A 72,089-nucleotide genomic window follows, 5' to 3' on the forward strand; every position below is an offset into this window, starting at 1 on the left:
TAGGTACATTGTTTGAACTTCTTTGCTCAATGAACTAATTCAAGGAAAAATATGGAATGCCTCATGTTAAAGGCCTGGAGGGAGAGGTAGGCTCAGTTACCTCTGACTGCCTGCTTGGCCCTATCCAAGGGGGTTGTTAGCCGCATCGCATATATGGACCGAACCCACCGCGAGAGCTCTCTCCGTGGGTGTTGCTTGGAGCAGGATGACGCTTGGGTGCCAGGGGAGGCTCTAGCTGTAAATTCCTTGCCTCTGGATCCCGCATAAGAGGCCGATGTGACTCGAGATGGGATCTCGAGGCCCGTGTACTAGTCTACGGGTGAAACTTGGAGTAGCAATCCTGTTGATTGCTGGGATAGCCTTCGAGCATGATACTTGATGTATTCCGGGACTATGATAAATAAAGATCAGATATTTGAAAAATGAACTTGCTTGACATTGTTTTTGTGTCAGTGCCTAAGTTACGTGAAGGAACCTATGTTTAAATTGACTAATTAAGAAAGCTGCTTTTGCATATCAAACATAATGTGATAGGTAAGTAGATAACTAAGCAACCTGAGGAAAGTACAGTTGACGTGACTTGGGTCCGTCCTATGGAAGGGTGGTCGCGGTTAGCTTTGAACTTTTCTCAAAAGATGTGATAACAAAACTGTGAAGACCTAGCATCAGTAGAGTTAGAATCCCGATTTATGCTGTTTTAGGGGAGCAGAATGGGACTATGCCTTATGGGTAGAGAGATTGAGCTTCGCATCCCTCTCGTTTCCCATTCTCCATGAACCAAGTGGAGTAATAATCCGCTTCAACTTTGTTATTCCTACTCAAAGTGGGTCATCTGGAGCTCGATGCTAGCTATATCCTAGAGACTTTGCTGATAGGAAAGAAACCCTGACTTCAGGTCGGTGGGAACGGCCACCTACTTCTGCTCGGGGAAGACTCCGAAAGACTTAGATCGCAAACCCTTTGACATTCCGTGCAAGTGCCAGGTGGCACTTTCTAGACTCTCTTCCCAATGGGCTGCTAAGACGTGTCCCACAAGTGGATGAATGGACACGTTACAGTTGGTATCAGAGCGAACCAGTGAGATCTAAAGATTACAAGGAAACTTAATGGAGGAAAATAAAGGGAATAAGGAGATAAACAGGGAAAGGTGAGTAGAATAGAGCAGTGTTTCCTATTGAAAATATTTCTTTAGTCACTTATGGATGCTGGGTTGTAGAGTCACGAAGCGTGGAGCAAGTTCTTGGTGTTCCAGGTCATGTTCATGACTGCAATGCATGCTTTGAATTATCGTCAGAGGCTCGGCATGATGAATATTCTAGACCGCACCTATAATCCTTCGCCCCTGTATGTGGAACGGAGATGGATGGGAGACTCAGGAATATACTACATAGCAGCCCACCGACTCGCGTACCTTCAGACCAACTTGAAGAGAATCAAGTGGATGGAGGATTTAAAGATCGTGAAGTTGTTCATCTTTGGCGAAGCTCGCGTAAACGCAACTTTGCATGTTAGTGGTCGGCAAGTCAAGCAGAACAAGTATGTCTATGAAAAAGTGGCCTGGGTAATCTCTAGTGGACAAAATCAAAGTGTTAGGGCGCTATGAGAAGAACAGGTATCAAAGGAAGGGATACCCCAAGCTTCCTATGACTTACCGTTTCCTGAAAATCCATGACCCCACTCCATGTTATTATTCCGTCCTTGTAGCCTATTGTAACACAATCCTATTTTTCCCAAACTGATGTATCAATCAGCTTGTCCTACTTATCCAAAATAAATGTACTCAAAGGTTTATGCCTTCATGAATAAATAAGACTTTTAACAATTATCTATCTTGATCACAAATGATAACATTCATAGAGCTCACTAGAGAAAATCTTACAATACCATAGGAAGCTAGTCCTACCCTCAATGCTACTGAGATCCAAGAAAATAAGTTCCTGCTTAAGCAAATCAAACCACCTGATTTTGATTGCCAAGGCAAAAACATCGAGGTTGAAGCAGAAATATGGGTCGAGTCCATGGAACATTATTTCATTGCTGGTGGAATTATCCCAACTAATCAAGCAACGATCGACAAGTTAAAGCTAATAGGAGAAGCCCGAACTTGGTGGAAACAATGGTGTAAAGACTAGGGATTCTGTGAAGCATCTGTTTGTTGGGACATATTAAAGGATGCAATGCGAGGCTGGTATCTCCCACCAGCATACCGCACACAAAAGATGAATGAATTCTTTGGTCTAAAGCAGCTTGGAATGACACTAGAAGCCTATTACTCAAAGTTTGTAACACTTCTCAAGTATGCAGCATCTATGAATATTGCGTAGCAAGTATTCAAGTTTTGCCACCAACTAGATGATCCCCTGAACACAAGCTAGAAGCAATGCATCCATCGGACCTCCAAGACGCATTGATAAGAGCAAGACCAATTGTACAGGAACTCCAGTCCAAACCAAGAAACAATAAGCAATAAGTTTCAAAATAAAAATATAACTAGGTGATATGCATAAAGAGCCCAAGGTCAATTCCAATCTACTAATAGCAAGAAGGCTAACATGTCTGTGGTGGAGAACCTTACTGGTGGTAATAAGGATACTTTCAGGTTCTATTATTGTAATGAACCTAGCCACATCCAAAGGCGATGCCCAAAATTGGGACAGAATGAAAGCCAAGCAAGTTGCGTAATGACCAAAGCTATGGACAGCCACAGCTAGAGGAAGATTTGTAGGCATAACCCTCAAGGAAGCAGAAGATAATGAAGGTCCCATCTTGAAAACTGACATGGAGAGAGCAAGAATTCACTCCTCTCTCAACAAGAAGGGACCAAATTGACAGTTCTTAGTGATTCAAACACCATCAACCTATAACAGTAAACCCTTTTAAATTTTGATTGATTGTGGAAGCACACATTCATTCATATAACCAAGGTGTGCTTGAAAACAATGCATAGACACAATGCATACACCTGGGTTGATAGTTTAGGTAGTTTAGGTAGTTTATGGAAAAGAATTTCCCTTAACATAACAACAGACAAGTAAGGTGGAGTTTAATCTGGGTGGAAATCAAACCAACATCTTAGGGGAAAGGTAGGGCGGTTGTGCGAGAGCACTAAGAGGGATTTCATGAATCCTTAGTCTGCTACTAGACAAAAGCGTTGTACTCAATGAACCAAGGGTAATGACAGTCGCTCCTTCTGGACAAGAAATCACTTGAAGGACACCTCTAGATGTGAGCTAGTTGTTGATAGGTGACTATTAGGTAAATTAGAAACCTTCAAATTGGTCCTCCGTGGGTAATGGCATGACACTTCTTGCAGGGTAGACCTAGGGTTATAGATCCAGACAAAATCCAATCACTCTGGTTAGAGTACGTATGGCGATGGCTAGAAGGTAAACTCTAGGCGACTACTAAAACATTACTCGTCATGTAATAAAGGTAGGTACGTTACAACTATTATATCGATGCAGACCGTCTTGCCTTCCTTCAAACCAATTTGAAGAGGATAAGATGGATGGAAAACCTCAAATTCAATGAGGAAGTAACAAAGATCATCCCAGTGTACCGAATTACAGCTGTTGGTTGCTCTGAACGCCGCAAATGCATCAAAGATGGACTTCCTCCTCTTCCTTTAAAGTACCAATTTTTAGATATCCATTCTTCAAAGCCTAATTATTACCCAATGCATTGCTTAAATTGTGTTAAGCAAATTTTCTCTCCCAAATAACCATCCATCCCAAAATCAACTATGTATTTTTTCCCTTCAACAAAAGAAATTATTTTGTATATCCATTGAATATGAAATTCGTTACCATTCTAGCAATTAAGAATTACAAGTCAATAGATATATCTCAAATCCATGGTTAGATTCCTTCAGCTAATTCGAAAAACTCTATCCCGATGTAACCTTCTTTGAAAATTTAATATAAAGTATTTCTATCCTTCTAAAATGATTTCTCTTTTTGAAAAGATACGAGTGAATTGTATGATAACATTCAAAGAGCTGACTGGAGAAAATCTTACAGTACCATAGGAAGCTACTCCTACCCTCAATGCTACTGAGATCCAAGAAAAGAAGTTCTTGCTTAAGCAAATCAAACCACCTGATTTTGATTGCCAAGGCAAAAACATCGAGGTTGAAGCAGAAATATGGGTCAAGTCCATGGAACATTATTTCATTGCTGGTGGAATTACCCCAGCTAATCAAGCAATGATCGACAACTTAAAGCTAATAGGAGAAGCCCAAATTGGGTGGAAACAATGGTGTAAAGACCAGGAAATCTGTGAAGCATTTGTTTGTTGGGACACATCAAAGGATGCAATGCGAGGCCGGTATCTCCCGCCAGCATACCACACGCAAAAGATGAATGAATTCTTTGGTCTAAAGCAGCTTGGAATGGCACTAGAAGACTATTACTCAAAGTTTGTAACACTTCTCAAGTATGCACCATCTATGGATATTGCGCAGTAAGTATTCAAGTTTTGCCACCAATTAGATGATCCCCTGAACACACGGCTAGAAGCAATGCATCCATCGGACCTCCAAGATGCATTGATAAGAGCAAGACCAATTGTACAGAAACTCCAGTCCAAACCAAGAAACAATAAGCAATAAGTTTCAAAATAAAAATATAACTAGGTGATATGCATAAAGAGCCCAAGGTCAATTCCAATCTACTAATAGCGTGTCCGCGGTGGAGAACCTTACTGGTGGTAATAAGGATACTTTCAAGTGCTAGTATTGTAACCAACCTGGCCACATTCAAAGGTGATGCCCAAAACTCGAATAGAATGAACGCCAAAGCAAGTTCCATAATGACCAGAGCCAAACAGCCATAGCTAGAGGAAGAGTTGTCGGCATAATCCTCAAGGGAGTAGAAGATAATGAAGGTCCCACCTTGGAAATTGACATGAAGAGAGCGAGAACTCACTCCTCTCTCAACAAGAAGGGACCAAATTGATAGTTCTCAGGGATTCAAACACCATCAACCTATAACAGTAAGCCCTTTAAACTTTTGATTGATTGTGGAAGCACACATTCATTCATATCACCCACGTGTGCTAGAAAACTAGGCATAGACACAATGCAAGCACCTGGGCTGATAGTTTACTTAGCTGATAGAAAAGAAGTTTCCTCAACACAACAGACAAGTAAGGTGGAGTTTAATCTGGGTGGCAATAGACCAACATCTTAGGGGAAAGGTACAGCAGCTATGCAAGAGCACTACGAGGGATTTCATAAATGCTTAGTCTGCTACTGGAAAAAAGTGTTGTACTCCATGAACCAAGGGTAATGGGAGTCTCTCCTTCTCAACAAGAAGCCTCTCAAAGGACACCTCCAGATGTGAGCTAGTTGTTGATAGGTGACTACTAGGTCAATTAAGAACCTTCAGGTCGGTCCTCCATCGATAACAACAAGATGCTTCCCGTGTGGGGTAGACCTAGGTTATAGAGCCAGAAAAAATCAAATCATTCTTATTAGATTATGGATGGCGACGACTGGAAGGTAAACTCTTGGCGACTACTAAAATGTTTCTCATCACCTAATAAAGGCATGTACATTACAACTGTCATATCAATGCAAACTTTCTTCCCTTCCTTCAAACCAATTTGAAGAAGATAAGATGGATGGAAAACCTCAAAGTCATTAAGGTTTATTTATTCCATAAAACCAGAGTGAATTCAACTTTATTCACTAGAGGTTGGGATGTTAAACTAAATCTAGATATTTGCAAGGAAGTGACAAAAGTCATCCCAATGGACCGAATTATAGTTGTTGGTCGCTCTAAACACCACAACTACGTCAAAGATGGACTTCTTGATCTTCCTTTAAAGTACCAATATTTAGATATCCATTATTCAAAGCCCGATTATTACCCAATGAATGTATCCAAATGCCATGTGTAGATTGTATTAAGCAAATTTTCTCTCCCAACAAATAACCATATGTCCCAAAATAAATCGTGTATTTTTCCCCTTCAACAAAAGTAATTATTTTGTCTATCCATTGAATATGAAACTGGTTACCACTCTAGCACTTAAGAATTACGAGTTAGTAGATATATCTCAAATCCATGGGTTAGATTCCTTAAGTTAATTCAAAAAACTCTATCATGATGTAACCTTCTTTGAAAATTTAATATAAAGTATTTCGATCCTTATGAAATGATTTCTCTTTTTCAAAAGATACGAGCAAATTTTATGATAACATTCATAGAGCTGACTCCAGAAAATCTTATGATACCACAAGAAGCTGTTCCTACCCTTCATGCTACTGACATCCAACAAAAGAAGTTCCTACTTAAGCAAATCCAACCACCTAGGTTTGATGGCCAAGGTAAAAACATCAAGGTTGAAGCAGAAATATGGGTCAAGTCCATGGAACATTATTTCATTGCTATTTCATTGCTACTGGAATAACCCTAGCTAATCAAGCAATGAGCGGCAAGTTAAAGCTAATAGGAGAAGCCTGAATTTGGTGGAAACAATGGTGTAAAGACCAAGGAATCTGTGAAGCATCTGTTAGTTGGGACATATTAAAGGATGCAGTGTGAGGCTGATATCTCCCGCGAGCATACTGCACATGAAAGATGAATGACCTCTTTGGTCTAAAGCAACTTGGAATGACACTGGAAGCCTATTACTCGAAGTTAGTAACACTTCTCAAGTATCCACCATCTATGGATATTTCATAGCAAGTATCCAAGTTTTACCACGGATTCAATGATCCCCTGAACACATGGCTTGAAGCAATGCGTCCATCGGACCTTCAAGACACATTGATAAGAGCAAGACCAATTGTACAGGAACTCCTATCCAAACCAAGAAACAATAAGCAATAAGTTTCAAATAGCCTATTTGCAATCCTCTGTGGCTGCAATATACTCCGTCTCTATAGTAGAAAGGACCATACACTTTTGTGCCGTGGACATCCAAGAGATAGCCCCTCCAGCATAAGTGAAAACATAGCCACAAGTGGACTTCCTACTATCTGCATGTCCTGCATAATCAAAGTCAGTGTACCCCATGACTCCTGTATCCTAACTGCCATAACAAAGACACATATCTGTTGTGCCTTTCAGGTACCTCATGATACCCTTCATGGCATCCCAAAATTTCTTACCAGGTGTAGCCATATAACATGCCACAACCCCAACTCCAAAAGCAATATCTGGACGGGTGGCTATCATGGCATACATAAGACTGCCCATGGTTTATGCATAGGGAATCTTGGCCATATCGGCCTTCTGCCCATTTGTCTGCAGACAATCAACCTATGAAACCTTCACATGAGAAGGTAATGGACAACCAATAGGCTTAACATCCTACATGTGAAAGCGCTCAAGGACTTTATATACATACTCCCTCTGTGACAGATAGAGGAGTCCCTGAGATCTATCACTACTAAAAGCATGTCATCCACATAGAGTACCAAAATCAGTAGAGAACCGTCACGAGCTTTCTTCATGTACAAGCACACATCCATAACATTGCGGCTATAGCCCTGTGACTACATGAATGCATCAAACTTATGGTACCATTCCCTCAGTGCCTACTTTACGCCATATAGACTCTTCTTTAGCTTGCACACTAGGTGTTCCCTGCCAGGGTCTACAAAGCCCTTAGGCTGCTCCATGTAAACCTCATCATAAAAGTCCCCATGTAGAAAAGTCGTATTGACATTACAAGTCCAGGTCAAGCTATGCAACCAAGGCCAAGACTAAGCGTAGGGTGGTCATCTTGACCACAGAAGAAAAGACTTCATCAAAATCAACACCATGCTCCTGCTTAAATCCCTTAACAATCAATCGAGCCTTGTATGCCAGCTTGGGGTGTCCAGGGGTACTTTTTAGCTTGTACACCCACTTGCATGGCAAAGCCTTATTACCCTAAGGCAAGGAAATCAAATCCCAAGTCTTATTCTTATGCAAGGAGTCAAGCTCAGACTGCATAGCCCTCTCCCAAGAGTGACAATCACCCCTGCGCATAGTCTCATCATAAGTAAGAGGCTCTCCTGCATCTGTAACCAGTACATAATCCATAGAGGGCACAAAACGATCAGGAGGTCTCTATCTCTAGTAGAACGCCTCAATCCAGGCTCTGCTGCCTGACCGACATCCTGTCTAACATCAACATGTTTAACATCTGGGCCATGAGCATCAGGTGATATTGCACACTGTCTAGCTGGTCGTGCGGGCTGAATGGGAGCAGGTGGCTCCTCCTGAATGATAACTCTGCGTACCTCAACTACTTTTTCAGGCTGCATATGCATTTTATCCTCATGAAAGATGACATCATGGCTGTGGATCACTTTCCATGCCTGCAAATTCCATAGATGGTAACCCATCTCTCCTGCATCTCCATAGCCAATGAAAATGCATTTGACACTCTTAGGATCCAACTTATTGTATTTGTCCTTGGGCACATGGCAGAATGCCTCACAGCCAAAGGCACACAAATGATCATAAGAGGGGGGTTTGCTTGCCCATACCTCCTCTACAACTTGAAAGTCAATGCCGCTGCTAGGTGACCTGTTAATGAGATGCACTGCAGTAGTAACTGCCTCAGCCCAAAAGTGATGCGGTAAGCCAGCCTGGCTAAGCATGCTACGGACCCTTTTCTGAATGGTCCTATTCATGCGTTCAGCCATATCATTTTGGGGTGGGGTGTAAGGGGTGGTCAACTAATGCTTAATACCCCAATCGTCACAAAATTGCTCAAAAGCACGTGATACATACTCACCCCCATTATCTGACCTTAGGCATTTGAGCCTTTTCCCAGACTGGTTCTCTGCCAATGCAAGCCAACGCTGAAACATGTCTAAGACATCAGATTTTCTCTTTATGGGATAAGCCCAAACCTTACATGAGTAATCATCTATGAAAGTAACAAAGTACTTTACCCCACGAAGTGACTGACAGGGCATGGGCCCACATACATTTGAGTGCACATGAGCCAAGGGCTCACCCATGCGTTTCTTACCAAAATTTTTATGCGTATTTCTAGTCTCTCTACCATACAAACAGTGATCACAAGTATCAAAATGTGAAGAGTCAAAGGCAAAAGATATTGCAAAGCATGGAGCATTTTCATTCCTTTAAGAGACATATGCCCCAAACGAGCATGCCAAAGAGATACATGGAAAATAGAACCCACAGACAAAACATGATCCAATGTAGCTCCAGATACAAGTAAGGGATAGAGGCTGCCAGACTTGGCACCTCTTGCAAGTACAAGCCTGCCACGAGTAATCTTCCATGCAGAGACTGCCAAACTTGGCACCTCTTGCAAGTACAAGCCTGCCATGAGTAATCTTCCATGCAGAGTCTCCAAAAGACAGAAAATACCTTGCATCATCAAGCTATCCAGCTGACATAAGGCTACGAGTCAATGCAAGTACATGGCATACATCATGCAAAACAAAAGAACTGTCAGAAGGAAATTGCAGCCTATCATCTCCAATGCCCACAATGTCAAGAGACATGTCATCACTAAGGCGCACAGAGCCAAATATAGTACGATAGGTATGAAACCAATCTCTATAGGGTGTCACATGAAATGATGCACCCGAATCCAAGAGCTAGTGTTGCGCATACGTAGAGTGTATCTCAGAAGTCTGTAAGGCATCGCATGAAGAAGCTGCAAGTATGTAATCATCATCTGAATCAGGGGCCTAGGCGCATGGCATTAACCCCTTCTATCTTCACACTGGACTTTGCATATACAATACTGCGCTCAGAAGACTTTTCCTGCACTTTTTCTTTTCCCTTTTCCTTGCACTTCTCATCGCGCATTTTATGGCACTGCGGCCTAATATGTCCTTCTTTCCCACAATAATGACAAGTAAGATCAGGCTTTCATCCACGGGACTTACTGCGACCACGTGACTTGGACCTGGACTTCTGAGAGTCACTGCCCTTATGATCATTATCATGCCTGCCATGTCTGCCACCTCTAACGGTCAATGCATGTGAAGAGCGAGAAGCATCATTGTTTCTCCTGTTGATTTCCTCAGTCAATAAAGCACTCTCAACATCTTTGATTTTCAGCCCATCAAGCTTGTTCGTGCATATGGCAGTAGAGAAGAAATCCCATGATTCAGGCAAGGTGCCAAGCAGAAACAACGGGTGCAAATTGTATTTGAACTCAATACCTTGTGACAACAGACTCTTCATGATAGCATGAAACTAACTAAAATGAGATGAAAGGGAGGTCCCCTCCTTCATGCGAAGGTCCATTAACTGCTTCAACCAATACATCTATGGCACAAGACTCTGCTGCACATAAAGCCCTTGAATCTTCTCCCATAAATCCCATGCACTCTGATTCTCATCTTCAACAACATTATGATGGACCTCTTCTGAGAGTGACAAAATGATGGTAGACTTGCATAGCTCATCAACTTCCATCCAAACATCATCATCCATATCCTCGGGTTTAACACCTTTGAAACGTAAGGGTTTAATCTACAACTTCTGCACCAAAACCTGTCATATTTGGGACTTTCAATACTCATAGTTGGTACCATCCAACTTGGCAATGTTAAAGAGAGCTGTGTCTTTCAGATGACCAGCCATACTATCCCAAATCAATGCAAAAAGGCAAAATTGCATGTTGCTGTAATTAGCGGAAAATGCACTAAAACTACTACTAAAACTGACTGAAATAGTGGATTTTACCAAGAGAAGCAACCGTCCACCAAATATGACCAAGATAACATCAAATAGTAAGCATTACCCTCAAAGAAGTGCTCAAAATCTGCAGATTTCAGCTTGTTGTAATAAATGAAAGATTTCAGTAAATGAGAACTAATTGTGCCAGAAGCCGATCCCAAGTCAATCATTATATACTGCCAAGACCATAATCAGCATCATGCGGGCATAACATAGGCATATGACAGTCGATAAGCATGAATCCAACATCCAAATAGTCATGAAATATATGCCAGTGACTAGGTACACCCCCCAGTCAACGGACCAAAGTGTGCTTGCCACTACCAAGACTTGACACAAGTAGGTGTCAACTCACAAGGAAAGCGACCCAAGTCAAAGAGTCAGCTCATAATCATCGAAAGGAACCAAGACATATGAACCATGCATCATCCCAAAGGGTAATACATCCCAAATAGTCTCAAAAGCTCAAATAGCATAAGATCCGCCTGCTGTATGTCTGTCAAGCATCCAAAGACGCTCCCACTGGCATAAAAGCCGTATGTACGAGCTCAAAAGCTCAATCAAGCCAAGTCAAAGTGCCAATGATAGAAGACCAAGACAATACATCAATAGTACCCAATGAGCACATCGGCTAGAGAGCGTCTGTATGTAGCATCCATAAGCACTTAAGACATCCCCAATGTAGATCTCTGGCAAACCAAGTAACATCCAAGACAAATTCCAAATGATCAACTGTGAAGCAAAGCCTAAGCTTCAGTGAGTACTCAAGCTCAACAAGTACATGGGATAATCATTGTAGCATGAGCATCAAGCCGTAGGCGACAGGCAAGCATGTACCCAAAGAGCATCAACTGTCAAAGCGTATACCAATGTCAAGCATAAACCAAAGTCAATGAGTGCGGGCTGAAATAAGCTCAAGCTTTACAAAAAAAAAGTATTCGGAACCAAAGACAAGCTCAAAGTTGTATCCCGAAGCATCAATATCTCATTGGACAACCCAAAACATAAGGCCGGAAGCAATAGGCATAACCCAAAGCATGTAACGTAGCATCAGCCCACTGTATTATAGCATACAACTATAGTCCAAAACTGTGTATTTGCAGGCCCAAATGATCATCAAAGTGATGGCAAATCAATAGCATTACAACCACCAAGCATTTGGCATACATCCAATGGCATACTGGCATCAATGTATGCAAATAGGAGCTCCAAGTGATGAAGAAATGACTGTCACAAATCTGTAATAGACTTGCTGCTGTATACACAGCCAACAGGAGCTCAAGATCAAGGTCCAAAGCCAAGTATAAGCATCAATACATTGCATTTGTCATTGCCAAGTGTGCCACAATGATAAGGAAGCTGAGCATAGCCATGATTGAATGGAGGAGCTGTTGAATAGACCTGTGGAAAACCAGGTGCAAACAATGCAGATTTTGCTGCAGGACCAGCTCCTCAATGTGGTGATGAAGGGGCTAAATGGGGGGCTACAAGTGTTGCCACTCAAGCCCTAGAGCAAGGGCATAGAGGCCATAGAAGTCTCAAGCCAAGATATGGCACCTTCAAGCTTCAATGGGTCTTGGATATAGCTGCCCGTGCCCTGCCTAACCTGTAACTAGCAGTAAAGAATGAAAAAGAAGCTTCAATACCTCTAATACAATGCCCTAAGGGTGTCCAACAATGCCGGGAAGAAGCTCGAGAAGCCGGGGAGTGATAGGAGCTCGAGGGAGTCGGCTATGGCTGTCGGGATGGAGACCCAATGTGATTAGGGAGTCGATGGGAAGTTGAGAGTGCCACGAGACAAGCTCAAGAGTTGGGAAGCCGAGCTCTGATACCAGTTGAAAGGTGAGCAAGATCGAAGCTTGCACGCGAGAGCTATGGTGGCGGGAGAGCAAAAGCAAGAAAGAGAGAGACAAGAAATGGGAAATCCAACAACCACAATGTGTGGCTGGGCCTTCCTTTATTCAAACTGTCACTAAAAGAATAAAGAATAAGTGATTGTGACGGGCGCCCACCACCTGCAGTGTGCAGTGGTGGGTACTGTCAGTGTAGTAATAGACAGGCAACTAGGCAGATACGCCTTTACCCCCAACAATTTGGGGATGCAAGTGGACAAGAAGGTTATCATCTACTTTGATAACCTTAGTAGCATTTAATTGGCTAGGAACCTAGTGTATCATGCGTGGACCAAACACATAGATATCCATTAGTATTTCATTCAGGAGCAAGTTCTAGTAGGTGATATTAACTTGGTTTATGTTAGCACAAAGGATCATGCTACTGATATTTTCACCAAGGCCTTGGAAGCTGAGAATCTTCAACGCTTTAGGACTATGCTTGGAGTTCACAAGCTCATGTTGAGCTCAAGGGGGAGTGTTGAAATGACAAACTCTATATGAGTCGGCATCCACTATGTGTCTTGGTGATGTGGCAAGATATTACTCATTAGCATGTTAGGTGACCGATATGAGGATACACTAGTGATTCTACAACTGGACTATACCCACATAGTCTAGTGTTGGTTATGGCACATTTATTTTACCACCTTTTCTTTCATTAGCAGGTGTAATGCCTATACATATGCGGTGGTACTTTCATATTAGTCTTTTATCATGTTGTAGACTTCATTCTTTTGTGCAGACGAATAAGAAAGAAGAGGAAGAAGATCCCTCTCTCTCTTTGTGGTCTCAAGCATCCATTGCTTCTTAATTTTTTGATCCAATAGGCATAAGGATACTATTCCAAAATTATAAAAAAATTCTAGTAGTGCCAATGACATGAGAGGATCTTGAATGCATCTACACCTATCACCCACTTATCATGAAGAAGCTCTCGAAGGTCATCCCTAAGACACAATTTCTAGGCTTAGGTGATTCATCTTTGGTACTTCAACAAGAATAGATAAAGCATCTAAACCAAAGAGCAAAACTAACATATCAACTCCAAAAATAAATGAGTTGTATTCTTCTCCACCAAATCCCCTACAAACCTAAATCTTAAATTAGTTAAGAGATCTCTAATGGAAATGGCAAAAAATGGCAAAAAACATGGTGTAGAAGGACAACCAACCCATGACTAAGTGTGTGGTGCAAGAAATTGATGATATACTAACAACATTGCTCAATTTTATATATATGGGTGCTACCCAAAAAACATCAAAAAATTCTAGTAATACTAGTGATATGGGAGGATGAAGAATGCATTGGCATCCATTACCCACTCATCATGGAGGAGCTCTTGAAGCCCACATCTCCAAAGACACAACTTCTAGGTTCAAGTTGATTCCTACCTTTCCACACAAAATTCTACCAAATGGAAGAGTTGCAAGAGTTGAAATAGAAAGTAGCATGATAAAGCCCATTCAAATAGGAATGATATACCAATCGAGCCTCATTACCAAAATGAGAAGTCATTTAATGGGACTAATGGTGATGAGAAAAGAAGAAATGAAGACTCCCAAGTGTGATCCAACATATGTGGCTTCTACTTTCCTATAGGTATTACCAATCATGCATGGCATATGGGTGCTACCCAAGGAACATCAAATTTTATAGCAATGTTGGTAACATGGGAGGAGCAAGAACACATCTATACCAATTACCCACTCATGATTGAGGAGCTCTTGAAGCTCATCTCCAAAGACACAAATGTTAATCTCATGATGATATGTGCCTTTCCACACAAAAGTCTACCAAATGAGCTTGGAAAAGTTGCAAGAATTGGAATATAAAGTAGTAAGATAAAACCCATTCAAATAGGAATGATATATCACCCAAGCCTCATTGCCAAAATGACAAGTCAGTTAATGACCAATATTGATGAGCAAAGGACCTACAAAGACTTTCAAGTGTGATCCAATGTATGTGGCTTCTAGTTTTCTACAAGTGTTGCCAATCATGCATGGCCTTTTGTTAGCTAAATAAGTAACTATTACAACATCCTCTACTCCACAAAATCTTAACATATGGAGTTACACATTGCTAGTTGGTAAGGTCAAAATGGCACAATATATGCAATTATCTACATCTCACTCTTGGCCATTACACCCTATCTTCTTAATGATTGTGTGTCTCTTTAATATAGTATAGACTTCTATGAGTGGCTTATTCCAAGGCCGAGTGATTTTGTACTTTAAACCAATTCCTTATGTATATCAACAAACCACTAGTATTTCCGTTGTACATAAACTACTAAAAGCAATGACAGTTATATTGAGATAGTAAGCTCGATGTTGCAGACATTGATGATGGACCACCTAGCTAGATGGGTCCACATGTCTACACTAGACATCGGTGTTTAGTATGGTCCTCACATGACCACTAACTTACCACTTATTATTTTTAGTTAGTTACACTTACCTATAGTTAGCATAGTTATAGCACTACTCGATTAGTATAGTCAGTCATGGATGTAGTAGGCTACTTTTCTTTTATATTGTATCCTATCTATAATTTGTGTACATTGCACTCTATATGAAGGAAGGAAAAAAATTTAAGAAAAAACTAGTTTAGGCATTCATCTCTCTTCTTCTGTTCTTGAATGAGCTTCCTCTTGTGTATTGTGTGTGTGTTTGCCGCAATAGCTCAAGCAAGTCTCCCTACCATGTAATTTGTAACATGTTACTAGAGTGGCTTCACTAAGATAGGTTTGTTTTGAAGGCTAAAGTGGAGGAGAAGAAGCAAGGATTCAAGCAAGCAATCAATCAATAAGAAGCTTTCCCACTCTCGCTCTCTTTCCTTTAGATAGTGCTTGTGGAGGCATCGAAAGTAGGGCAGTCTAAAAATCCCAAATTATTGTGAGATTTGGTATGCAAAAAAATTTGTGTATATTTGTAGATAGGCCCTTTGGGGCTTACTCGCTTTGTTTTTGGCCATGTGAGGTCATTTTAGACCGTGTTTTAGCTTCGGAGACTTGAAAACACTAGTTTTAGGGTATACTGTAATTTGAACTATGTCACCCATTCTCAAGTGTACATGTTACAGATTTGAAGTCTATAAGTTCTGATGTGTTTGTCTCATGAAGCAAACATAAGGTTTATCTACAAATAGGTTGCAAATTATATATATTATCAAGCAATCAGTAAAAAAAATCTTTGCACATCCTATAAAGCTTTGCAATAGACTTGCTTACTGTTTAGTACTCAATTTTTCATAATAGCTGAGAACACTAGAAATCCTATCATCAAGAAGCTAAACAAGAATAAGTACCCATCGTGGAAATTCCATGCGATAAACTTCCTTATTGAAAAGGCTTCTACGATTTTGTTTCAGGTAAAGAAAAGAAACTAGAGGTAAGTATAACACTATGCTAGGATATATTAGAAATGCAAAAACTTTACTCAAAGGCATGGAAGATTCAACTCGAGCAAGAGTTAAATATATGCTTAAAAGTTAAGTGCTTTAGATCAGATAGAGGGGAAAAATACCTCTCTAATGAGTTCAATGACTTTTTAAGGTCTCATGGGATAAAGCAATGGTTTACATGTAGGTATACCCCACAACAAAATGGGGTTGCAAAAAGGAAAAACAAACATATTGCAGAAATTGCACAAGCATTGATATAGCTGAAAAGAATTGTCTGAGGGGCTAGTCATACTGATGTCTACATTTTGGAAAAGTCTCCCATAACTTCAATTTATGGTATGACTCCTACATAATATTTTATATGTAAGAAACCTAATGTATCACACTTGAAAGTGTTTGATTGTATTGCATATGTTCATGTGGTTAATGAGTTAAGTGTTTGATTGTTTTGCATATCCTTGCTGTTGTGGAGTACCATGAGCTCCATCCATGCTACTGTCCGTCCAACTACTCTCATCCATTGTTGTTGTCGAGTAGTGTGAGCTTGCCGATGTTCGTTTTGTGAGCTCCATCTATTTCTCCTATCCGTTCATTGATGTTGTCCATCCCATTATTGCTGCTTGTTATAAACGCCCATTGTCCATTGCATATGGACATACATTGTTCATTGCCATCTTTCCGTTCCACCTTTAGTACGCCTTCAATATACACAAAGACAAAGAAATTGGACCCAAAGACTTAAAAATGTATTTTCATTGGATACTCTACTAAGCAAAAAGAGTATCGTTTTTATAACCTTGTTAATGGTGAGTTTCGAGTGAGAAATGATGCTATTTTTTTACAAGATGAGTAGTTGGTATGCATCTAGTGGAAATGCATTGCATGATATTGATGATCATGATAGTCATGTGTAAACAAAAGCAAGAATCATGAACTCTTAGTGGACCAAAGATATTATCTCGTAATAGATCTACTATCATTCCTTGGTTTTGAAGACTAAGGAGCAGCCCCACATATTTAGGTGCATCTACTAGTATTACAAGTAATGACAAAGAGAATAAGAAAGTGTCATATGGTAATAATGTATTTACTAATAATGTATTTCTTAATGGAGACTCTATTAGCTCAAAGAGTTTAGATGATGAGCTTGGTATTCCTTCAGTCAAGACACTAGGTGTATAGAGAGTACGTAGTGATATAAAGACTCCATTGAGTGATCTAACAGTACACAAGTCTAGTAGAGTTAGATATCATTTTAAAATATTTGATTTTGAGAATTATGAAACTCACCATTATGCCTATATGGTAAAGGTATTTGAGAACGTTAAGCCCACTCATTTTGAGGAGGTTATTGGTCATGTTCATCGGGATGTAACAATGGATGAGGAGATGGTTACATTAGAGGAAAACGAGACTTAGAATCTAGTACCATTTTCCAAGAGCAAGAAAGCTATTGGTTTATGTGGGTCTATAAAATAAAGCATAATGCAAATGGTTCTATTAGCAAGGCAAGGCTAGTTGGAAAAGGCTATGCACAGAAATATGAAATAGACTATGAAGAGACATTCAACCCAATTACTAGGATGGCAACTATCAAATGTGTGATTGCTTTGGCAGTAGCCTACGGTTGGAGTTTACAATAAATGGATGTGAAGAATATCTTCTTGCATGGTGATTTGCAAGAAGAGATATATATGGAGTAACCGGTAAGTTCTGAGGATTTAAAGCATCCTACATATGTGTGCAAGTTAAAGAATGTGATCTATAGGATAAAACAAACACCTAGAGCATGGCCTAACAAGATCAAAGAGTATCTTGTTAGCATCAACTTTAATGTTTTAGATGCAAATCACTCACTTCATGTGAGGAAGGGTGATGTACATTTAGTTGTCATAGTCATCTATGTGGATGACTAGATTATTACAAGTGATAGTGATAGTGGGATTCCTAATGTCAAGGACCTTCTGAAACAAAAGTTTGAGATGAAGGATTTGGGTGATTTGAGATTCTTCATTACTATTGAGGTAATGAGATGTACTGATAGTATATGGCTATCATCACAAAGACAATATTCTTTGATATCTTATCCAAGAATGGTATGACATAATGTAAGCCTCTTTTAGTGCCTTGAGAGTAAAATGTAAAGTTATGCTAATGTTGGAGCTGAGATAAAAGGCCATACTATGTTTAAGAAGATAGTAGGAAGTTTAATCTATATGGCCATCACAAGGCCCAAACTTCAGCTATGTCATTGGACTTGTGAGTTAGTTTATACAGGTACCTATGAAGCCTCATTTGTATGCAATCAAACACATATTGAGGTATATGAAGTCCTCCTTGCATTATGGACTTTTTTATGAGGCAAGTAAGGATGTACAATTGTTTGGGTACACAGATGCAGATTGGGCTGGTAGCAAGATCTACCAACGGATTTGTGTTTTTCCTTGGTAGTGCAATAGTTACTTGGAGTAGCAAATAGCAACCACTATGTAGTAACTCAAGCAAATCCCCCACCATACGATTTTTGACAAGTTAGCTGTTGAAAATAACAAGAGATTAAGACGAGCCTAGAAAAATAACATAGTATTTTTTAGAGATATTTAAGAACTTACCTCTTTAAATTATATCTCTATTCAATAACTAAAACCAAAACTAGTACATTGCAAATTAGAGTAAATATATAGAGAATGCTTATTATAAATGTAAGAGCTAGGATCATTGTTATGCATGTTAGAGCCAAGCTCATTCCCATGCAAGTTGTAAAATCTCATGGAGTCACATGTTATATTTTATTTTTCTATTAATTGTACATCTATGCACGTGTAAAAGCTCGCAAGAGTAAAATGAAGCTCTGCAAGCAAGTTACTTCATTAAAAGGGCCAAATGCATGTAAAAGAGAGAAGACTAGACACGAAAGATCGAAACCAGGGAGTGAATAAGGGTTGAGGCTAACCACCTAGGAAACCCTATGTATATAATGTGAGCTTGAGCTTTCTTCTCATTCTTGCTCTTTGACCATAGCTTGTATATGAGGAGAGAGAGAGAGAGAGAGAGAGAGAGAGAGAGAGAGAGAGAGAGAGAGAGAGAGAGAGAGAGAGGTGTGTGTGTGTGTGTGTGTGTGTGTGTGTGCCTCCAAAAGTGAAGTTCTCTTATACTCTATTCAACACCCTATTCTTCTCTTCTTCACACCACGAGCTTATTGAAGCATTCATATATGTTTGAGAAAGGGAAAGAGAGAGCAAGGCTACAAAGAAGGAGCTTCTTCTCCTCTTTTTCTTGCCTACATCCTCTTTGCAACATGGAGTGAAGCCCAATGGCGACAGAGGAGTAAGAGCTTGGCATGTGAAGAGAGTGTATTAAAATCATGAGTCCATCTACCACTCCCTTTAGCAATGGACTACAACGAGAAGGTGAGTAATAGGTAAACCTACTACAAACTTTGAGTCCTTCCTTTATCAGGCAAATAGTGACGAAGTTACCCAAAAAGTAGTCATGATGATGATGGATCATGATCAATCACAATAATGGTTTTGGGTTTGTGTGACCATTACTTTTTGGTTTGGCACTTCAAGGTGATGATTTGGAAATCAAGGTGATGACCATCTGTTCATGGTGATGAGGTGGTAGTCATGGTGATCCGAGTCACCCATGGTAGTGATTGGCTATATGATGTTATTTGTGTATTCAAGGTGCAAATATAGTGACAAATCACTATCTAACAACACGAGAGATGATGGTGGCACACACACAAGGTGAAGTTCAAAGGTTGGTCATGGTTGTAGTGCTCCTAGAGTCAATCACGATGGTCCAATGACTAGCTATCATGGTAGTGCCAAGAGGACTTGACATGTGATCCATATGCAACCAACACTATCCTAATATGTAGTATAGATGTTCCTAAAGGTTATTAGCACATGATTCGTCGCTCATGGTGATCAAAAATCACAAACACATCCCAAAATCCTAGAATCATGGTTCTCACTTGTCAATTGTTGTGGTGGTGTTTAACTCAATAATGGGTGGGAAATTCACTCATGGTGATGGTATTCTCACTCAAAGTGAATCCCATTTGATGCTATCAATTAGGCCCAATCCCAACATGATGCACATTAGATTTCCAAACTTGCAGTCATTGAATAATATGCTTTTTGCCCTCTACTACTATAACTATGGTGTCCTCACTTGCGATCATAGTGTGGAAGAGTCGCTCGAGGTATTGGCAAACATACTCTTGGTCATCCTAAAAGCAAGCTATGACTAGGCCTTATGCTCTAGGTCGTACACATTGTGTTTATGCACTTCAAAAGAAAGCAACTTTGATGTTTTGGACATGTGCTAATGTAGTCATAGTGATCCAAATACATAATCATAATGATTAGTGGGACTGTACAACTTGCAAACTATTTAATGCATGGGGTTATAGGAGGGTCAAAATACTGATTATAGGTATAGCTGACATGCACTCCATACTACAAGCAAGGGTAGCACACATGCAAGGCTAGACTTGAGCAGGTGATGATGACAAAGGAGATGGAAGCAACAATTGGACGTGGTAGGGAGAGATGGCAAAATGGAAGCGGGATAAGAGACCATACATGTAAGAATGATTATCGATACCATTCTATTTACTATTTAGGCAAATAAGTTCAAGCCAAAACCACAAAAGAAAGGTCCAAAAATCTCAATATTTTTTAAACACTTATTTTAAAACAAACCAAATCTTTTCGTGTAAGCATCTAGAGACCAATCTCATTTAACTTTAATGGTGTTGGCTCAATAAGGGATATATTACTTCTTTATTGGTGGGACCAAAAATATGAGTACCAATCTTTTTGAGGTTTCCAACATACCAACATAAAGTGCTACAAAGGTTTGCACTTCAAAAAATCACACGCATGTGTTTGTGTACACACGTGTATGTAAGGAAGAGCCGTACAACTTGTAAGCAACTACAAATAGCATCAAAACAATGACCTAAGTATGTATCAAGGAGTTCACATTGGCTTTTTACCTTTTGAATGTTTGGGTAAAGCTTGCAATGTTAGGCAGTCAACTTACAAGGCTAGGTTGATATGATTGACTTTGCTAACTAAGAACAATCCACTTTAGCCTCCTCACAGATCTGGCACTTATTTCAAGAGCCTATAGCAAAGTTCCTCCAGGAACCAGGAATCAGTTCCATCAATGCTCAAAGTATTTCTAAAATCCTTGTAGTCGTTAGAGTGCAATGAACTTGAGGAACTCTACTCTCTATTTTTAATTAGCCAAGTAATACCAACCTTCTAACTTGAACTAGAGAAAGTAATGCTTAACAATTTTCTGAAGCAGCCTGTACTTGAGGCATGGCTTTTTCCTTATCCTAAAAAAAGAAACATATTTGGCAAGTAGCTAAGGTTGACACTGGACTTTTGTCTCATATACCTACCCCTTTCGGGGTTTTCAATCTTATTAATTTCAATTAAAGTTGCTACATGGGCATTTCATTCACTCTTTCCTATGCATCAGGAAGATAGGAGCTCTATTTCTAGTTATTTGTGTGAACTTAGTAAACCTCTCTTGGAATACCTTTCCAATTCAGATTCAGAATTCTTGAGAAATCTAGACCTCTAAATCAGTTCCCCTTCATGTTGCATTCTCTTATATTGCCTGCTCATTTTTCTCCAAGAACACATGTTTCTTTTGCACTTCATCTAGTGATGCACTTTTTCCATGTCTTGTAAGGGATTTTAATTATATATGTTTCTTTCAAAATCCAATCCAATAGCTAACATGAGCAACAAAACAGATAAACATATTCCTGAGCTTCATAATGCATATGAGCACAGGATAAAATTTGTTGCTAAGACCATGGCTTTCTCGGTTCACCAAAAGAAAAGTTTTCTGTGAAAGGCCTGTTACAATTAACTGTAGAATGAAAAGAAAGTACCAACTTCTAAACCTGGTGGTGACTTGCATTTACTTTAGGTAAACATCAGAGAATTTGTTGTGCAATCACATTATGCTTACGATTGCACCACCTAGCAGATTTGTAGAGTTTAAAATAATTTTGTTGCTAATGTGTTGTATGATTGTTACAAGTCTTACTGATGTTCAGGCATAAGGGACGAATAAATCTTTCATGTCATCAGAGTAAAATTATGCAGGGCACATCTACCTTTGGGATGTAGTCAACTTTCGAATTGGTCCTTCCAGTACCTGCAACCAGTAACCGGACATGCAACAAGCAACATTATGCTCAGAAAAGTATTCTTGCTAGATATGTGCTATGACCATAAACATTGCTTAACAGGCGGTTTATCAAATGAAATATGTACCAGATTTTAAACTGAACTCTTGTAAATTTGAGAAGAGGCCACACTATAACTTTCCTCAAATATTCCAGAGTTGCTACAGTAGGGATGTGCCAGAGTCTTGGAGTGCAGCTAAACCCCTTCCTTGCTCCCAGAAGCTGCATTTTTACCTCACATTTTTGTGTCTATAAGATACCAGTCTGCATAATACTTCCCAAAAAGTAGGGAATTTTTCCCTGCCACCTTCTCAATCACAATTAAATGCAGTAGAATTATAATCAGTGCCAAGTACAAGTGTATCTTGTAAGCCTTACTCTCAACATATGAAGGCTGAAAGTAGACTACTTGTCCATCAGGCTTATTAACAAAGTTTACTAAGCTTAGCAGGGGCCACTGCCAACTCAACATAGATTTACTAAGCTTAACAAGGGACGCTGAATGTAAACAACGAAATGAATTCATTAACCATCTTACAGACGATGACAAAAAATAACTTTGGGATCTGTAACTGCCCTGGGAGTTAAAAATCCTCCATGGGTGTGGGCAATCAATGTTCACGCTCTAGTGGAACAGAGCCAAGTTCATCACTTTACAAAACTAGGTCACCAAATCATTTGCAAGAACAGCTGCAGTTGAGGGTTAGAAATGCTATTCATGTTTCTAGCCAACCTCTAATGACATTAAGAACTCAATTCTAAATTACATTCTTGATAGTGTAAAATACAAAGTGATGGGAGCATATTTAATCAGATAACCATGATGCATCATCTTGCTCCGGGTCTTCAATCCCATCAAGCCCATAGTCATCTTTCCCTGTGTCAGACTGCTGATTCAAACCTTTGTCCTCCAGATTTACAGAGGAATCTTCATTGTCAGTATCATCTTCATCCTCAGAGTCCACAGAATCAGGCTCTTCCACCTGCCCATCTGCTTGTACTCCATTGGTTCCTTCAGCATTATGTTTCAATGATTCATTCACTCTGGAATGGCGACAGATGCAGGCATAAGGATTCTCAAAGAACTGCCCTCTTCCTGGCCTTGATTCTGATGGATCCCCCATAAATCCCTTCTGCACTCTACGCAATTTTGAGGCAAAAGCATCCCATGTCATATTCGGTTTTGCTAGAAATAGGCTCCCCAACTTCTTTAGATTTGGTCGTATTGTACGCTTGTGACCAAAGTACCGCCTATTAAAGAAACCAAGCCCCATACAGACATGCATGCATGCATGCACAGACAACCACAATGTATTAGGACCCTTAACCTCTTACATAAAATGCGAACTGCTATAACCTTACAATTACAACCATCAAAAGCCACTGAAAGGTGGTATGAGAAAAACCTGTCCCCTCCAAGAATGCGTGCCATATTGCCATTATTATTTGCAATGAACACATCACTTTCATCGCATACGATATAATCAAGTGCTGCCATGCGTGAAGAGAATGGCATAAAGGGCAGTAGCTCTTGTTTTGTCACAAGTGAATCTTTGGTGAAGAAGTTTGGGAACATTTTCTTTAGTGGAGCTAGTGTGTCCATGCCACCATAAACTTCTCCCGATGCAACATAAATGAATGAATCGCGGCCAAAACCCAGTGCTTGCAACATTAAACCAACCTCTTCAGGAGTAAGGGGACACTTTCCATTTCTCCGCTCTTTCTCTGGACTTCGTTTCTAGTTATTTAGAAACAAGTAGTAGTCCATAAGTGGAGAAAGTAACATTCGAAATAACAGTAGCATTATTACCACTTAATATCTCACTCACATGTATTGTCTTCCATCGTTTTCGAAGTAAACCCAGTTCCCTTATTTCCTTCTCACCGCCACCATAGTAACAGCCAGAAAAGGCCAACATATCAGGCTCAAACCTGCAGAATCAGGTACATGAAGCCTATGCAACCAAAGAAACCACAGCATATGGCAATCATTCTAACACCTCAAAAATCAAGCAGATTTGACCAACAACTGTGCACGACTCGGCATAGCACACTTCCCAATATACAAAGAGCGGATAGATGTATTATTCACCTAAGATGAAGTGCAATGTATCGTCCACCACTTCTCTCCCTTAGCCGATCCACCAGCATGTTACCCATGGTTTGAATGGGCAATGTAAAGTGAAGAGCATTATAATTTACACGACAACGAAGCTTTTGAAGATCTTCATCCAGCCTGTTTGAAAGCCTGTAATCAAACTTGGTTAAACGGATTACCTGCAATGCATAAAATTACTTTCTTAGAATCTTGCACATACCAACATGCCATTGATGCATCAGCTCTCTCTAAATGGAATTCATAATCTAATGGGATAGCCCTTCCATTTCTTCCGCACTAGATGCAAGCAAAAAGTTTAAGTTCTCACAAGACAATGATATAGCTAAGACATGATAATAGAACATTCTTGAATGAAGCCTTGTTTATATGAATATGTCATGGTGCTGAGATTCTATTAGTGCAAATCATACATAAACATGCATCACAAACCTTCTTTTTTCGTAAAACTGGCAGCACCCTGTTTCTATAATAATCTGGTGTACATTTTCTGGGAACACGAGTTGAGTAGGGCCTGCCTTTTGGAATTTTTGAGCTTGTTGGCAGTTCCTTTATGATGGGTACATCCGGTTCCAAAGCAGTAATGAACCAATCCACATCAAAGATGTCACTAAAGTTGCTGTGCAAAAAAACATGAAATTTTTTTAAAAGACACACAAGCCATAAGCTATCTTGTAACAGAACTAATGCTACACAAGATTAACATAGCTATATGCTACACATGATAAACAGAACTCATGCTACACAAGACTAACATAACTATATGCTACACATGATTAACAGACCTACATGCTACACAAGGTCTAAACAAGTGGTATGTCGATCTCAACTGGGTCATCATTTGGACAATTAATCATGCAAATACCACACAAGCAAGCTGAATTGAAACATAAATCATCCTGGCTCCACTATTGACATAGATTGTGAAGGCATAAACAATTAATGTTAGTATGCATGCAGTCACATATAAAAAGTAAGAATGGGAATGCTTAAATTGTGGAGGCATAAACAATGAATGTTGATCACCACATGCAGTCGAGTATAAAACAAGTGGAAGGGGTTATTTGGCAGGACTCAGCAGTAGGCCTGCCCTTGTACTTAAACCTGTTTCTCCACCACCCCCCCACCCCCGGAAAAAACAAAACAGACAAAAAAGAGGAGTTCCATCCTCACATGACACAAGAAAAGGAATTTCAGTTTTTGTTTTTATGAAAGAAGCGAAAAACAGCTGGGTATACAGCTCAGTACCTGAAATTCACACTCAAACTAACTGGAATGAGTGCTCAATGCTGTTCTAAAAAGTGCAGCACAAGATAAGATCACAACAATAGGCGGAGACTTAAATATAAATTGTAAAGAACCCAAACATGCAGTTTGATTCCTACAACCAAAATGCAGTGGCTGTAATCGAAACATAACAGCTCTGTAGACTGTAGACTACTGGTAACAAAATCATCACATGTAACTTGCTCCTAATCTTGTGCAAAGGTGTCTTGCACTAAACCACCGGGCATGCAAAAGACTTGAAGGATGCTGAAAGCACAAGACTGGTCACATGTAGATTATCAAACGAAATAAATGCTCACACAACTAAGCTAAGGACCTATTCAGTTTATGAATGAAGGCACTCTTACATGCCAACACTGGTCCTTGTGGCTGCCCCTCTTGCAATGAGGGCACTTCCCCAATTGAAAGATCCACCCTTCTCCTTTCCCTTCCCACTCAGTTTCTTCACCTTCTTACCCTTCCCTTTTTCTTCCCACCCCCCCTACAAGGACCTATTTTGAAGGCTTTGAAGTTTGGTGAACATCAAAGATCGACTAGACATCTCAATATGCCGATGCTCTTGCTCGAACGTGGGGACTAGCTCCTTCCGTGTCAATGTTGTCAAAGACGACGTACCAGCGAGATAGTAGGGTTGGCGGGGAGGAACACAGAGTGAACTCGGCAAACATGGAGAAGAGAAGAGAAGAGAGAAAAAACTCTGATGAATGGAATGATGAAGTTCCGAATCATGGAGTGAATGTGATACAAGGGAACAAGGGTGGCGTAGCACAAGGAAGATGATGAAGACAGCCACGAACCACGAACCGCAATGTCCTCCTGAAGGGGTGTGAGGGTAGTGGAGAGGCTGGACAGAAGAGGTGACGGACTGAATGAATCAACCATAAGGAATGAATGAGAGAGTGGCCTATAAATAGGCATAGTCAATCTAGGATGGCGCCCCTTTTTGGGGCTGCAAACCCTAAACGCAAAACGCAAAAACGCAAAAACACAAACTGCGGGTGAAGGGTTTCTCAACACCGCCTCTCATGCCCAAAAAGGGGAACAACAAAAGAGGGAGGTGGAGATGCAATGCTTATGCAGCAGGTGCCACTTGGACAGTGTCCCTCGTGGGGAAAATTGTTCACTTGCCCAAGCACCCTAGTACAAAGATGATGAAAACATACAATGCATAGGAGGAATGTCGGACTTTGTGTGGTGCCAAGAACCATAAGGATATGCCCGTACTCGATCTCGGGAGGTGGCTCCATGCTAACCAAGTAACCAAGGTAAGAATAGAAGAGGAGGAAGAAGATGTTGAGGATCCCTAAGATCTAAGATTTTTCACTGGAATGAAAACCTACAATAAAGAATAGTAGACAGTGTGAACTGGAGAACCTGAAACTCAATCTCGGAAGAGAAGCCACTAGCTCTGGGCCTCCATGCTGGAAGGAATACGAAGGCCTCGTCACCAAGTCGCAGCTAAACCTCCGAGGTCCCGATCTAGGTGGTACCTAAAGATCCTAGGTATCAGTAGAAGATATGATTGGTCGAAGACAATCACCCCAAGAAAGTAGAGGATGGATGAAGACCTTCATGTGGAGTAGGTTCCCCCTCGGAGGTGGGAGGTGAAGGGGCCCCCATTGAAGTCGATGAAGAAGTAGATGCCCCCTCTAAGGGCAAAGAAACAACATCCCCCTCTGAATCCCCCTCTGAAGTAGATAGGGAATCCAAAAACTCATGGATCACGGACTCCAAAATGTCTGATGACGAAGGAAGCACTGTTGGTCGTGCCGAAGAAGGTATCTGGGTGCCGAAGAGCTCCCAGAGATAGCCTCTTGAACCTGAGTAGTCCAGGGTGGGGAAGGGTAGGGCTCAGAATGAGCAAGAGGTGGGCAGCATTCGCTATCTCTCAGTGGAGCAGATCTGTGTGGCCCAAAAAGGAAAGGCAGCACAAGGAGTGCCTGGTGGAAGACGCATGTACTCCGAAGGGATGGGAAGCAAAGGTCAATGTCGACAGTCTTCGGTGGGATGACTGTTCGTGCCGCAGTAAGAACACCCAGTAGATTGGCAATCTGTCAGTGGAGACGCCATGGTACCAGTGTGGCAAACTGAAGAAGAGGTCAATCACAAACCACAAGCCTCAATGTCGGCCTCAAGGGGTGTGAGGGCAGTGTGAAGCACGAACCGCAATGTTAGCCTCAAGGAGTGGAAGGGTAGTGAAAGGGCTGGAAGTGAGCTACCAGTGGGAGGAGGATGTGACCCGCAGTAAGAGGTTGCAACCAATAGAAAAACGCAGGTGAGAAGAGAGAAAGACTAAAAACGCAGGTAAGACAGCCTGCAGGAGAGAGAAAGAATAAAAATGCAAGCAACAGGAGAGAGAAAGACAAAATGCAAGCAAGACAATCTGCAGGAGAGAGAAAGACTAAAAAAGGAAAGAGAAAGACTAAAAATACAGGCAAAACAGCCTGCAGGAGAGAGAAAAACTAAAAACAAAACACAAGCAACATGAGAGAGAAAGACTAAAAACGCTGGCAGGACAGCCTACAGGAGAGAGAAAGACTAAAAACGTAGGCTGCATGACAGAGAAATACTAAAAACGCAGGAAAAAAAACAACAGCAACAGTCAATATGTTGAAATCAGCTCCGAACAGTGTGTGATAGGCTAGAAACAGGCGCCAAACTATTGTAGACAGCAACGGCCAGCTTGGACCGTGATGTTCTCCATGCCCGGGGTGTAGGTAGCAAGCTGAAATACTTGAAGTCTGCAAAAACGAGATTTTGTTTTTTTTTTAATGGAGAGTGATCAGCAACAGTCGCTTTGCTGTAAACAGCTACAAACTGTAGGTGGAAGACTGGAAACAGGGGCTAGACTGTAGATGACAGCAAGGGACAGCTAAGACTGCGATGTCCTCCACAAAAGGGGTGTGGGCAGCAAGCTAAAAACACCTGAAACCTGCAAAAACGAGACTTTGATGCAGCGAAAAAAGAAGATAAGTGGATGCCAAACCCGCCACCGGTCTTTGCCTTCACTGGAGTGGAGGATCTTTGCTGCTAGGTGAGCAGATCCAGCTCTGATACCATGTCAAAAGATGACAAACCAGCGAGACAGTAGGGTTGGCGGGGAGGAACATAGAGTAAACCTGGCAAACATGGAGAAAAGAAGAGAAGAGAGAAAAAACTCTGATGAATGGAATGATGAAGTTCCGAATCATGGAGTGAATGTGATACAAGGGAACAAGGGTGGCATAGCACAAGGAAGATGATGAAGACAGCCACGAACCACGAACCGCAATGTCCTCCTGAAGGGGTGTGAGGGTAGTAGAGAGGCTAGAGAGAAGAGGTGACGGACTGAATGAATCAGTCGTAAGGAATGAATGAGAGAGTGACCTATAAATAGGCATAGTCAATCTAGAATGGCGCCCCTTTTGGGGGCTGCAAACCCTAAACGCAAAACGTAGAAACGCAAACTGCGGGTGAAGGGTTTCTCAACAAATATGTCACACAACCATGAGGTAACCAAATAGGAATGGAGGCATCATACTTTGGGAAACAAAGATTGACAAGCAATGTGATTGCCATATCCTTTGAGTTAATGTCTTTACCAACGCACTCCATAGCTGCTCCATCTGCTGATGTGATCCTTCGTGGGGGTCTGTTGAAGATTCCAAAATACGCAGCTACTACAGTTGCATCTTCAAGGTGACCCAATGAGAGAGAGCTTGAATATCATGGACTCACAAGACATGACCACATATCATGAAGAAGGCGGAGCTACTTTACATGAGCCAAAGCAGCATAAGTACATTCAGGTAAAAGAATGACCTAGCTCCAGTCCCTTGGATTTAGCCATGTCAAACAAGACATCATCATGGGGCAAGATATAAAATTGAAAACGAACGTCTTTTTACATCCCTCAACCTCTGATTCTCCTTCCCTTTCCCTTTTATCCGAGACGGAAGAAAACTCTCGTGAGACTTTATGCATATAGAGTATGACTCATATAATAATTTATCATGATCCATGATCCTATACAATGCAAATTGAGACTCGACATAGCATCAATATTTATCATAATTCACAATCCTATACAATGCAAATGGAGACTCAACATAGCATCAACATATACATGCATCATGGTCCATTATCCATGACAATATTAGCTTTGATTATAGAAGAAGCCATCAATATATACATGCATCATAAACAACAGTCAAGAATAATTTTTGCAATCGATGTCAATGTCCATGTCAATGTGGCGAATGAATCTGTGACAAATATTGATTGCAAAAGTTCAAATGCATTTTCTAGGGTAGGGGGTTTTTGGAAATTGAAAATAGGTGTTTCATAGGTTTCTCAAACACCCAGGTATGGAACAAGTTTCCCAACCCAATGAAACAGGTTTCTTAGCAACTATGCCCCTTCCTCACCTCCCCCTTCTCCATCATCATCTCATTATCATTGCACCATCTAGCCAAGGTTGCAATGACATTCCTAGGCAAATTATGTTAGCAGTCTAGTCAACTCATGTGTGAGCTATGCTTGATATTACTAGGTAATTTAGGCATTTTATAGTGGTCATTTTAGTGATTATTTAGGCATTTATTGCTAGTCGACCAGCATTAAATGTTGGCCAACCAGCTGCCATATTTGGCATAATTTGGACCTATTTATTCAGTGGCTCCTCCTCCTCTCATGCAATTATCATCATTCTTCAAGTGGACTTCCTATTAGAGAGAGCAGCCAGTGCCAATGCCCACACAACCAGTGACTCACTATTGTACGTGTCATTCTCGTGTTTGGTATATGGCTTCCATTTCCCAAGCACATCTTTGAGTTCTCTTCCTTTGCAGTGTTCTTTTGTTCTTTTGTTCCCTTTCTCTTCGATCTTGTGTTTAGCAGTTTATTTCAGCACTTGTCTATGCTTCCATTGCTGCACCACTTTAGACATGGCATCAGATTGCAAGATCTCAATTCCTGCTACGATTTTTTTGCTGATTACATGTATTTCTTCCCCGTGCTGATCAGGCTTGCGTTTTTCAGACCACTAACCTACGTTTTCAACTTGTGCCTAGCTTTCAACCTACAACCATCAATTTGCTGCATTCAATGCTCCACCAGCCTGTGTTTTTGGCTTTCTACCCCTAACCCTAGCTGGGCGATTGTTTGTACAAGCCATTTTTGTTGTTTTTGGCAAATTTTTTACTTTCATTTTGTAGCAATTGGCCTTCATTTTTTATCAGATTTTTGGTCACACTACATGTGATCTCTCATTTTGTGGCTCCAGATGGCTCCTCCATGCACTTCTACAGATGATAAATTACATGGATTTGACTATCTTACCTGAAGTGTTGTGATGGAAGCTTGATTTGTGCAGAAGCGGATTTGGTACATTGTATGTGGAGCTATTCCTCGACATCAGTGTCTTTTTCCTCTTTCCAACAATTTCAATGAGGACAACCATGAGGAAGCTATGCTTACATGGGATTCGGGTAATACACGTGCATATTCTGCACTGCTTCAGTGTATTTCTAAAGAAGTTCTCCCGACAATTACCTCTTGTAGAACATCACTAGAAATATGGTCGAAGCTTCAGATGTTGTACAAGGCACCTTCCCCCATATGTGATATGACCGTTCATGAACAACTTCAACAAATGAAATTTGAGTCCAAGGACACCATTCAATCACTTTTGCTCCGTGTTACACAGGTACAAGACCAGCTTCAACACATGCAATCTACCCTCCCAGAGGCACATCTAGTGGGCACAGTACTCTACAAACCCCCAGGTACAAGACCAGCTTCAACACATGCAATCTACCCTCCCAGAGGCACATCTAGTGGGCACAGTACTCTACAAACCCCCCCCCCCCCCCCTCCAGAGCTTGATGGAGTGGCGAATGCTGTGAGGACACAAACATCCTCTACACCTGTGAGCTTCATACATGTCCTCGATGTTGCCTCAGCATGAGGCATCTTTGCATTTACAAGGAAGACTCTCATCTCATTATGGCAAATCCAATGAGGCCTTTATAGCTTCAGAGAGGGGTGATAGGAAAAAGAAGTCGAAGGGCCAGTGTTATCACTGTGGTAAGAAGAGTCAAAGCATGAGGCATCTTTGCATTTACAAGGAAGGCTCTCATCTCATTATGGCAAATCCAATGGGGCCTTTATAGCTTCAGAGAGAGGTGATAGGAAGAAGAAATCGAAGGACCAGTGTTATCACTGTGGTAAGAAGAGTCACTTGCAGGAGGACTGCAAGGAGTTAGCAACCTCACGAAAGAAGAAGAAACAACAAGATGCAACCTCCTCCAACAAGTCATCATCTTCCTCAGACTCCAATTATGATCCCCCGACCAAGGCACAATCTACGCCACAGAAGAGATCCACTTCTTCAGACTATAGGAAGGACTTGATTGCCCCTTCCTCAGCTGCTTTCTAGTCTAGGTGATACAACGCCGGAGAGGAAGTGTGAGAGGGTGGTGAGATGGGGCAACTACGCCTCATCTATACAGGTATACAAGTGCATAGGCTCAAATCATGAAGCTAGAATTAACATCAAGGTTCATGATGGGCTGTTTATTTGACACAGAGAGAGCTTGGCTCCTAGTCTTGAGCTCACATGAGCTAGGGGACACTTTGGCAATCTTGGCCAAAGGCAGAAAATCCATGGGTACATATATTTAGAGGCATTTTTGATAGGATAGTCTTGTATGGTACTGCAAGACATTGTTAACAGACACGTAGATCTATTATGACTCTTCTCTACTTTCAAGAGTTGGTACAATCGACATTAACCTCAAGTTCTCTCCGAGGGACCTTGGTGGTGGCTTGATCACCCACTGCTTGGATATCCATGGTTCTACTCTAGAGGTTCTTTGTTGTATATGATTATCTTGTATCATTGTATTGTATCAGATCACCCATGATCTGAGAGAGGGTGTTAGCACTCTGGTCAACTCATGTGTGAGTCTCGGATATGCTTGATATTACTAGGTAATTTAGGCATTTTATACTGGTCATTTTAGTGATTATTTAGGCATTTATTGCTGGTCGACCAATTGCTATATTTGGCATATTTTGGGCCTATTTATTCAGTGGCTCCTCCTCCTCTCATACAGTTATCATCATTCTTCAAGTGATCTTCCTATTGGAGAGAGGAGCCAGTGCTGTTGATGCCCACACAACCAGTGACTCACTGTTGTATGCCTCATTCTTGTGTTTGGTATATAGATTCTATTACCCGAGCACATCTTTGGGTTCTCTTACTTTACAAAGTTATTTTGTTCTTTTGTTTCCTTTCTCTTTTGTCTTGTGTTCAGCAGTTTATTTAAACACTTGTCTACGCTTCCATTGATACACCACTTCTGACAAATTATTGGCCCAAAATAGGTTCTCTCTGTGCAACTTGTTCATTTTTTTGCCCAGAAAGGTGACAAAATGGCCTCACCTTCCCCTCCTCCATCTTCATATTTATATCATGATCACTATCTCAATCATTATCATAAACCAGCCTTTGGTAACCCAAAGGGCAATAAACCCTAAATGTGCACACACAGATTACAGCAAAACCATAAATTTCAGTAACTTGGAATACTTACAAGAGGGATCCACAATGTTCCAGCCTCTTGCACAGCATGGGGCCACCTATTGGCCCCAAAGCTTGGCACCCCTTTTGGTATGTCTTTAAATCACTGAAGGATTCTCCATGACTAACACAATGAACTCAAAAAAAACACACATGAAAAAGAGGATGCAGAATGTGATACGATGGATGCTCATGGAGTGGAGGGCTATCCAATGGCCATTGTCTCTCATATGAGCAGACTGAGGGAGTGTCATGGCATGACATCCTCTAGAATGGATCCTAATGCAGCAAACCACCTATGACCAGCAGTTTGGAGCACTCTGAATCTGCCCAAAGGCACCTGGTGATGTTGACCAAGAGGGCTGGCAGCAATACAATGCAGATGCTGAGGTAGCAGATGATGGTGCAGCAGGCAGAAAGGGCAGCTCCAGGTGAAGGCCCAAGGGCAACAGGATAATACGTAAAACACAGCAGGCAGGCAGCAGGCAAATGTGGGCTGTACAGCAGTTTAACAGTGGAATAAACAGAGTCTGGACAGCAAGTAATAAGGGTGATAGTAGGCCAGCAACAGTGACAGAAGCAGGATGTGACTCCATGCGATGGTATGAATTTTTCTTTTGTCCCACCAATGGGATCTTGTCTTAGATTCACTTAGACCCTCCTTTAGGTTGTAAGCCCTCTATAGCTCATGTTTACTATCCTGAAGTGGGTACCACTTTGCACCCTGACACTTCATTGTCAAGGATGCCATTTGTGCACTATTCTTCTCCCCATTTCCAAGGAATGGGTCTCACTCTGACCCTTGGTGCTCTCATGTTGGGAATGCCCCTTATATACATACATTGCACCCCCCCCCCCTATCATGAGGACATGTATTTTTGAAACCTCACTTAACATGTGGATTAATTTTTAATTACATGATTAAGTAAATGTTGCACATGTGAGGTGCAACTGGGGTTAGAGTAAATTTACAAGCCCATGACCCGAGAAAATCACGGGATGTCAAAGGCAAAAGTTGTTATAAGTTATGTTGAACACATACTTGGTGGTATCTAGTGTCAATTGTTGGCCTAGGTCATTCATTTGGCCATAAGTGTCAATTGGTGACATTAGAAATGTGGCGTTTAATGGTACCTAACACCAATCTAATGGTCAAAGATGGCATAGAGAGACTCGTGAGTGGAAGATACCTAGCCAATTTAATTATTGGCCAATCTTTTTTTTTTTTGGGACATTGAAATAATTATTAGATTAATTTTCAGCAATTAAATGCTGAAAAATAATATTTAATGATGGATAATGTTGGAAAAACCATTTGGGAAGGCTACCACTTGGCAAACTTGCCCATACAAGCTGGTAAAAGGATGAAGAAGAGAAAAAACGAGATCATTCTTGCTGTAGCAAATGTGGGAGAGCTGTGAGCAACCATGGCCAACCTATTTTCAGCCATTGCAACCAGCCACAAGTGAGTTTTGAGGAGGCAATTGCAAATTTGAACCCTCCATAGTAGGATGATTGCATCCATGTACAAGATAACAACTGATTTGGATGTCTCAGCTATAGGCGACAAACATTTAATGCTGTTGTGGTAGGGTAACAGTTGCATTTGACTGATTTTCAGTCATTCTTCGCGACAAAACTCTGAATTTTCTCTCTCTACAGCTTTCTCTCTCATATCCCAGCCATTTCACAGCCTTGCTCCAAAGATCTCAGTATTTGGACCCTTGGAGGTTGAGCAATTGCAAATTTCTGTGCTGTAAACTCTAATTTACAGCAAAAATTAGGGTTTAGCAACAACCTCAGGAAGCGTGCTAAAAATTGAAAGCTCCAAGACTTGGATTTTTCAAGGCTGAAGGTGAATTGCAACTAAATTCAGGTGGAGGACTAGCCAACCATTGAATTTGGGGCATTTCCATTGTCTATGAAGTGGATGAAGGTGAATTAAGTACTCGAATCAAGGGGAAAAACAGATTGAAGACTTGCTGGTCACTTTGGACAGCAAAGGGGGTTTGGATTGCCAAGGGGATCGGGAGAATCCCATTGTAAATCAACTTTTTCTTCAATAAAGCTAAAGAAATACCGAAAGGAACGCCAATTTTGGGGCCAATCAGGTGTGCATTGTCCAAGATCAATAGGTAAATTTGTATTTTCAGATTTGCATTTATTGTTTGCTGTTGTAATTAAGTTGTAATTAGGAATTTACCACCCATCCACGGAAGGAAGGCTGGTTTCACCCCCCACCTAGTTGATCAAATGCAAGGGATTTTGAAGCATTCATTCTACTATGTACAGTAAATACAAAAATAGCTTTTTGGGGCTGTTCATGAGACCAAAATTAGGAACTAATGAGTTATAATAAAACGTTAATGCGTCCAATGACTTGGTTGCTTGATACTTAATGCCAGAAAAATCCAAAGGCCACGAGTAATTCACCCAAGTCTACTCCCTCTCACAATGTCCTCAATCCTACCTTGCAATGGCAATGTTACTTGTTAAGCTAAAAAAGATACATTACTCATTAAACCTTAATTAGCTCATTTAAACCGTCCCAAAACTCTAACTTTAACGCAAGAAGTACATCAATGTCCCATAAACCATCTTCCAAACTTTGGTTGGTTCCTCATCTATAAATAGATGGTGTGCATAGTCACTAGCATCCCAATTGCATCCTATTCCAACCTACCCCATCTAGTCTGCTAGGATTTGTGTTGAGAAAATACAAAATGTGTGAACACAACTAAAACACAATAACTCAGACAAAAAATGCAAAAATGCAAAATACAAAAGAGGAAACTCTAGTGACATTGAACGAATGATGAAAGTAAATGTATGTGTGTACAGAATGCTCGAAGGCAAAGCTGTCCAACAGCTAATGGCTCTCGTGGGATCCGGCTGAGGGAGGTATGGTGGTGTGACATCCACCAAAGATGGATCCTCCTTAGTGCAACCACAGTCAGAGTTGAGAAAAGAGGGCACACAACAAAAGAACACCTTGTAGGAGTGTGTCAAATCAGCAAGGCAGTTGATCAAGGTGAAAACACGGTTGTCTACATAGGCTGGATGAGTATAGTGGCAGCGAGGAACAGCTAGTTAAGAACTTGGGGAGTTGAGAAAGCTGCTCAATGCATAGTAGATGTGACGGGCAAGCACGCAATCGGACCTAAATTGGTTCTTGCCTACATGACAAAACAATCCAATCAGAATGTTTATCCCTAGCATTTAGTAAAGTAGGAAAACCATCAAGAGGTGTAAGCACATGCCACATACTTGCAATCAATACACTCACAAAACAGTTGCTTCCCTAGCTTCATTCCTATGGATATTGCTCTAAATAACAATCATTCATAAGGGGGGAAGTGATCCATCCATGGAGATAGAGCACCCACAACATTGGTCACATCCTTGGATTATTGAGTGACTTGGTAGGAATATACTAGGGGTACTTTAGGATTAGGGCAACCAAGCTCTATAAGAGAACTCAAAGGCCCATTTACACACATTCATTGTACAATCACTACATTTGGATGTGATCATATCAGGTCAATGTGGGTTGGTGGTATGGGACGCATGTGAAGAAATGCTCTAAATACAAAAAGCACAAGACTATTGTACAACAAAGCACAAAATGAACATAGAACACAACTAGGGTTAGGGTAACTTAGAGACAATGAACACAGTGAATAAAAGAAGTGAATGAATACTGAATATACAATGGTCATGCAGCAAACAAACCGTGCAAAGAATGAATATTGAACCTCGAACTCTGTGTCTCAAGGATTGAGATAGACATACTAAGCTGGAGAGTGTGTCATACAGCTAAACCAATCCTAAAACATAGACGGCAGTCTTTGAAGGTGTCAAACACTAGCAAACGTAACTTGGAAAGTCAGATCTAATGCCAAACAGGTAGAAGAAAGAGAGTATGCAACAAATGCAATTGTCAACAAAGATAAGACAACAAATGCAAACTATAAAACTGCTAGCAATAGCTAGAGATGAAGCATAACAAGTTGGGCAGCAGCTGGAGTCTGAAAACGCAGAAGTTTGCTGGCGTGGCACATTGTACAACAGTTGGGTGATGATCAGTAACAAGTCACTTGGCTGACAGCAGCAAAAAGAGGGCTGGAAACAATCACAAATAACAAGCAAAGGCTGGACAGCAAGCACCTGATTATGATGGAAGGTGATGATGTACAACTCCAGCTAAGGTATTCTCCGCGAACGGGGTGTAGACAGCAAAGCTCTATCAGATGCAATCTGCAAAAACGAGATTAAGGATGAATGGAGGGCAACATGTGTTGGGTGTAAAGTCCCTTCGGGTGTAAACTCCCATTAATCCCCGTGTATATAAACTCACGGGTGTGAACACACCCTTATTTGTACCCTAACACATAAATACATTTTTATTCTTTATGTACCATAGCACACTGGTACACTCTTCTTGGATTCCCTCACTCTCACTCTCAGTTCTGTTCCTACTCGTTCCTATCTCGCACTCCATTGCACTCTGACACAGCAAACTAGTATCAGAGCTCCAATTACAGTGTTTGTGCTTCCCAAGAGTCACACTCTTGGGAAGCACGGAAGGAAACCATTCACTTTTCCTGTCAATCGTAGAGATGTTAGCAGTCATGTTTGTCATGCCTTGTCATCTCCTGCCTGTGAGCCTCAGTCTGAGTCAGACGAGGACATTAGGAGCTTTTGACATGTCTGTCATGTGTTATGATGGGGGAGGCTAGTCACTCTTGACTGGCTGTTTTAGGTTGTGTATTTCTTTTTGGCCTCTTTTAGTGGGCAGCCACTGGCTGCCCGGCCACTTTTTGGTCGCTGTTATGGGGCGCCCATTTTAGGGCACTTTTAGGGTTTGTGTCCATTTTAGGGTTAGGGTTAGGGTTTGTCCGTTGCCTATTTATTGGCAGCCCCCTCCCCACTTGGTCAATTGTCTTCTTGCAGATTCCGACACTCCTTCTCCCCCGTGGTGGTGCTGCCATCATCATTAGCCTAATCTGGTGCCCTCACTGACGCTGTGGGCTGCGTGCAGGGACTGATCAGTCCATTTCAGTGTATTCAGCATTCATTTCAGTCAATGCAGATTTCTCTTCCTTATTTTCTGCTTTCTCTCTCTCTCTCCCTCCGTGTTCGTATTTCCTCTTCCGTTGCGCACTCTCACATGGTATCATCGCCAAACTGAGAGCACGGAGGTCTTCATCGACTGGAGAGAGACCACACCTATCATCTGTTGCTGCCCCCCTTCTCTCCAACAGCCAGGCGGCCCCTCCAGGTGGTCTGAATATTTGCGTTTGCTGCATAGGTGGACTGAATATTTGCGTTTGCTGCATCAGCCCCTTCCAGAGGCTGCCACGTCATCAACCAGCCCTATCTCCTTGCGTTTTCAGCTGGGCGGCCTTCTCTTCAGCTGGGCGACTCCCCTACAGGCTGCGTTTTGCATCCAAGGTGGTCGTTCTCCCTCCTGGCGGCTCATCTCCAGCTGGCGCTTCTCTTCTTGGCTGCATTTTGGTGCCTGGCAACTTTCCCTCCAGATTTTGTGCCCTACACAGCTGCGTTTTCACCTTCTGGTGCTAGGCGACCTGATTTCCTGGAGTTTGGTGGTTCTTCTAGTGGTTGGTGACCCTTCTGGTGGTCATTCTTCGGCATCGGCACAATTTTCTTTGGTGTTTGGTATTTTGCAGATTGGAAGATGTCTTCTCATCAGTTTACAGGCTTTGATGACTTAGATGATGAGCTTTTGTCTCGACATTCATCTGAACGGAGGCGTGATTTCTATCGCGAGGATCGTCATACGGAGTCTATTCCTCGTTCTCGTCCCCCTTCTATTCATGTATCTCGGCGATCCCCTTCCAGTGGGCCGACGATGCAGCCTTTGGTACCCCCTGTGCAGGTACCCGTACTTCCTCAGCTGCCCAAAGAGGACCGGTTGGATGGCTCCAACTTTTCTCTATGGTCCTGCAAGGTGGAGTGTATTTTGGACTCCTTCGACCTTCGGGAGCTTATTTCTGTTCCTATTCCCCGGCCTATGGTGGATCCCGCAGATGGGACATCTATGGATCGCGCAACCTTATGGGATCGGCTCAATTCTAGAGCCCGATCTTTCCTCTTTCTGAGTTTGCAAGATTCTGTCCTTGTTCATGTTCACAGGTTGAAGTCTGCAGCGGACGTGTGGAGAAAGCTCGCGTCTCTCTATCAACAGAAGACGTTTGCCCACCGGATATCTCTTGAAAAGAAGTTGCGGATGCTCGCTATTGATGATAGTCCTTCCATGAAGGACCACATCAACAGATTACAGGATATGAGGGATGAGCTTGCATCCCTCGGTCGGACGATATCTTCTGAAGATATGGCCATGATTCTCTTGACTCAGTTGCCATCGCCTCAGTTTGATGTCTTCTACACCAGCCTACTTACATCGAGGACCCGTGAGAAGCTTCTATGGGAGGAGCTATCCCCGCTTGTCTTGGAGCATGACGAGCGACTCAGAGAGGTCAGTGCTAGTGGATCCGACTCCACTAGAGCCTTTGTTGCAGGTTCGGGAGGACAGAAGAAGAAGAAGAAGTCAAAGGCTAAGAAGAAGGACAGTTCTTCAGGCTCTGACTCAGATTCAGAGAGACCGAAGTGCCCACACTGTGGGAAAGGGACACATCCAGAGGAGAAATGTTGGAAGAAGTACCCTCACCTTCGTCGGGGAGCAAAGGGTGGATCTACATCGGAGCCTTCTTCTACCTCTACACCAGCTGTTACCCATGAGTCAGTGTTCCTTCATATCCATGCTTTGGAGGAGGATCCTTCTTCCGTGGCTGCAGTGTCTTTTGCGCAGCCTTGGTTAGTGGACAGTGGTGCTTCGAGTCATATGACTCCCCGAGGTGATTTGTTACAGGATCTCTGTCCATCAGAGGGTTCAGTCACTGTTGGTGACATTTTATCGGTGCCTATTAGTGGTGTTGGCACATTGCCTTTGTTTACAGACCGACCTACGAGCTTCCTTTCACAGGCCCTACATGTTCCGGACTTGGGTCTTCCCCTCCTCTCAGTTTATGGCCTTACGAGGCTTGGCACACGAGTGATCTTCACCGAGCATGCTGTTGTTATTGAGGATTCTTCTACAGGAGCTGTCTTATCTACAGGTTGGCAGGAGAGCAGGCTTTACAAGCTCCATTCCCCTTCTTTCATGCAAGGTCCTCCGAGGCAGTCTATTGCTACACCCGTTCCCGCTTGTGCACCTTCTATTCCACAGGTTCCTTCCCATCCCCCACCTTCTCCTCCGGTGGTTCCCTCATACCCTCCATCCCTTTCAGAGGGGGACGATCTCGATGATGCGGCTGTGGATTCCCTGGCCCCTAGTGTTTTAGAGGGGGATTCCCAGGATCGTGAGGAGCTCCTTCAGCGGCAGTCTACTTCAACGGACTTCATCGACATTGGCATTCCTCTTGCCATCCCCGGATCCATTTCTTCTTCGGCCTTCAGCCACATCCAGGATCTGAGAGGGGGTGTTAGCAGTCATGTTTGTCATGCCTTGTCATCTCCTGCCTGTGAGCCTCAGTCTGAGTCAGACGAGGACATTAGGAGCTTTGACATGTCTGTCATGTGTTATGATGGGGGAGGCTAGTCACTCTTGACTGGCTGTTTTAGGTTGTGTATTTCTTTTTGGCCTCTTTTAGTGGGCAGCCACTGGCTGCCCGGCCACTTTTTGGTCGTTGTTATGGGGCGTCCATTTTAGGGCACTTTTAGGGTTTGCGCCCATTTTAGGGTTAGGGTTAGGGTTTGTCCATTGCCTATTTATTGGCAGCCCCCCTCCCCACTTGGTCAGTTGTCTTCTTGCAGATTCCGACACTCCTCCCCCATGGTGGTGTTGCCATCATCATCAGCCTGATCTGGAGCCCTCACTGACGCTGTGGGCTGCGTGCAGGGACTGATCAGTCCATTTCAGTGTATTCAGCATTCATTTCAATCAGTGTAGATTTCTCTTCCTTATTTTCTGTTTTCTCTCTCTCTCTCTCCCTCCGTGTTCGTATTTTCTCTTCCGTTGCGCACTCTCACAAGAGAGCAACAATCGACAGGTGTCAGGTCGCAAGACAGGCAACTACGCAACAAGTCAACGGACCAAGTGTAGCAAATCGTGGGTGACGAGCAACCAGCACAGCTTGCGTGAGGCAAACGGTGTGCACAATGGGCAAAGTGTCACACATAGGCCAGTGACAGTGTAGGCTAGGTCAACATCACCAAATCAGGCACACACCACAGCGTGGAGGCATGTGCAAATGGGCAATTGCATGCACGTCCAGCCGATAAGTGACAGGGCCTAGTAGATGTCAAATATGTACCTGGCATAAAGAAAAGTCTACTGTCAATTAGGCAGCTTGATGCAAGAGGGTATTTTACTACCTTTGGTGGTGGATCTTGAAAGGTCCACAAGGGCTCTGTGCTGATTGTTAAAGGTAACAAAAAGGGGACTTTGTATTATTTGCATTGTAAAGGATATACCACTCGGGTAAGAGAAATTGGAGGTCCTAAAGGCTGTGCCTAAGTGTGAGGAACCCCTCGATGTGGTGTATGGAGTATAATGAGATGCACTTAATGGAGACGAAAAGGAGTGTGCAACAAAAAATGAGGGAGGGATGGGTGGGAGATTGAATGGATTTGTAATTGGTATAGTACAGGGAAATGAGTTAAGTTCCTCTTGTTCATTAAATGTAAATGATGATTCACCAAAATCAAATTGACCATGAGATGTAAAAGAAAAATGAAAAGATGGAGAAGCAGCACTCATTGAAACCAGCCTTCCTTCTTGAATAGGGTGATAATATATGATTAAGCACTTAATTACAACATTCAATGAATGAGCATAAACTGACGTCTCTTTCAGAATAATGGATTGAGTACAAGCTGAGATTCCACAATCTCCTCAGGCTGATTCCTCTTACTGTACCAACAAACAACAAATAATTCGAGCCAATTGCCCCTTGATTTTCACCCAAGACTTGCTCTAATGGAACCCCAACTGGCCAAATGCTACCCAAATTCACAATGGATGAGCCAACATCTGAAATCCCTAACAATTCCTTGAATTTAAGGTGTTGATTTTAGTATACAATGCCCTTGACTGATGGCATAGGTCTCAAGTTGGCTGCTAAATCCTAATTATTGTTGTAAATTAGAGATTACATAAGAAATTCCTTTGCTGTCCACCAAATTTGGCTGAGATCTTTTGAAAACGGTTGAGAAATACTGAGATTTTTTGAGAGGTATGAGAGAGCTATAGAGAGAGAAATTCTAGAAATTCTTCACAAAGAAGCCCCAAAATTGACTGTTGCCCTGCCTACAGAGACCCAAACTATTGTCGCCTTCCTCTAACAGCTGGAAGGCTCGTAAATGTTATCATCTACTCTCTTTGGCCTCCTAGCTGTTGTCTCTTGCCTCCAATGCTGAAATCAAGCCTGAAAACTAGTCAATAGCTCTCTCTCTCTCTCTCTCTCTCTCTCTCTCTCTCTCTCTCTCTCTCTCTCTCTCTCTCTCTCTCTCTCTCTCAAGCTTAATGAACTAAATAGCTTTCACCAGCCCCCAATAACTCTCAGTTGCATGGGTTACTGGGTATTTGTGCCAAGTGGCAACCTTCTAAACCCATTTTTCAGCATTATCCAGCTATTAAATTAGTTTTCACAATCAACTAGTTTTGAAAATTAATTTCAACCCTTCTGACCCTGCCCAAAATTAAGTGTGTCTATCCATAAATAAACTGGCTAGGCCATTTACAACCTAGAGTGGTCCCCAAACTCTATTGACCCTTAGAGTGGCACTAATTAATTAATTAATTAATGCTAGTCCCTAGTGTCCCCACTAACACTTTATGGCCAACCAACTATCCTAGGGTCACAATTGACAATCAAAGGCCCAACAAGCATAACTTGTCACAACTTTTGCTTTTGATACCCTTGGCTTGTTACCATGAAATAATTGCCATGTGCAACACGTGCTTAACCTTGCATATTTGATTATTAACTTAATCAAATGTTGCAAGCAAGATTAAAGCATCTCAAAAATTTCACATCCCCATGACACTCACCAATGAATCTTGCAGCTTTTGCTTACCTTTTCTTGAGTTCAAATGGAGAAATCTAGCTTCTTCAAGTCTTATGAACTAATACCTAGTTTGAAGAGATCCTTCATCCTAAGCATTACCTATATCTTAAAAAAAAGAGGAAGTAAATTCAAAAGATTAAGAAGAATTATTTCATATACCTAACATAGGAGAATGAAGGTGGAGATGTGTATGGAAGAGAAGAAAGAGGTAGAGATGGAGATGAAAGGTTTGTATTCCATGCCAGTTTCCATGTTAGGATGGCCAATCCTTTTGTGGAGCATTCGTCCTTTGTGCAAAATCATTAGACCAGTGCACCGAATCTAAAGGGAAAAGCTTAGATTTACCTTCTATCTACTATTGAGCCCGATGCATCAAAATAAGATCATACTTCGCTCGTGTAATCTCATAAAGTCAAGAGACTCCATGGTAGTCCAATGACTCTTTGGCTATATCGGATCTTTGTGGAGTAAGTTGTGTAACCCACTTTGGCTCAAATCTCAATGTACTAGGCTCGGGAGCATCATGATGTAGTAAAGGTGTATTCGAAGTCATCTTCCCTTCTATGGTTCTAGCTTCTACAAGGAGCTTTCTAATCAAGGCTGAGGCTTCTCAAAGAGTACTTGGCTCTAATACCAAGTGAATAAATACTCTAAACACAAAAAACACAAGACAATTGTACAACAAAGCACAAATTGAGTATTGAACCTCGAATCGTGTCTCAAGGACCGAAGGAGAGATACTGAGCTGGAGAGGGCATACTCCTAAACTAATCTCGAAACGCAGAGGGCATCCTCTGAAGGTGTTAGACACCAGCAAGCACAACAAGGGAAGTCGGATCTAACACGAAATAGGCAGAAGAGAGAGGGTATGCAGCAAACGCAGCTGTCAAGAGAAAGACAGCAAAGCAAATTACAAAAGTGTTGGCGACAGCTAGAGATGAAGTGCAACAAGTTGGGTGGCAGCTAGAGCCTGAAAATGCAGCAGTTTGCTGATGTGGCAGGCTGTACGACAACTGAGTGATGATCAACAACAGATTGCCTGGCTGACAGCAACAAAAAGATGGCTGGAAACAGTCACGAACAGCGAGAAAAGGCTGGACAGCAGGTGTCTAACGATGGAGGGTGATGATGGGCAGCTCTGGCTAAGGTATCCTTTACGAACGGGGTGTAGACAATAAAGCTCTATCACATGCAATCTGCGAAAACGAGATTATGCTAGAATGGAGGGCAACATGCCTATTTATAGAAAGTTTCAGGTCCTCAACACTCTAGAACCTCTCCTTGTTTTAACTCTCTCGAATCACTCCCATTTTAGGGTTTTTACATTAAATAAGCATTTTTTATAGCTATTCAAGAGGCTAAACAACATGTAATGAATATTTTAGCTCAACAACACCAGCCCTTGTGATGCAAGTAGGCCCAATACACTACCAATCCTAGCCTCAAGGGTGAGCCCATTCGGCACCACAACTAGGAGGTGAGTTTGTGTCCATTACCTTATGGTTTCTTTGTCATGGGTATGGCTTCTGTTTGTGTCTTGTGTGTAGGTTGCATCCTAGGTGGACATATCACTTGATTTATTGAGGCAATGCTATTCTTAGTTCCATGTGTCTCGTCTACAATCAAATGTTTCTCCACCCCTTTTTCTTCTTAGCCAATCAATCACAAAGGACTCTATTCTTAGTTCCATGTGTCTCGTCTACAATCAAATGTTTCTCCACCCCTTTTTCTTCTTAGCCAATCAATCACAAAGGACTCCGCTAATATGTTGCATTCATAATATAGATTTGTACACTCACTATCTATGCATGTGATCTTGCCATGTGTCAAAGTTATGTGGTCAAATCAACATCAGTACTTTCACATATGGCAAGTAGCATTACCATCCTCCACCCAATCATCCTATGAAATGAGTGGATGGCTTGGTATGATAGGGTGTCTCCACACTAGCTACTAGAAATCTATATCAAAATCGAGCTCAACAATGCTTGAAAGCGTGTTCTAGAGGAGTATCAAACTTGGCCTAGCCTCACACACAAGCTCATCCACAATGAGCTCATCTCCATGATAGGATCCCCTCTAAGGCCCGACTTTCTTAGCCCTCACCATTCATGCATTGATGCTAGCATCAATAGATATAGACCTCTCCAAACATAGTAGCCACATGTGGAGGGTCCCCATCTATACTAGTGGTTCATTAGTACAATGGGAAGGAAAAAGGTAAAGCACAAAGTCGAACAAAGTAATAACAGAAAAAGTGGAAAGCCCTAAAAACTATCATTTTAGTCTCTTGACATTCTTATGATAACTAGTCAAGCTGCAATATTTTGGATCTCTCTCTCTCTCTCTCTCTCTCTCTCTCTCTCTCTCTCTCTCTCTCTCTCTCTCTCTCTCTCTCTCTCTCTCTCTCTCTCTCTCTCTCTCTGTGTTAGTCTAGCTACAACAAATAGATTAAAAAGGTTAATCTAAAACACCAACCTGCTATCCTTCCAAAAAGATTTATGATCTAGGTGGGGCACTACCAATGTGGCATTAAGAATCCTTGCAGCCACCACAGCATCAATAATCTGTTAATAACAAGGAAGGATATGAGTTGGAAAAAAGGCAACAAAGAACCAAAAGCATCTGCTGCTTGTTTAACAATATAACATTCACCTCACAAACGGAACATATTCAACTACAAATTGATCTAAAGACTAAAGAATAAGAATCCAATTTGAAGAATTGTCGGCATTCTACTGATCTTCCTACGTCAGGGCTATTACCCCAGTTCTTTGTTGATTTAGGCCTCCACTAGCCTCGATGAGGAGAAAACCATTAGATTGAGACTTGGAGGTATGTCCTGTAATACCAGAAGCAAAACAATGTTATTCTGAAATGCTTCAAATAACTGAAAATAAAAGCAAACTACATCTAGTCCAGCCTGAGATTCATAGAAAAATCAAGTGCTCAAACTTTACAATTATTATTGTCCATCAGATGGTTAGTCAACCAGGTTCATTTTAAATGGTCTAGATTCAACTTGACTATGTATTGTCATGAGCATGGACACTTGTCACTACTAGCAGGTCTAGGACATACATTGTGCATTACAAGAGACCCAAACCCAGCTTATGCAGGGAATAAGGGGCAGAGGACAATCCAATATGCATTTGACTCACTTGAATGTTGTGCACACGTACTCAGATGTTGAATCAGTCACCTCCCTCTACGCAGCAGTAAGCCAGTAAAAACAATACTTAATGTACCTAGAACAGCCGACAAACAAGGACTATTCTATTCCTATTTAGACATAGCATACAACCCTCGCAATCACAGCATAACACATAAGAACACATATACTCCTAAAATCAGCAAGATCCAATCTCCAAGCTTCTTGCTTCTTACAAAACCTCCAAGAAACTTGGTCCTATCATGACCTACAACTACTCCCATTGAGCTTTGATTACTTTACACTTAGGGTAAACTTGTAGTGGCTTCCACAATGGAATTGTGTTGACTGTATTTAAACTTGCTTCTAAAGTGTTAATGAGTGCCAAAAATGCCCGAAAAAACCAGATTAAGATAAAGCCAAGTATGAGACTTTGAGGTAGAGAAGCCAATCCTGCCATACTTGGAAAAGATTTAGTTGGAGAACTGCAGCCATAGTAATTTGCTGCTGATTTAGAAATCCATATGCTACTTGATGGTGACTTGGGCACAGCCTAAATCAACAAAAGGAGGGATGCGTATTAGAATGTATGCCAGCACACAACAAGAAAATAGTCTACTGAAGGTCTCAAAATTTACCTAATTCTCTGGTTCTTGAAGCATTACAAACTAGCAACAAGTAGAAGTACTTCAACTATACAATTCCATGTCTTACCAAAACATCTCTTTTCTGAATAACTTTGGCAGGTTCACCATGTTGTTTCTGCCAAAAAGAATTGTTTGTATTATTGTGCATATCCAGACCAAGCTTCCGTGCTTATATATCAAGAAACAGAACCAGCTTATGACTTGATAAATTCTATGTCACACCAGGCCAACCCCAAATGCACAACCATCCTTGGCACAGATAAATGAAACGAGAATTATCTATGTATGTGCATGATGTTTGCCATTAAGGTAACCATTTCATACCAGAGCCTCCAATTCTGAGGAAGCTTGATGGCGTGCAGGGAAGCTATCCAGGTCAAGAAACGGCCCTGTGATCAGAGACACAAGAGCAAGAAGCACTAACACTGATCCACAAAATAGAGGCAATCGAGAAAGACAAGCAGGTGTACACATTATCCTTGTTTGAGACCGTCCATGCTGCCCCATAGCCATGGGTGTTGTTCCCTTGGCCTTGGTGCAGCGCCAAGTCCATGACCCCCTTCTTCTACCACTTCTTGTCTCCTGAAAGATGCTGCATATAGCCCTTCGCAGATAGTCTCCAGTGGCAGCCGTGATGAAGGCTCAGTGAAGCAATGACAGCAAAAGAAAAAATCGAATCTTATCTTAAGAGCTGCTTGTTTGCTTTGTAAACTATATGTTTTGCATCCAATCTGTCATCTGACATTCTGCTTGGAATCGGGCACACTACACAACCATCATTTCATACTTTGCTTGGAAACCCCGAGTTCATCTGCCCAATCGACGGGACTAAGACATGAGCTCTCTTGTCCGGCTGTTGAGTGATACGCACAGTCACAAGCCCGATCAAACAGGCCCTCTAGTGCGATGAAATAAGATCTAATGTCTCCAGTTCCTACAAGAACACGAAAACCAATCTTCTCATCATTGAGATCTACTCGAATCCCGACTTTCTGGAATGATTTTCTTTCAGAGATGAAGCAACGTGAGCGACAGTTTGCAGATTCAACGGCCAATCTTTCCTGCGGATAGGCAAGTCAAAGGATCCCGGATGGATCGAAACAGAGATGGTCCTGATAGGAAAAGTCACAGGAGAATCCTTGTAGGGCTGGCGGGGGTAGGTAAAATGACTGGCTACTTCTCTGTCTCGCTCCCTCGCTCGGTCCCCTCTCTCTCTCTCTCTCTCTCTCTCTCTCTCTCTCTCTCTCTCTAGCTCTTGTGCTCTTTCTGCTAGACTTCTGTTCGTGTTGCAGGAGTGGGTGGCGGTTGGCCTTGTTTGAAAAAAATACGAGATGTCTGTCTTACCAAAACAAAACTGCATTGGCACTATTTGGCTTATCTGGACCTTTGGGCTTATTATATTCGACCCGATGTAGCGCATTTGACCAACGTATCCGTCGCCCTTGCTGTGGACCCTGCCCCCCCCCCCCACATATCCCTCTCCCCCCAGCAGACACGTGGAATGCCTTCACACCAACACACATCCATAATCCACACGTGTGAGCTTTCAGTACAACATGCTCTAAGTCACATCACTGAAACTTTGAGAGCCCACCCAAAGCTTCCACCTCGATGAAAGATGTATTTCTATCTTGGCTTGTTTTACAGACCCCTGTCAAAATAGTGGAGTTTGAGCACCTGTGAGTTCATACTCATCCGAACATTCATCGACTTAAAATATGGGAGTGTGTAGAGCTGGTTTGTTAACATTCATCAACTCAAAAGTGGGATTTTACACGGCATGTTTAACATTTGTAATTGTCACAAACAATGAAAGTGACCACTACATAGTTCATCCACACTTTACGAGACTTTTCTAACACTTGTCAACTCAAAAGTAGGATTTTACATGGCATGTTTGATGTTTGTAATTGTCAACGACAAGGAAAGTGACCACCATACAGTTTATGTGCTTTCTTAGTCCACAGGGTTCAAGAATTTGAAGTCAATCTATCTCGATATACTCCTTTGTTTTCAACTTAGCCCTAACACTCACAAGTCAAATAACCTTATGATACGCCTCTTTCCTTTTAGTTATTTTCATGTTAGAAACTCTAACCTTGACCTCCCTTGAGAATGTTTGAGACTCTTTAGCTACTTTAGACTATCCTCAAAGAGTTGAGGAGTCAACCTGGAACTACCCAAACATAACTAAATTGACCTCTCTCAAGAATGTTTGAGACTCTTTAGCTACTTTAGCCTATCCTCAAAGAGTTGAGCAGTCAACCTGCAACTACCCAAACAACCTAGAACTATGCTGAAAGAGTTCAGGAGTCAACTTGGAAATACCTAAACATAACTAAATTGCTTTATTTGGGAGGGAAAGATTATGGTCATTTATATGGGATTTTAGCTAAATAACTTTTACCTTCTTAAATACAATAATGAAATGCCTCTCTTTCCCTCATGCAGAAAGAGACTAGTGTAAATTACCTTGACCTTATTTGACATCTTTGGTTCTCCTTCTTCTCTAATCTTGATAAGGCATTGGCCACAGCTAAAATAGCTTCCTATATATGAAAACGTGGTTCTTGAGCTAGCCTTAAGAGTGATTTCTTAGAGATCATCCCAAAAATGCATATTTTCATGTGGCATATTTTATCAACACTAAAGGATGATTGCCTTAAATGATTCTCACTTGTGTGCGTCGTTAAGGGGGCGATAACCATAAATGGTCGCCCCTTGATGTTAAGGCATGTTCTCAAGGGGACAATAGCCTTAGATAGTCATCTTTAGAGTAAAGAGTTGATGGAAATACCCTCCTTTCTAATCATTAACACTCGATACCCTAAACATGCATGATACCACTAGCAAGTGATTCCATAATAATATGAATCAACTAGTTGAGGTGCTTACATGATTAGGGGTGTCCACATTGTTTTAGTTAGGATACCCATGGAATATCTTTTGGTTGTCATTTTATGGCTAGGCAACTTTCATTTCAAAATTAGTTTCTCGCTTTGTTAAAAATGATTTATTTATAATTGGTTCTTGTGCTAAATTTATTTATGAACAAATACAATTCATGCATAGAGGTGTGGCAAAATTTAGTGTCAAGCTAAGTTATGGATTCACTTTGTTACCACGACTCCCACTACAAATGCTATGTCAAGTCTAGTGGCTATCATAGCATACCTCAAGCTACCCACTGTAGATACATACATGATCTTGGCCATCTTGGACCTCTCATCATCTAAGTGGAGACAATTTGCCTAATTGACCTTCACATGAAAAGATGATGGACATCTAATAAGCTTACCACCTTGCATATGGAATCACTTAAGGACTTTATGAATGTACTCCTTCTGTGAACAACTAGAGGAGTCCTTTATAGCGATTACATGAATACACATACCAAGTATGTGAGAGGTATACCCCATGTCGTTCATCTCAAAGCTCTTCTTGAGCTAAGTCTTCACAACATCCAACTCATCATGAGTACTCCCATAGCAATTAGCATGTCATCAACATATAGTACCAAAATGATAAGGCTACTATCACAAGTCTTCTTCGTGTAAAGACATAGATCCATATCACTATGGGAGTAACCCTGTAAATGCATAAAGGCATCAAACTTATAATACCATTCCCTAGGTGCCTACTTAAGTCCATAAAGACTCTTCCTCAGCTTACATGCTAGGTGTTTATTGCTCTTTTTCTCAAAGCCCTTAGACTGTTGCATATAGATATCCTCATGCAAGTCTCCATGAAGAAAACCGTTTTTATATCCATCTGGTATAAGTCTAGATCCATCTATGCAACCAACGCCAATATCAAGTCATCTTGACCACATGAGAGAATATCTCATCAAAATCAACTTCCTTCTCCTATTTAAATCCTTAGCAACCAATCTAGCCTTATATGTTGGCTTAGGGTGACTAGAGGTACTCTTCAACTCATATATCCACTTGTATGGCAATGCAAGTTTCTTATTAAGTAAAGGAACCAAATCCCATGTACGATTTTTCTATAATGAATCATATTCAAACTTCATGGTCCTCTCCCAGTGACTATCACCTCTGCACATAGCCTCCTCATAAATGAGAGGCTCACCAACATCTATCACCATGATATAAATGGGTAGAGGGCTCAAAATGATCAAAGGATGTGAGGCTCTAATGGAGCATCTTTAAACTGGCTGTGGGACTTGTATTGAAAGGTGAGAAGGATTGAAGCTTACACTCGAGAGCTATGGCGAGAGAGCAAGAGCAAGAAAGAGAGAGACAAGAAATGGGAACTCCAATAGTCACAATGTGTGACCAGGCCTTCCTTTATTCAAATTGTCACTAAAAGAATAAAGAATAAAGTGATGGTGACGGGTGCTGGCCACCTGCAGTGTGCAGTGGCGATGATTGTCAGTGTAGTAATACACGGGCAGCTAGGCGAAGGCGCCTTTACCCCCAACATGTATGGCTTGTCCTCTCTATCCAAAATTTTGATCCCGCACAATAGGTGAATCTTGGGCACTACATCATCAGTAATTGCAATAGGTTGTCTAATTGGGACTAACTATATTGTAATAGGAGGCTCCTTTTGAAAGACCACCCTCTGTATCTCAACTACTTTCTTTGGTCTCATGTGCATCTTTTCCTCATGGAATACGACATCATGATTGTAGATAACCTTCTAAGCTTGCAAACCCCAAAGGCGATAGACCATCTCACCTACATCACCATATCCAAGAAGGATGCATTCAATAGAGTTTAGATCTAGCTTATTGCATAGGAATCTACTAATCAAATAAACGGTAATAATAACTACCTCATCTCAAAAGCATTGTGGTAAGCTTGCATGACTAAGCATAATGTGAACTCTTTCTAAAATAGTCCTATTCATACACTCTACAACACCATTATGGGATGGGGTGTACATGTCGGTCAATTGACATTTAATATCCCTATCATCACAAAATTGCTCAAATGACATAGGTTTACATATTCACATGCATTGTCAAATCATAGGCATTTTAGCCTATGCTCAACCATTGTAAGAAAATGCTAAAATTAGCTAGCACGTCTTATTTTTACTCAATAATAGAATATGCAAAAACTTTATATGAGTAATTATTAATAAATTCACAAAGTACTTAGCACCACCTAATGATCGAAAGGGCATGAGACCACAAACATTTGAATGAACAAGAACCAAAAGCTTACCCACACATGTGGAGCCAAACTTTTTATGAGAGTTATGCGTTTGTCTGCCGCCATATAAACAATGATCACAATCACTACAAGGTTACAGAGGCATAGCAATGGCACTTTTCTGACGCAAAATAGCGGCGTCGCTATTTGCGATGCAAAATAGCGGTGTCGCTATTTGTGACGCAAATAGCGACGGTGCTCAGACGAAAAAACGTGGGCCGAAACCCGAGCGCATTATTTTGCGTAAATGAACGAAAGAGAGAGTGAAAGGGAGAGCGAACTCCATCTTGCATTTGAGAGGGAGAGGGAGAGAAAGAGAGAAAGAGGGAGAAGGAAAGCTTCTCACCGCCGTTGTCGCCGTTTGCAAAGAAAAGGAGGAAGTGTATGGAGGGCAAAGAGGAGCCGTCGAATCCATCCTCGGGCCTTTGCAGTGAATGCATTGTTCCTTATTGCTTTGTTTTTGGTTTTTCTCATTTTCTTTTACTTGTTTTTGTTAAAAATCATGTGTATTGAGAGAGGGAGAGGAAATGAGAGAGAAAGAGAAAGAGAGAAAAGGAAATAAGGAACGAGAGAGAGAGGGAGAAAACATTAAACATAATAGGGAAAGAGAGGGAGAGGGAGGGAGGAAGGAAGGGAGAGAGAGAGAGAGGGAGGGAGAGGTTGTTGTTATTGTTGTTGTTGTTTTATTTCTTCTTTTCTTTTTTTCTTGTTTGTTGTTGTTGTGGTAGTGGTAGTAGCGGTAGCGGTAGTTGTTGTTTAATTTCTTATTTTCTTGTTTGTTATTGTTGTGGTAGTCGTAGTAGTAGTAGTGGTAGTGGTAGTGATAGTAGTAGTTGTTGTTGTTTAATTTCTTCTTTTTTTGTTTGTTTTTTTTGTGGTAGTCGTAGTCGTGGTCATAGTCGTCGTAGTCGTGATTGTAGTAGTAGTACTAGTAGTAGTAATAGTAGTTTTCTTGTTTGTAGTAGTAGTAGTAGTAGTAGTTTTTTTTCTTTTCTTGTTTATTGTTGTTTAGTTTTCTTATTTGTTGTTGTTGTTGTTGTTGTCGTAGTTTTTTCTTCTTTTCTTGCTTATTGTTATTGTAGTAGTAGTTGTTGTTGTTGTTGTTGTTGTTTTTTCTTCTTTCCTTGTTTATTGTAGTAGCAGTGATAGTGGTTTGTTATTGTGGTAGTCGTGTTTGTAGCAGTAGTAGTAGTGGTTTTCTTGTTTGTTGTTGTTGTTGTAGTTTTTTTTCTTTTCTTATTTATTGTAGTCGTAGTAGCAGTAGTAGTTGTTGTTTTTTTTTTCTTCTTTCCTTGTTTATTGTAGTAGCAGTGGTAGTGGTTTGTTATTGTGGTAGTCGTAGTTGTTGTAGTCGTGGTTGTAGCAGTAGCAATAGTAATTTTTTTGTATGTTGTTGTTATTGTAGTTTTTTTTCTTTTCTTATTTATTGTTGTTTAGTTTTCTTGTTTGTTGTTGTAGTGCTAGTAGTAGTAGTAGTAGTTTTTTCTTCTTTTCTTGTTTTTTGTAGTGGTGGTGGTAGTAGTAGAGAGAGAGATGTTTTGTTAAAGGAAATGAGAGAGGGAGAGGAAGAGGAAGAGAAAAAGGAAGAATGAACGAGAGAGAGGGAATAAACATACAACATAATAAAGAAAGAGAAAAAGAGAGAGAGATGGAAGGAGAGAAGAGAATGAATGGATAAAAAACAAAGAGAGAGTGGTGGCGAGGTCTGATGAGGTTTGGTGCAATACCACGAGACGGGAAACACTCCGACATACGTTAATTTGTGGGTGGGTGGAGACTTTACATATGTTAATTTTACTAAGTTACAAGAGAAGAAGTCCCTTCTCAAACAATTTAAGAAAGAAAAAAAATAGTGATAACAAAAACAAATTGTTTGTCGTAACGTAGACCAAATGGAAAAGGATGAAGGTCGTGATGTTCAAGATCGCAAGACATATCTGAATCAGCGTGTCCCATTTCCTTGCTCTCAATGTAAGCTGGCAGTTAGAAGAAAACGTCGATTGTCTATAGAACACGTATGACGCTTCGTCGAGTTTCAATCTGAGAGCATTGATCAGTCGATCTCAGATTTTGAGCAAATGGTAAGAAAAGTGTATATCAATCGTGCATTGTATTTGCAAGCTAATTGAATACCATATACAAAAACATTAGGTGTGGCTGGAAAATTTTCTATCCAAGGAGGTGACGTCTTGTCCCAAGGAGGAGTGCATCCTTTGTGGCCAGTTAGAAGAGTTCGTGGGCATGCGATGGATGGAGTGCCTGAGCTAATCCACCACTTGGAAGGTACTACCCAATCTATACTATAAATACTAGAGGAGACAGACAGCCTTCCAGACTTACCTACAATCTTGGAGCCTGAGATGGAGGCAATGATCGATGCATTGATGCCCATGGATGTCGAGACTTCTGATCCGCTTAGAGAGGAAGCATCCATACCATTATATGATGGGTGTCGAGTATCTTGCCTGAAGACACTGCTTGCACTCCTAAGTGTGCAAGCAAAATATGGGTGGAGCGATGCGAGTGTGACCGAGTTGTTCAATACCTTGTATCCACGCTTCGTTGATTTCTTTTCGACACTATCAATTAAAACATTTGTACTTTTTCAAGATATTTTATGATTTTTTTCAATTTATTGAAGTATTATATATTACTACTTGCAAATACCATGCCTGAGTCTTGTGATGATGCGCGACATGTTTTACGAAAGCTTGGCATGAACTACAACAGCATCCATGCATGTATCAACGATTGTATACTATTTCAAGGACAATACGAGACTATGGAGACATGTCCAAAGTGTGGTGCTCACAGGTATCAACAGGACTTACAAGGGCAAACCATCCCTCAAAAAGTTCTTAGACACTTTATGCTTATCCCCTGCATAAACCACATGCTTTGTACGTCTAGTATGGCAAGCTTAACAACGTGGCATGCGCAGAATAGGTTCACAGATGGAGTTCAACGAATATCAGCGTATTCACGGACTCTACCTTCCCAGGCTTTGCCCGAGAGCCAAGGAATCTTCGGCTCGATCTTGCTATGGATGGCGTGAACCCATTCAGTATACGCTCAACTTCTTACAGTGTGTGGCCTATAGTCCTTGTCAACTATAATATCCATCCATGGCTTTCTACGAAGAAAGGATATCTCATCCTTAGCTTACTCGTTCCCAACCACTACAAAGTCAAAAATATGGACGTGTATCTTCGTCCATTAGTCGATGAGCTTAAGATTTTATGGGAGGAGGGGGTCACTGTGCAAGATATGAGTAAGCATGATGGTCAAGGGTCGCCAATATTTGAGCTATTCTCATGTGGACCATGCATGATTTTTTGGGATTCGGAGAGTGCTCAAGTAAGTAGGCTTCCGTTCTCGTTGGTAATATCTATCATAGCTCATTCAAGTTTGTATTCGCTAGATAGAGGTATTGGAACAGGTATGGTTACCTCACGTTGTCATGCATGTCCATTGTGTGAGCCACAGTTATAGACTCTTAAAGGTCACGAACCATGAAGAAGATGGTATATCAAGGACACGCCGCTTTCTTGCCAGAGGGTCATGAACTTAGGGTAGATTTTCTTGGATGACCTCCAGCACATATGAATGCCCAAAGTTGGTACGAGCTGAAAATGATCCACATGGAGTCACATCCAAACGGAATGCGACGGTTTTCAGTTTTCTACGAGTTGCCATATTGGACCCACTTACAGATCAACCACTTGTTGGATCCCATGCATATATTCAAGAACGTGGGCAGCTTGCTATGGGACCACATCACAAGAAAGAGAGACATTGTAGGGGCACGAATAGATTTGAAGGAGGTAGGCAAGATGGAGGCACTTTGGCCGCAGTCGAGTGCTAATGGCCGCTCGCAGCTACCTCGCGCTCCTTGGGTTTTGTCCACTAAAGAAGAGCGCATTGTGAAGCAAATAGTCAAGTCTATCCGCACTCCGACAGGTATGAAGCATTCTCTTAGAATTGCATTTTCTAAAGGCAACCAATTATCAGGGCTAAAATCCCATGATTGGCATTAGATATGTTAGGTTTGTACTACGAATGGATTGTAAGTGGCCCGTATATTTTGCTATTTGGAGTGTAGTTGTTGTTCATAATGCTTTCTCATTTGTGGCAGTTTGTACTACAGATCCTGATCACAGGATGCCTTACACAAGAGGCGATTTACAGGTTGTTGACTTTAGTGCAATGGATCTCACAGAAGGAGATTAAGGCGATTACAGGTTGCCGACTTAAGTGCGGAGGTCTCAATCGAGGAGTGGAAATTCTCGAGGGGATGTAGTTCAAAGGTAATGGCATATTTAGCGTTTGTCGTATCTATATTTTATATGCGACAACATTGAGTGTTTCAATGTATAGTACAAAATATATAGTGCGGTGTGGTTGCGCAGACGACATTTTCGGGTGGAGCGTATTGACAAAATGCGCTTCACAACAGATTGTGGTATCATGGCAATGTTTGAGCAAGAGAGCTGACGATGAGCAATGGATCCAAACACGGTTATAGATGAGATGGAGTATTTTGAAAACTTGCAAAGTATTGTCACGATGGATTACAATAGCTTCTCCATGATTCTATTCGATGTGCAGTGGTTCAAAGTGGTACTTGAAGGACTTGGAGCAATAGTTCGACGAGGTCCATCTAGATTTTTCGAAATAGATTCCGAAAAAAAATAGACGGATTTACGCGACATGTTTGTGTTGCTGGCCCATTGTGAACAAGTGCATGAACTCATGTGTTTCTTAATTGTATTACAACATGGTACATGCCACAATAGTTAAATCTCTCTTGTACATGATTGTGAATAGTTAATTTCTATCCGAACCCCCGACAACCTCGATGGTGGTACGTTATACCTTCAGCTCCCCAAAGTGCGAGAGTATATGATCAAAGCGATGTTTCGAGCATAGATGAGGACAATATGTAAATAGAGGGGTCGATATTGCAAGGGGTGGAGGCCACCGAAAGCTTGGAGCACGTAGAGAAGCCAGCATTGGGTAACAATGATGGAAATATAGGAGTCCAAGAATTCTTTGAGAATAAGATGGACTCATCCTTTTGTGGTGACATATCTATCGACCTTCCAGTGTATGTGAAGTTGTGTCAGGAGATTGACATGGGACCATAGGGTACTTCATACTTGGAGCATCCACCTACTCAATTCATTGACGAATCACTTATAAGGGTACATAAGATATGCATTTTAAGTAAGATCATTTTTTTAAGATTTATATTACCGTGCTTTGTATGATTTATATTGATTATGCTAACATCAATTTTTGTCTGTGCAAGTGATCTTTGTGGATATTTAGATCATCACGATGAGTTGAGGGATGAGCGACGAGGAGCTATAGGAGATCTTCATGCGTATGTCTCCAGATCAGATGGCGAGATTCAGAGATATGGTGGACCAGGAGCTGTCTCGGACACCATCAGGTTGCTCTATTAGATCTACTTCAGCGCTCTCTAATGCTTCAATTTCTACAGATGAGGTCGACGGTCCAAACTTGGGCCAGACGGAGGGAGTGGTTCAGGGGGATGCTGCGGAGATCCGGATGTAGTGAGCCTGCGGTTGACTAGGAATATAGGTTCTACTCCTCGCTCTCGTGGCGGCTCGAGAGAGCATGGCTCAGGTGGTTGTTGTGGAGGTACCGACACAGTGTCTTCGTTTCGTCATTGTGTTGGAGTTGTGTCACCTTCGAGATTTGTCACACTTGTGGGGACGTCTACTCTAGTCACTCCGACTTTTGCTCAACCGTCCGTAGATGGCATCCCTATGGGTGCTACTCCAAGAGATACTACCCCGATAGGTACACCGAATGTACAGGGGTCTCCTGGATATGCCCAGGAGTATGGTCGCAAGTGGGAGAGGACCCATCTTAGGCATATCCCTCTGGGATATGCCTACCTTGTAGATGATAGGTCAGGAGCCATCATCATGAATGATGAGGGGAGGAGGGTGATGGCTCACATGAGAGAGTTGTGCCAACAAGTTTTTCGGCACAACGTCTTGGATCATTGGAAGAACATACCGGAGGGGAGCAAGGACTATATAGTAGCATCCTTGCATGAGGAGTTTTTAGTACTAGCCACAGCAGCAGATAGGTTTTCTACGGGTTGGATGATGGAGTGCATGCGTGCATATATGTCACACAGATGATCAGACGCATGCAAGGCACTCAAGAGTGGGGCTTCAAAGCCCGAGTGGCTAGACGTGGACGATTGGCACCGACTCAGGGAGGAGGCTATAGATTCTCCAGGACGTTGGAGACAACAGTGCGAGGCAGCAAGGGCACGACTAGAGGCCAGAGTTGTCCATCATCTTGGGAGAGGCGACCACATGACATATCTAGAGGGCTTTGTAAGTTTTTCTTTTGTTTTACTTGCTTATTGTTTTGCAATATCCTTTGTACTGACAATTGTGTTTCTAATAGTTGTATTTTGTTTTCTTTGCAGCACTCCATTACAAATCGCGATCCCATTGGCCTTGAGACTTGATATGCAAAGAGGCACGGTCTCACTGCATTGATCGACCGATTATATGGACGTGGTGGCCTTGTAAGTCACTCATCTTTCTTGTCCGTAGTTACTATGTTTAATTAGAATGCATTATTGTATGGTGGACTGATGTGGAGTTGTTTCTTTTTTTGTAGAGTCCGTTCAATGCTCTTTGTGGCGGGACGAGGTTTCGGATGGCGAGGATCTATAGCTCGCCCTTGGATCCCTATAGCGCACATACCCTTCTTTTTTGGTCACGTGATCTGTATAGACATTTTCTATGTAGTAGTAGTATCTTGCCATGATTGTGCTAATCGCTTTCATTATGCGATCATGTATTTATTTAATATATCAGCGTTATGATTTAAGTACACTTTGCCTTTATTTACATGAGCATTGTACACATTACTGAAACTATTTTGTATGGCCCAAATAAAGGACATAGTGCTATATGTGGCCCTACCACAATTTTTTTTTTCTCTGTTACTGTCACTATTAGCTTCGCAAATTTACTACACGCGTCGCTATTAGCGTCGTAAAATAAGTCGCAAAGCGTCGTTATTAGTGTCACTATTTGCGTGGGTACGCTAATACCGACAAAAATAACGACTTTGATACCGACTGTTCTATGGCATCGCCAATAACGAGGTTTTTTGCAACGACGGGGCAAATTTCTTTATAAACATTTCCGTCCCTTTTAACGTCGGTATAAGGCCTATATCTTGTAGTGAATCTAATCAAAATATGAGTAGTTAAGACATGACAAACTCTACAAAGAAGTGATCACTTTCATTCCTTTAAGGGACGTATGCCCAAGTTGGCAATGTTAAAGAGATACATGAGAAAGATCAATCATGACCAAAATATGATCAATAAATCCATATATAAGCAAAGGGTATAGGCTACCAACCTTCACACCTCTAGCAAAAACAAGATTGTCACGAGTAATCTTCCATTTAGTATCACCAAAAGAGACATGGTACTTAATCAAGCTCTTTCCATTCCTTTGCATCATAAATTTTTGGCTTTATACCCCCTAATTTCAATATCTTGACTTACTTCTTTTGCAGCAATACCTACCAAATGTGAGACTTCCAATATTTGAAGTTATTGCCATCTAACTTCTCTATTTGGAAGATATCATTGTCATTGAAAGTACTTGAAGCACTTGCCATTATGTTGCCAAATAAAGAGAGTAGGTTTGCTATAATAATAGCAAATCAGCCTAAAATCCAAGCTAATAAGAGTATAGTAAGAGGAAAACTAAGCAAATACATTACTTTCCATAAGCAAAAAGCACTAGAGTGCTGAATACAAGTATATGCTCTCAACAGAACTACTCAAAAAGGATAAATACCTGTAGTGATATGGATTTGTGTTTATACAAGAAGAAGGCCAATGATGGCAACCTTATGATTTTGGTAGTCTATGTGGATGATATGTTGATTGTTGGGAATTCTCATAATGATCTGGATGCCCTAAAAAGTTGGCTTAAGAAGAGCTGATGAAGGACATGGGACATGCCTTATATATTCTTGAGATGCACATCACATGCGATCCCGCAAGGCTCCTTTACTTGTCATATAAGGAGTGCCTCCAGAAGGTCCTTGAGTGATTTCATATATATGATTTTAAGCCTACTGGGTATCCTTTACTTTCTCATGTGAAGGTTAGTTAGGCCAATTGTTTGTAGTCTAATGAGCAAAAGGCCAAGATAGCCAAGATCCCTTATACAACCATAGTGGAAAATTTGATATATGCCACGATAACCACTTGTCCTAACATAGTATTTGCAATGGGAGTTGTGACATGCTATATGGATGGCAACATTGGGATGTCATGAAGAGTATCACAAGGTACTTGAAAGGCACTATAGAGATATACATATGTTATAGTGGCCATAATATAGAATTTGTGGGCTACACTAGCTTTGATTATGTAGAATATGTAGATAGTAGGAAGTTCATCTCTAGCTATGCCTTCATCTTTGCTAGAGGTGCTATTTCTTGGATGTCTAGGGTTTAGAAATGCATAGCCCTATTTACTATAGAGGCAGCATATGTTGCAACCATTGAGGATTGCAAGGAGGCACTCTAGTTAGACCAACCTTAGTATTATTGATGCAGTTCCTACAATGTATTTAGATTCTATGAGTGCTGGCCAAGAATGCCAAGAATCTAGTCTTCTATGTGAAGACAAAGTACATTGAGGTGTGTTACCACTTTATCACAGAGGTCATTGAGGACAAGTCCATTCATCTTGTCAAGATCTCAACTGACTAAAATATTGCATATCTACTCACTAAAAGTCTCTTAGTGGAATGCTTTTCTTTTCTTAGGAAGATAATGGGCATTGGATGAGATGACATCTTTCCTCATCCTATTTTACTCTATGTACATTTATACTTTGTCCCATTTTTTTGTTCTCTTCTCTCATTAGAGACATATTCCCTTTAAGTGGAAGGGTGTTGGGGGCAAAGGCGTATGTGCCTACACTAGTGTACATGTTCCTTTATGTAATTTTATGCATTGACACAAAAATAGATAAGATAAATTCGTTGAAAGTAAAATTTATATTAAAGTTTCAATTGAGATACAAATCCCATCCATGGGACGATTCCCACAATCCATAAGGATGCATCTTATTTTCCTCCAAGTTTCCACCCTTGCACTAGTAACAGGGCCTCAACATTCCTTCCTGAGTCATGTAGACCATCTGAGTAGGGCTTCGAGGTAGGGGATTTACAGCCAAAGCCCTCACTGGCACCCGAGCATCCTCCTACGAACATACATTTCTATGGAGAGACCTCTTTCGACAGGTTCTCAACCCCCTTAGATAGGGTTGGCGGCTAGCTGGGGGTTCTCAACACGCCTTTCCCAGGTGTTTCAACTTGAATCCAATTTGAATGATTTTCTTCTTATCAATTTGAATGATTTTCTTCTTATCAATTTGAATGATTTTCTTCTTATCAATTCCTTTGTTAGATGACTCCTTTTCCAAACATGTGTTCCTAAGTACAAACACAAGCAGAAGTGCACAATATGTACTAGACAATTCTTTGTTCTCTCTATCGATTTGATGTGATAGCATCTAGTCTCGGCTTTATCCCTGTTATCATCCAAGATTTCCAGAGATAACCTAATTTAATTTTCTCATTCATTTGAATGAAGGACTATCCTTGTAAAGTTGATTGCAATTTGGGACATTGGATTCCATACAACAAAACCCTAAGTATTCATTTGAACTAGGGTTTGTCGCGTAATTCATATAGTTACTTAAGGATTTTGAATTCCTTTCAGCTTCAAGCAAGATGGGCCTTGAGAAGAATCCTTTAACTCTTTAGGTTTTGAAATTCTTTCAACTTCCCAAGAACCCTACGTATTCTATCACAAGTTCAATCTATGTTTTGTGAGATGTTATAGGATTTCCTATTATTTCAACCAAACAAACGGATGCAAATGCATAAAATCTATTTAGCTTAATTGCAGTTTAATGTATATTCTTGAAACTTTTCATACATATATCTTAGCATGAAATTACCATGCAATTTATGTGCAATTTAACGGCTTCTAGGTGCAATTTTAATTGATCACCTAAGATGAATGCGATAAACAAAATTTTCCTAATACACTCATTATCTCGAAACATGCTCAATTAAGTTGCAATAATTAATGTAAACATTCTTTTCTCCTAATTTCTTTTCCCTAATACAATGGGGTGCACCTGATTCATAAGAGATGTATTTCCCATAGTTGCGGTCCCTTGGTTTGCGGTCCCGTTGGTTGTGGTGGGAGTTTCAGCATTTGGAGAGATATTTCACTTGGGGCCCATCATCTGCAAGTGGATTTGAGAGATAAAGAAGGAGGAATGGATTTGAGATGGGAGAGTGTAAGATAAGATGTCTTAGTCGAAGACCGAGATAGGGGAAACTGAGATAACTCTCTCCCTCACAGCCTCTCGGGGTAACTCCTCTCTCTCTCTCTCTCTCTCTCTCTCTCTCCACCCCCCTTTCTCTCTATCTCAAGATCCTTCTCACACTCTCTTGGAGGGATATCCTTCTACCTCCCTCTCTCTACTTCTCTCTCGCAACCTCTCGAGGTACCCTTGTGCTTCTCTAACTGCTCCCCATGCCTCATATTTATAGCTAAATAAGAGAAGAAGGGTTGTGGTTGAGAATAAGAGCTCTTTATGTAGGGAATCTTGGAAAAATCAGCAATATGATGCTCAAATCACAATTTTGATAGTTCCGTTGGCTCTGAAAGGGGGGTAAAACGCCAAGACACTTGGTTAGAAATCTTCTAGATCACTCCTTTTCCCTATTCGAAGTGCTATTTACTGCTTGTAAGTTGCAATCACGACACGTGCGATTTCACCAATCCTTCTTTTTTTATATTAAATCTCAAAAACAAGCTAAAAAAAACCACTAGCTTTTTTTTTACATGACACCCTATTCTAGAAATCTCCATAGCTTTTTAGGATATTTATAATAAGTAATATCTAAAATATCCAAAATATGCTAGTTTCACCCAAAAAGCTAATATTTTTGGACCATCCATACTATACACATTAACACTAGTGATTAATATGGCTCATAACTCTCGTTCACAATGTAACTTCCATGAAGGGTGGCTATAGTCCTTATCAATTTGGAAAAAATATTAGATTACAACTCTCGGTTTTTTATATTTTTATTAATGTTAGTTAGTTTTTAGTTAGTAACCTTACTAACTTATTAATTGACTAACTAAATTTCAAATTAACCAACTAATTTTAAATTACGTGGAAGTATTACAATAAGCTAGTGTGTATAATGCTAAAACTATCAACAGATCGTTCCACTCAAGCTCAATTTCATAAGTAGTCAATGATTTTACAAAGCTAGTTGTGAATGTATGGGGAGAAACCAACATTACCCACTACATGGTATGTATTCAACTTTACTATTCTTTAAATATTTGTATAATTTGAAAATTTAAATCTAATGTTAATACTCCATACTTTTATAGCACATATTATATGTAATATTTCCACGCAATAAAAGTTAGTTGGTTAGTTCAAAAGTTAGTTAGTCAATTAATAAGTTAGTAAGATTACTAACTAAAGACTAACTAAGCTAAAAGCTGACTAAAAATAATAGCTAATAATTTTCATTCAATTAAAAATATATTTAAAAAGATCGAGAGTCATAAATCTGATATTAATCACTAGTATTAAAGTGTATAGTTTGAATGGTCCAAAAATATTAGATTCTTGGGGGGAAAAACTATTATATTTTAGATATTATCCTAAAAAGATAGAACTAAAAGTCATTTAAAAGAAAAGACAAGTGATGTTTTAGTTAGTTTTGGATATTTTATAAAAAGAGAAATAAAGAAAAGTGACTGGCAAAATCGTGCGTGCCACGATCGCAATCTACAGGCAGCCGACAACACTTCGAACACAGAAAAGAAGAAGGAGTGGACTAAGAGCTTTCTAAGCAGCGTCTTGGAGTTTTACCCCCCTTTTGGAGCGAATGCAACCATCAGATTTATGATCTGAGCATCACATCACTGAGTCTTCTAAGAGCCCCTCCACTCTTGTTCTCAGACTTATCCCCTCCTCTCTAATTCATTATAAATATGAGGCATGGGGAGGCACAAGAGAGCATAAAGAGACCCTGAAAGGCTGCAAAAGAGAGGGAGAGAGAGAGAGCATACCCCTCCAAGAGATTGAGAGAGAGAGAGAGAGAGAGAGAGAGAGAGAGAGAGAGAGAGAGAGAGAGAGAGAGAGAGAGAGAGAGAGAGAGAGAGAGAGAGAGAGAGAGAGTTACCCTGAGAGGCTGTACAATTTCCCTCTATCTCGATCCTTGATTTAACCATCTTCCGTTACGCTCTCCCATCTTGAATCTATTCCACCTTCTTAATCTCTTGAGTCTACTTGCGGACGATGGCCTCCAAGCGAAGAATGTCGTGTGCAAATGATAATCCTACAACCAGCAACAAGGCTTCAGGTGAAGGCATCACTGTGAATCCAATTGCGGTACCGGTCGTAAGTAATGTATTTTCACATTGATAGATGCTTGTTTTAATGCTCATAAGAGATACATTAGGTTCCGTACCTTGTGGTTCTAGAATAGGTCATTGAAAAGGATAAATTACATCTCAAATATTCAAAGATGAAGTTTGTGAAGTGCTTGTATCAAAGGGAGTTAAATTGCACCTAGTTGCTATGTGATGAATCCATGCATAGCATAAGCAACATATGGGACACTAAAGTATTGAGCATCGATGAGTCTTTGATTAATCTTTACCGAGGATAATATTGTTTAAAGTTTGCAAATGCATATATACGGTACATACATGGGAGAGATTATGTAAACTTTACATCGATGACATGTGACTCCTTGACTTAGGAGAAAGGAAGATAAAGCCAAGAAAAAATGTTGCATAGTAGAAAAATGCTAAAAGATAATTGTCACTTAGAGAAGAGGCATGAATGCTCTTGCTAGATTGATTAATTTGCATTGGAATGATAGGACTTACATCATGTATAGTATTGGAACCTTTAGCATATGCCTTAGGCTAAAGGAGGGAATATTAAGTAAATTCTACCCTTTGGCCCCAAGGGGGAGAGTGAATATGCGATGGAATTATTGTCGCGTTTATTATTGTATTGTCTGGAAAAAATACAATTAGTTTCTTTGGTTGATTGAACAACACCCTAAATGTTTTTCTTTCAATCAAGGGATTGTTGCATTGCGATTTGGATAAATATTCCAAGGCTTGTGTTGATGGCAAATGCATGGCAGGGGTCTCTAATGACAAGTTGCCATGGGAATAAAGGAATGTTTTTCTAGAATATGATATTAGGGCTGATTGCTTTGATTGTGCTTGAATTTTAATTGGATTAATCAAGGAAGGATATTTTGCACGCATGGATCGTCTCCAAGATCACATCGCGGATTATCGCGAGAGGGAACTGCTCGATTTACAGGCCAATGGTCGAGTGGTGTGTAATATTTTCGCACGAAATATTAAAGAATTTTGATCACTACATGCCCAGCGCAAAAGCAGTGCTAAGTCATCTCCCGCAATGGAATAATGTTAGTGGCTAAGTCCTTACCCCGCGCGCGCGATAATAAACCCCAACCGCATTGTGCAAATAAGGCCGAGGGGCTAAAACTCGAAAGCCACATAAGAACACCCTTCTTGGAAAAAGGGGCAAATGGATAAATGATTAAAGTTATGGCAATTTTCTTTTGAATAACCTCTCCCCCCTTAGTCGATGCATGGTAGGGGAGAGGAGTGTGAGAGGGAGTGAGTTAAGTGGGGGGTTGAGAGGAGTTGGGGAGGGGATCATGCCTCCCTCCACATGTGTGGATCTCCCGCCCCTTACACACTATAAGATCTCCCCCTGGAGCTTGGGAGGGAGGCACGAGGAGAGAGAAGGGAGAACGATTGCTGTTGCTGCCATGCTGTGCTGCCTAGGCCGTCACCATTCCGCCACGCCATAGCCGCGTGCTCTACCGCCCACTACCGCGCTGCTGGCGCCTAGCCACCCCATCGACATCATCATCGTTATTATCATCACCTTCATCCTTATCCTCATCATCATCTTACTTTCTCTCTAAATGAGTTTTCGGGAGTATTTTTGGAGTTTTTCACATGTGAACCCCTCTTACTTCCACCGGAACTGCGGTTTAACGTGATCACCCTGTGCCACTCCTTCCTGCGGACATTTTTCCTTCTTACTGCATGTCATTCCGGTGAAGGTTTAGTCCGCTATTAATTTGCGATCCCATTTTCGGGTTTGTTTTTTGGGTTTTTCCCATGTGAACGCGTCTTATCTCAGTCCGAACTCTGTTTTGATGTGATAGGATTGTCGGGCACATCTTTCTGCACAGTGTTTCTTTTTTCTGCACCTCATTCTGATGCACGGATTTTTAGATATTAATTTTTAATTGTGTTTTTTGGTTCGTTTTTTGGGTTTTTTGCACGTGACCTCCCTTTCCCCCCTCGGAACCTCCGTCCCGTATTTTTCTTGTTTTCCCCTTGCCGTCCTGCCCACTTTTTGTTTTTATGCTATGTCGTTTTGACGTCCGGATTGGGAGTTATTAATTTTTCTTTATTTTTACGTTTTTCTCGCACCCGTTTTGCGCGTGAACGTGCCCTTTTTTGATTTAACGTATCTCCACGCGCCCCGGTCGTGTCTGCATGACCCGTCCCGTCGTCCCAGCGCCATTTCAATCCCGTCACGGCAAATTTTTTTACCCCGCCCCGCGCACGAGCGCGGGACGGGGGTACGCGCCCTTGCCCCCCACCCCTTTCCCCTAACTGCCCACCCCATGGCCCCCCCATGGGCCCCCACCCCTTTCCCCTGCCTGCCCACCCCTTCCCCCCAACCGCCCGTTTCTTTCTCTCTCTCTCTCTTTCTTTCTCTCCTCTCTCTCTCTCCTTCCTCCCCCCTGACGTCCGTGCTTCTCCTCCCTCCTGTGCGCCCTCCCTCCACCTCCTCCCTCCTGTGCGTCCTCCCTCCTTCCTCCTCCCGCCAGCAGCGCCCTTCCCTCCTTTCTCCTTCCCTCCCTTCCTTCTGCCGCCAGCGCCCACCCTCCCTTCCTCCCCCCAGCGTTCCGCGCCGCCCCTTCTCTCTCCTTCCCTCCCCCCAGCGCCAACCATCGCCTCCCTCCCTTTCTCCCGCCAGCGTGCAGTGACCACCGCCGCCTTCTCCTCCCCCCAAGACCACCGCCGCCTTCTCCTCCCTCCCCCGCAGTGACCACCGCCGCCTTCTCTCTCTCCTCCCCCCAGCCCATCGCCTTCTCCTCCCTCCCCCCAGCCCGCCGTGCTTCTCCCCCGCCCCCCGCCCTTCTGCCGCCCTCCTCTCCGCCTCTGCCCGCCCCCCTGTTGCAGTCGCGCCGCCGTGCCCGTGGAGCCGCCGCCGCGTTCGTCGCCGCTGCCAGCCGGGCCACCACCTCCTCCTCTCTAACCCCTCTCTAACCCTAGGTTAGTTAAACTAACTCTAATTTACTTAAACTAACCCTAATTAACTTACACTAACCCTAAAGTAGTTAGTCTAACCCCCTAACCCCCTAGTAACCTTAAACCTAACCCTAGTTAGTTTCCTAACCCTAACCCTAGTTACTAACCACCTCACTCTAGTTAACTACCCCTAGACTAACTTACTTGACCTAACTAACCTAGACTAACCTAAGCAACTCTGACTAACCTGACTAGACTTAGGTAGACTAACCTGACTTACCTCCACTAACCAGACTTAACTGACTTATGCCTAACTGACTTATCTGAGTAATGTGATTTAGGTGACTTAATTAATCACTACATTAATTTTTCCATTAAAAAATTTCAAAAAAATTTCTAAATATTCCTTTTGCCTTTTGCCAATTTTTGGGAATTTGTCTGCTGGACATTACCCACCCCACAATTTTTGAAAATTAAATATTTCCTCATTTAACCCCCAAATTGCCAATAAATGTAAAAAATTCATTTAAAAATAGTAAAAAATTCTAACAAAATTCTACAAAATTCTAAAAAATTCCCCTTACCTCCCTTGCTCATTTTTCATTTATTCCACCATAAATAATCACAACTTAACACAAAAAAAATAAATAAAATAAAAAATAAAAAATAAAAAATAAAATAAAAAATAAAAATCAAAATAAACAACCAACACAAACCCAATCCACACATCCGCTAAGGTGTTGTTTGTTGTTTCGTCAGTGGTCTTTACTTTTCCTTTACTGGATTCACTTCTTTTGGTGGACTCTTCCGTGCGCATTCCTGCATTACATACACACCCCTTCCAGGTATTTATTTTATGTGCTTTATTTATTTTTCATTTTCCCCTTAATCACAAATTAATTGTTAAAATGACCCCTTTAATTCACCCACAATTTCCACGCGCATTCGCGCTCAATACACATACTTTTTAATTAAAATAAACCAGCCGTTCACTTAGCACGCGCTACGTGCGCTAAAGAGGCACTTTAACTTTTTAATTAAAATCAACCAGCCGTCACATGAGCACACGTTGGCAAAAAAGCGCTTCACATCACCTTAATTTATAATCAATGAATTGCATTTAGAGACCCAGTCGGGAATCGAAGTCCGCGAATCGAATAACTGCACCGCTTAACCTAATAATTGGTAATTAAATAACTAATAAGGAACCGCCGTTTTCTTGTTAAGGTTTATCACCTAATAAAAATTTACCCATTTTTAATAATTGATTAAAATCAACCCTTCATTAAATTAATTTCCCCCTCATTGCACTTAATTCCCCTTTTTAATGAACCGTTTCGTGAGATGGGTATGCGCCGTCATTAGCGTTATTTTCCATGGTCCAGTCTTGGTTTATCACAGATATAGTTTTGATTTGTGTCGGATATGGTATGGTTTTGGGTTTCCTGTCTTAGTTACGGTTACGGGTACGGTATGCAGTTTTTTCTTTTGTTGCCTGATACGGGGTTCAGGGTGTTTGTCTGATGCATCGCATGAAGCTTTCGGTCGCATTTGTCTCAAGGTCATGTCAAATTTTTTCTAGGATTTGGTTTGCTCGGGGTTAGTTGGTCGCGTCACGTTTTATTGGTAATTCTCTTATCCTTGGTTTTTGTCTGTTGCTTTGCAGGTATTCTCCTTGATTGTCTGTGTTTGTGATGTGTGTGTAACCATCTGAATGGCGCCTTCTCATACTCCTCCCCCTATCCAGTACGTCCCATTAGTTAGTAGGGATTACTCTTTCCTACTTACTTTTGAGCCTCTCACGAAGGCGGGACTTGCTGCTTTTGTGGCCACTCCTTTTCCATTACTTCCAGAGGATCCGTCCTTATGTGATGAGTTCCTGGCCTCTTACAGCAAGAAGACAGGCATAGTCCAAGGAATGTCTATGACTTTGACATCTCGAGGCTTAGGGAAGGCTCTGTCTCTTCCCTCCAAAGGAGAACCTTTTGTGACCACTCGTCAGCTCTTCTCTAATGAAGAGATTCTCAAGCTGTTGCAAAAGCAGACAAGGGAAGTCCTTGATGTTAAGAAGGTGATAAACTCTTCAGGAGTTTCTTTTTCTATGATCACTGATCCCGTATGGAAGACGATGTGTCAGTTTCTTCAGGACAGGTTTATGCCTGCCAAAACGCCATCCCACTATTTGTCCAAAGAGCTTTTCACAGCTTCCAGGATGGTGTTGAAAGGAGTTGCTATTGATTGGAGCACATACCTCCTCACTAAAATGGATCAGCATTTTGTTAAAGTCACCAGGGGTAATGTTACCAATGTTACCTATGGATCATATTTGTCTGCCTTCTTGACCTATTCAGATTTACAGAAGACTGTGCCTCCACCTCCTCCATTAGATCCAGTACCTCCTCCTCCACCTTCAGAAGAGTCAGCACCCATTGACATAGAGGATGATGATTCTCCGCCTCCCCTGGTCATCCAGCGCAAATGCTTGAAACGGGTAGCGGATAAAGCCCCTGCTGTACTTCCCTCAGTGCCTATCCCTACTACTTCTGGCAGTGAACTCCCTGGGTATCTCACTTGCAATAACCTGTTTCGAGCACATCGAGAAGGATCCTTGGAGATCTCAGTTCCTTCCCTGAACAGTCTCGTCTCAGGAGATGCCATTCCTTTCCTCTGCAAGGATATTCAAAGTTCCATTGAGTTGTCAGTGACAGCCTGTGTTCAACAGCTGTACGCATCTTTCTATGAAGAGCTCATGCAGTCCAAAGACTAGTTGCATCAGGCAACATCTGAGTTAGCTTCTGCTAAGGATACCCTAGCAGATTTATTTAAGCAAATGGAACAGCAAACCCAACTGGTTGCCACCCAAAGCGAGGAGATTTCTTCATTGAAGACCCAGTTACTCGAAGCTCAAACACAAGTTACTAGCCTTTCAGCAGAGAAGGAGAGGATGTCCAGTGAAGCGAAAGAATTCCAAGTTCTTTTAGATGACAAGCTTTCAGCTTTACAGATGGCTAATGACACAGTGGCCAACCAAGCCTCCCAAATCCAGCAGTTGCAAGATCAGCTTGCAAAGTCCCGCTCTGTTCCTCCAAGCCCTCCTGTTCCATTAATTCCTTCTCTTTCACAACAGGACTTGGCTACCCTACAGAGACAGGCTACTTTGTGCCCTCTATTCCAAGATAAAGTGGAAAGATTGCAGTCCAGAATGGACTTGTTATGGTCTACCTTTGAGCAGTTTCAGGAATATGTCTTACCTGACCATTCTTTCTTTGTCCACTACCACTTACAGAAGTTGGTTTTCTATATGAAGCTTTCCATGATGGATTTACCTTTTCCAGAGGATGGCTGGAGTGGGGCTTGGTCTGCTGAGTTGTTGACAGAGGTAGTCAGAATGGTCTTTGAAGATTCTGTCACGCCAGATACCATGTTGATGTCGTACATGTATCTACGAGGAGATTTGTTAATTCCAGATGAGGTAGATATGGCATGGTATGTGGGGGATGTGGTCTTACAGGCTGTTTTATATGTCAATCATTTGGAGTTGCACATAGCTGATATGTTTCAAAGTTATTCCTCCAAAGTAGCTGATTGTCATGATAAGTCGTGGCATCCCATGATTGATTCGGTGGTCCTCAATCAAAGACAAAACACAGCTCCTACCTTTGCCCAGAGTACTAACCAACTGAGGATGGATCTCTTAACCTATCTTTCCAAACATAATCCATTTGATGCTACCTTCTTTGATGCCTATCATAGACGATCTCTCTTGGGACCTTCTGTTTCTACCCTCCTCTATTACCAACAAATGGCTCACCGCTATGCTATATATCTTTCCATTTGTCAATCTAATTCCACAATAATTTTACCACTTCTTTTCCAACCTTCATCTTTCCCTCAAATTCCTATTTTCACTTACTGTTCCTTTATTGAGGATAGGGTATTTTCCCCTTCTCCACCCTGTCCTTCACCCCTCATAAATGTACCCTCCACATTTCCTATTTATCAGTTAACACCGTTCCTTAGTGATTCCTTACAAATTTTTGCCATTCCTTCTTTAACCTTTTCTTCCTTTTATGATTTTTCCTATCCTTCCCTTCATCCACTTTCCCTTATTCCACTACCCTCTCCTAACACTTCCATATCTCAACCACCTCAGTTGGTTAGTGACTGTGACGGTTTTGATAATCAGATTTCCAGAAGAAGGGGATGGAGTTCGGATGATTGCCTTACAGGACCGCAGATTAATTGGCCAGTAATTCCAGGAGAATGGACAGCTTCAAGTCAAGCTTATCAAAACTATGTTCATTTTGCCCAACAATATTCACAGTCTGCAGATCCCTCAGTGATATTAATTGCTCACTTTGCTTGGTACCTGGCGTATATGCATA

At 41.4% G+C, this 72,089-nt stretch overlaps 1 protein-coding gene across 1 annotated transcript; it reads right to left on the reverse strand.

Annotated features, from left to right (window-relative positions):
- Nucleotides 1–22,698: 22,698 nt before the first annotated feature.
- LOC148040398 (protein ROOT HAIR SPECIFIC 17-like) lies at nt 22,699–48,359 on the reverse strand. Its single transcript, XM_087699186.1, has 10 exons — nt 47,375–48,359; nt 47,118–47,165; nt 46,866–46,956; nt 46,018–46,094; nt 45,731–45,819; nt 24,742–24,928; nt 24,286–24,470; nt 24,023–24,125; nt 23,600–23,931; nt 22,699–23,444 (listed from the first exon to the last, which is right to left on the reverse strand). The coding sequence occupies exons 1-10, from the start codon at nt 47,561–47,563 to the stop codon at nt 23,000–23,002; spliced, it is 1,746 nt and encodes a 581-aa protein (XP_087555312.1). The 5' UTR covers nt 47,564–48,359; the 3' UTR covers nt 22,699–22,999.
- Between the last annotated feature and the right edge of the window lie 23,730 nt (nt 48,360–72,089).

This window comes from Lygodium microphyllum, chromosome 2 (genome assembly GCF_053477565.2).
Source record: "Lygodium microphyllum isolate KBCC chromosome 2, Lygodium_microphyllum_v1.1.10, whole genome shotgun sequence".
Lineage (NCBI taxonomy): Eukaryota > Viridiplantae > Streptophyta > Polypodiopsida > Schizaeales > Lygodiaceae > Lygodium > Lygodium microphyllum.

Bases quoted from the DNA above. Each gene is read 5' to 3' on its own strand.
- LOC148040398 (XM_087699186.1), bottom strand. From the start codon at position 47,563: ATGGCTATGGGGCAGCATGGACGGTCTCAAACAAGGATAATGTGTACA. The intron at 24,471-24,741 runs GTTTGTGATGCA...TATGCATTGCAG, and splicing joins CAGTTTTACGAAAAAAGAAG to GTAATCCGTTTAACCAAGTT. The intron at 24,126-24,285 runs GTGAATAATACA...CTGATTCTGCAG, and splicing joins TACATTGCACTTCATCTTAG to GTTTGAGCCTGATATGTTGG.